The 72,089-nt window shown below is 37.6% G+C and overlaps 1 protein-coding gene and 2 long non-coding RNA genes across 3 annotated transcripts; all 3 read right to left on the bottom strand.

Moving 5' to 3' along the window:
- Positions 1-26,052: 26,052 nt before the first annotated feature.
- On the bottom strand, positions 26,053-29,055 carry LOC149154612 (uncharacterized). Its single transcript, XR_016262561.1, has 3 exons — positions 28,967-29,055; positions 28,778-28,861; positions 26,053-26,232 (listed from the first exon to the last, which is right to left on the bottom strand). It is a non-coding gene; the product is annotated as an uncharacterized LOC149154612 (long non-coding RNA).
- Positions 29,056-29,673: 618 nt separating this feature from the next.
- Positions 29,674-31,003, bottom strand: LOC149154611 (uncharacterized). Its single transcript, XM_089444174.1, has 2 exons — positions 30,874-31,003; positions 29,674-30,329 (listed from the first exon to the last, which is right to left on the bottom strand). Exons 1-2 carry the CDS (start codon positions 31,001-31,003, stop codon positions 29,674-29,676), a joined length of 786 nt encoding a protein of 261 aa, XP_089300300.1.
- A 2,047-nt stretch (positions 31,004-33,050) lies between these two features.
- On the bottom strand, positions 33,051-33,864 carry LOC149154610 (uncharacterized). Its single transcript, XR_016262500.1, has 4 exons — positions 33,824-33,864; positions 33,642-33,731; positions 33,453-33,536; positions 33,051-33,159 (listed from the first exon to the last, which is right to left on the bottom strand). It is a non-coding gene; the product is annotated as an uncharacterized LOC149154610 (long non-coding RNA).
- Between the last annotated feature and the right edge of the window lie 38,225 nt (positions 33,865-72,089).

The following is a 72,089-nucleotide window of genomic DNA, read 5'->3' as shown; positions in this document are numbered from 1 at the left end:
GCTCCCAATGCACTCCAAAGGGCCGTCGGGGAGATAACCTTAATAACTGCCAGTTTGATGTGTTGCAGATTTGTACCCCAACTGTACTGCACTCGCTTGAAGAATTTATTTCGAATCCAGGGATGTGACATATTCTAATGGGGTGGTTGATCCGCAAGGAACCTTGCTCTAAATCCACCACAATGTTGGCTTGTGCAGCTGCCACATGGTTGTTAGCTCACAACACTTGGAACATTTTAACCTTTTCAAACTTTTTTAATAGATAAATTATCCTAATAATGATCGGAGAGGTTTCAACATCGAGGAGGTTCTCATTCTCAGAGAGCTTCAAGCATTTTTGGATTACCATCATAGAATCACCAATGATAATCGAGTTCTTAATACTAGTAGAAACATTGATGTTCAGACCCTGCCAAAGGGAGAGAGCTTCTACTTGATTCTTCGTGGCGTTTCCTAGTCCCCATGCCAACTTTTTTTTCATATTTTCTTTGAGGTTTACTATTACTCCTCCCTCTCTAGCCTCCCGATGTTACATTTCAAAGCTCCATCAAAATACAGTTGGACCTTACCGATAATTTTTTTCCAATCTACAAAATCTTCCCCATTCAGTCTAATATAAAAGGGAGGAGAAATATAAGACTTTGATAATGGGGATTTGAATTTAGAAGAGGATATTCTGAGCCACTTTTTTTTGTTGATAGATAAATCCTTCATATATGAGAATTCAAATCCCCTAGAAGATATAACATTGAAGAGAAAATTCATTCCTTTAATTGATGTGGTTTCTGGATTATGACACTTATCCAGAAAGATTGCCTAATTTTGGCAAAGCCAAATTGACCAACATAGGTATTTGGGAATTTCCATCCAGCATCACCTTAAAATATAGTTCGGGGAATAGGGAAATTTATGTTTCCACTGAATAAACATCTCATTCCAATCTTCAACAATGGGGGGTAGGGGTAGGAACAAGGGGTGCTAAAGCAAATTTCTAGTTATCCACAGTAAAGGGGCATTGACAAAATAAATTCTTGATGGTTTCCTCCAAATTACCACATAACACACATCAAGAGGGGCCGCTAATATTCCTTTTCCTTAAATTTTCTTCCATAAAAATTTTATCGTGAAACATTTTCCAACATAATATATTAATCTTAGGGAGCCCATCACTGTTCCAAATCTTTCCCAAAATTTTAGATGGGGGAGGGGTGGGGGGAAGGAGGATTCTTGATTAAGAGAGCATAACCATATTTAACATAATATTTTTTGGATTTTCCACCCAACCAAGCACAGGTGTCTAATTTTCTTGTAATGATAGGAGCAAACCTTTTTAGACTATTGATCAAAGAATGCTAATGCTTCATCAGGTGATTGGGTAGGTCCAGAGGAAACCACCCACACCACAAACCCTGATCATCCCAACAAGAAATATCTGCTAGACAAGAAAAACCATGCTCTACCATCTAGCCTGAGAATTCTGGATCAAGATCAGATGAGAAACATGTCCAAAGACGGATGCGTTTCTCATTCCCTAGCTACTTACCAAGATGATTTAGAATGAGAAAAGATGAAGCTTTGCATAGTCTCCAAATTTTTGAACCTTTACCTTCCCATAATTCTCCTTTTGGTCTGATAAGTCAATTTTTGTGGAAGTATTTTCTTGTAAAGGCCTTTTTCCACCACTCATTGGAGTCCGAGAGAAGCCTCCAAACCAGTTTTTCCCCCAGAGCTAGATTCATAAGTTCTGGATCCTTGATTTCTAATCCTCCCATGCTCTTTGGTTGTTTTACCAATTTCAAGTTGACAAGATGAAATTTTTTATCGTTGCTCTTGGCCCTTGGCATAAAAATTTCCGAATTAGCATGCTTATTTGTTGGTTTATATATGTTGGTGCTAAAAGACCAGTACCTAGATACACCAAAAGAGAGGAGAGAACAAATTTTAAGAGGATAAATCTCCTGATCAAGTTGAGCCATATTACTCCCTAGGATTGCACTTTTTTCCTTATTTTCTAGAGAAAAATCTCCCAATCTTCCCCAACTGTCTGTTTAAAGGAGATTGGAATCCCAAGATATTTGAAGGAGCTCCTATGAGCATCCATAGGAAAGCCCATCAAGCAAGAAATTTCCTTCACCATTGCCACTGGATAGTTCCAACCAATCAATTGACATTTTAGTTTGTTTATCAATCCCCCAAATAAGAGGAGATACCAATCCAAAATCTTTTTGAATCTTGAAGCAATCGCTAGGGAGGCTCCTCCAATCTGGAGGGTATCATCAACAAACTGAGAGTGGCTTATTTCCTTAACATTCCCTTCAATACTTAGAATAGGAAGAGAACTGACAAACTACTCATATTCTAGCATATGACTCAAGGCTTCAACCATGATAATATAAAGAAGAGGCGACAGAGGAAAACCTTGTTGAAGGCCTCTAGAGGCAACAAAGAAGGGGGTTGGTCAACCATTTATTAAGGGATAAATCCAAGGGGAGCCAATACAAGCATTAATCCATAAAGTGAATTCATTGCTAAAGCCTAACTTTTCCATAACAAGAAAAATAAAGGAGTTATTTACTCGATCGAATGTGTTTTCCATATCCAATTTGAAAGCCATTCCAACTTCTCCCACTTCTTTTATACAATGAATTGCCTCCTGTACTAGAATGATGTTATCAAGAATGTTCTGATGCTTCATGAAGCCACCTTGATTCTTAGAGATAATGGAAGGAAGCACATGCTTAATCCTATTGGCTATAATTTTTGTCAAGATTTTATAAGAAGAATTGCACAACAAAATAGGTCGAGATCTTGAGAAGGAGGTGGGGATTGACCTCTTTTGGAATTAGGGCCAGAAAATATGAATTGGTGCTTCCCCCGAGATTATTTTTGACTCTACTATAGTACAACATTCTAATAAGATCCCTTTTTATGGTGTTCTAGAATATTCGATAAAAACAGATAGAGAATCCTTCTTGGCCTAGTGCCTTCTACAGTTCTAAGGTCCATATCCCACTTCGTACTTCTTCTTCCATAATTTCACCTGTAAGAGCATGATTGGATGGAGGGGAGATGACTTGAGGCATTTCCTAAAGAAACTCGAAGGCACTGCCTAAAGGAATATTGTCTTTATTGAGAAGAGATTTGAAAAAATTATAAGCCTCCATTTTAATTTCTACAAAGGAGCTAACTTTATGCCTTCCCTCAAGCTTTATCTCCCTTATTATGTTCCTATTCTCTCAGGCCATCGCCTGTTTGTGGAAGAAGGAAGTGTTGGAGTCCCTGACTTTCAACCAAAGACTGCGAGATTTAAGCCTCCACAAATTTTCTTCTTGCCTGCTAAGGTTAAAGATCTGAGAGGAAAGGTCCTTTTCCTTTTGGATGTGTTTTTCTTCAATCTGAACTTCCTCCATCATCTTATAATGCTCTTCTAGTTCTTGGACTTTGTCTCTCCTTTTTTTCCCTGGGGGCAGGAATTCCTCAACTCTTTTTTGACATCCTTTAGATTAGTTTCCCAAACATAACTTAGGGAGCTCTGGACTTGGCAGAACTAGGTGCCCCAAACTAGATTCCAAACCTCTTTAGATTGGCACTAGTCTGCATTGAATTTAAAGGGTAGTGGTACTATATTTTTAGTCTTCTCCATTGTGATCATGATGGGATGATGATCTGAGTCTCCCTGATCTTCAATAGTTGAGGATCAGTCCAACCCTTTTAGGAACCAACTGTTGTGTAGTAGAAGAGATCCAGGTGAGAATAAATAAAGTGGTCCCCATACCATCTATTAGACCATGTATATTTCCCAGTTGTAGGCTTGATATCAAGCAAATCCCATCGCTCTATTATTTCCTACATTCTATCTCTAAATAGATCCTTATTCGAAGTCCCTCCTGTTATAGACATTTTTGTGCCTTACAGCATGAAGCATGAAATGTCGATAATCTGAGGGATCCAAAGTCCCTAAACATGTTGTTCCTACCCCTAGAGGAACAAGGTCAGCAAACCACAACACTGAAAATCAGTTCTCCACCTGAAAACACTCAAAAACAAGCTATTTCTGGATCATGTCAGCTGCTCCACTGAGCATCTGCGCTGAATGTCAACTGCTCCACTCTGTACCTGCGCTGAATGTCAAAAGCAATGAAGGCTACCTACGCTGGGCGAGATTGGCCAAGTGGCACAGTCATTCTGCAAGGTGTCAAATGCCCAGGAAGCTTCCAAAATGACACTTGGATCAGGGAATTCGCCTTGTGATGAGTAAGAGGATCTAGATCTCCAAGTGGAAGCAAGAAACTCCAAGTGGACTCAAGAACTGAAGTATAACTGAAGTGGGAGAGGACACTAGTCAGCTTCATGCCAGCCTCAAGCTGACTCATCCTTTCTCCAAAACTCCTATATATAGAGCTCTCTCATGAGGTCTAAGGAGGCTGGAATCTTGTGAATGTAAGGAAGTGCTGTTGGTTTGTGCATAGAACTATTGGGTGATTGCTTTGAAGGAGGTGAAGAGGAGATTTCTTTCTGCTGGGAGGTGTTGCTGGATTGGGCCTATTATGGTTGTAACACTCTCAGAACTTTACTTCTTCCATTAATAAAGTATTTGAGGTTCTTCTATGTGCATGTGTCTCTATGGTGAATTGATGCTTGTATATTTGATTTATTCTAATCCTTGAATCAGTTATGGATGTATGCTTCTTGTAGTTTCCTTTCTTTGTGCTTTTACATGATCTTTGTGTAGCTGGGCCGGTGAAAGAGCAAGGAGCTAGGAGCAAGCAGCAAGAGGGAAGATTGGATCAACCATTAGCGGAAGATAACGGTTAGTGGATCCCTTTTCTCTTCTCTCTCTCATCTCATAAAGAAGTAATCTTGAATAGCTTTGCATTCAGTTGTTGCTGAGGTACTATCACCCTTAGAGTGGGATAGGGTCATTCCGTATTGGATACTTTTCCCAACAACAAATTGGCGACTCCGCTGGGGATCGTATCTTGTTGGTTGTTTGTGTTTTTGCTATTCATTTCATAAACAAAGGGAGTACCGAATCGAACTGTGTTTGAATATTTCAAATGCAAAGTAGAGGGCAGCTACTCTAGCTCAGTTTCTGGGCAAGTTTATGATTTGAAGAGCTGATCCACAAGGACTCTAATAAGCTCTTAGTGATAGCTTTTCATCCTCCTTGTCATCCCTTAGTGTGTCCTTGACTGATAGCTTCTGATTTGAGCAAAAACTGTGAATTTTTGAGCAATCTGTGACCCGGAAACCACCAGAAACGAAAGTTTCGTTCTTCAGTGCAGGCTGTACAAAGGCTGTTTGCATTTCAGCGCAGTTCCCGAAGGGGCTACCTGCGCTGAAGGTCAAACAGGCAGTGTCCCACCTGCGCTGGACCAGTCTTGCCTTGTGCTACTGGGGTTTCCTGCTGTTTCTTGCCCTGTTTTCACTCTTGTTTTTGCTGTTTGTTACCAGTCAGTGGGCCTATCTGAAACCAACTTTCCTTGTCACTATTCCGCCTCAGTTGTATAAAGAAACTGTGTTTGTTCTTTGTGTATTTCTTGTACATTTACAGTTTCCCATAACGAAAGTGAACTAGTCTTGCTGTGGCCTCTTAGATCTAGACCTGTGATAAAGTGTCGTTTTGATCTTAAGAGTTAGTTTGTTTGCTGTTCATAGCTGATTGAGCTTTTGCTTTCGTCATTTGGTTTGAATTTATATATTTCTAGTGTTGAAACAAGTAAATCTTAAGGTGTCTTTTGATTTTGGACAAGCTTGTTTGCTTTCACTTGAAATTGAATTCAAAATTATACAACAGCTTTCTTTTTGTATTGCACCAAAATTAAGAAAGAGAAAAGAAATACTTGCATTGTGCATATGCATTATGACAGCTTGCATGTTGATTTAGGAAAAATGCATTAGTGTGTGCTCTATGATCTGTGTGAAAAGGTGTTATCTTTCTTTTCCCTCAGTAGTTAAGGTTTTCAAAGTTGAAAGATTGAAAATCTTGCTTATCATCTTAGACTGCATTTAGGAGTGTTATCATACATCTCGTGGTGATCCATAAAGGCAAACTGCTAAACAAGATCAACCTTAAAATAAATTGAATTTACATAACAACGCATTGAAACATAACGCAAACACATAGAGGTCTAAGCTAGAGACGTGTTCCGGCGTCGTTAAACGTGATATCTTAGCGTTGAGTGGTTGGGTGATTCCTCCACGGTGAAGCGATAAGTATCAATACGGACTTGTGCTCCCACGTACCGTCGCGTATATATTGGGAGACCCCTATAGGAATAAAGCCTTTATCCAATAGGAAATCGTGTCGGCCGCCCTACTGATCGCAATGCAGTGAACACAACATTCACGAAGATCGACCACTCGTACCGTAAAACGTATTCTGTGGTTTTGCGAAAAGTTTGGCACACCCTCTGCCTAGAACTCCAGAGCAGTTTCTTTTGGCCTTTTTCAAACTCTATAACTGAAAAAGTCCATCCGAGCATTTGTCACTTCGGGCTCGTTAAAACATCGAAGGAGACTAGAGTCATCTTTAGCTTTTTCTCGACTCTTAAAAAGTGAAAAAGCAAGTTGTGTCTAAGCGTCGTTATAAAATTTATTTTAAACGGAACATAATCACCTCCTATTCCCGCGTTGATCTTAAGTTGAGAACATGGAACGCCCCAACCAAGGAATTCCACATGATGGAAATCCTAGTCCATTCTCCTCTTGGGGAGAAGTTGGTGCGCCCCACATGGCCACATTGTTGCTTCCAGGACTGACAATTGGCCTGCCTGTTTGGCTATTCTCAACTAATGTAGTTCAGACCACCATGGTTCCTGAGCAGTCGAGTCAACAGTTAGACCAGTCTAGAGCTGCCCACCAACCTTCAACTTCCTATAACTCTTCCTCCAATCCTTCATCTTCGCAAGGTAGAGCCGGCAAAAGCTAAGCTCCCATGGAGAAGAAGGAGAAGAAGAAGAGAGAGAAGAAGAAGAAGGAGCCTAAGGCGACTGGGGGCAAGCAAAAGACATCTGACAAAAATCCACACACAGCACAGACCGGGCCTAAATCGCCATGTGTCATATGTAGAGGAGACCACTTCCATAGAGATTGTCCCTGTATTCCCCGGATACTAAGGGACTGGTCCCCTCGTTTGCACAATTCGGGAGCATCAACCTCTGATAGCCATGTTGAATGCTTACCCTCAACCAGCAAAAGTGAAGGTTCAAGACAAAGAGGGGGATCAAGATCCCCCTGTAGACTGTGTGAAGGCGATCACGCCATCCATCGTTGTCCCTTCTTAGACGAAGCGAAGAGAGTTTTGGAAGATTGTCCGGTTTCACCGGTAATACTTCCTCCTGGATACAAAAAACTCGTGTCGAGTCCTTCGTTGGTTGAAAATACAGCTGGCCTGCTCAAGTGGTCAGCTGAAGCGTCAGTCATTGAAAATGAACCTACTGAATTCAGACCAGACGAAAGTCTAAAGGTCGATACGGCAGTTGACCCGGTTCTTCCTTCAGAGGTTTCATCCTCAAATGACACCGTCACTGAAGATTCATCTTCAAATGACACCCTCACTGAAGAGAATAAGGATGACACCATCCAGATTCTTTTCATCAACACAGATTCTGATGAGCATCAGGGCAATGCGCCCATTCCTTTATCGCAGGAAGGAACATCGTCAGGATCGTATCCGGCCATGTATTCGGTCCCACCACCAAGCAACCTGGTTGTGTCCTTTGATTGGAACCAACTAGGCAGACCCCGGTTACCAGCCAATATACCATTCAGAATCATAGTCCAAATCTACAGAATGGTAATGGCTGGAACTATCATTGATGAAGGGGCATCTGTGAGTATCCTTTTCTCTATTGCTTGGAAAGCACTGGGTTCCCCAGAGCTTCTGCCTGAGATAAGAAATCTCTCGGGTTTTGATAAAGGAACCAGTCGACCATTAGGGATCCTCCCCAATGTGCCTGTTACATTGAAAGGGAAGACCGTTCAAATGAACGTGATGGTCGTTCAAGGACCCTTGGATTATAACCTACTCTTGGACGAGACTATATATATTGCATGGGAGCTGTAGTCTCCTCACTCTTTAGAGTAATGTGTTTTCCACACGAAGGAAGAATGGTCAAGCTCGTAGACCAACTTTCATTTCTGGGATCACGCATCGCAAATAGTCAAATACCAACCCTGAATGGTCTATTCACCCAAGAAATGTCTCCACCCCCAGTCCTCCTTCCCGATGAATGCGAGTGATTCGGAAAGATGGGACTGGAACCTAGGGGGCATGCATCCTGGTCTGCTTCGGGCAGAGGAAACCTTGGGTATAAGGTAAAATTTCCGCAAAAGAATGTGACTAGTCCGTACCCCGTCCGTGGATGGAAGAGGGGTTGTTCTAGAATAAGATTCTTTTGTCAAAGTTATGTGTTTGATGATTTCTAGTCATTCACCTTTGTCTAAATAGGTAGGCAATACCAAAGAAAGAGATTCCTTTGCGGCAGCAAATTGTAACCATCTTTGGGTAAAAGGCAAGCCTCACCCATTAAAACAAATGTTTTGAAGGATAAGTAGGGGCAGCCTCCAAAGAAAGAGATTCCTTTGCTGCAACAAATTGTAACCATCTTTGAGTAACCTAATGATAGACATCGCCGAAGAAAGAGTTTCATTTGCGGCAGCAAATAAAACCATTTTTTGGATAACCTGAAAGAGGCAAGCCTCACCCATCAAAACAAATGTTTTGAAGGATAAGTAGGGTCAGCCTTGAAATTGTACTTTATACCTGGGGGCATGCGAACCTTTTGGAGTGCAAGCAAAGAGCGGTTATTTATCTGTTTTTTGGATTAGTCGTTTCCGAACTTGCATAAAGAAAGGATGTGGGGCAAAGGTCAAAATTTGCCAAATGAGGAGCATAGCTTCGTGAGATAAAGCTCCATAAAAAATAGCTATCTCACAGGAGACATTTCTTATCTTATGACTGGTATTTCGAGCAGTTTTACCGCGGAATTTATGCTCGTTAAAAAATAGAAAAGCGAGATCCGAGCAGTTTTAGCGTCATAGTTCATGCTCGTTAAAAAATAAACATAAGCTTTTGAGCAAGAGTTTCCTCCAGAGTTCAAGCTCATTAAAAAATGAACCTATTCTGGTAAATAACCATTGTGACCGTAAAATTATTAGCCATAAAAAGCCTTGGTCGTGTTTGCACCCGCCACCTCCATTCCATTTGGCCAATCGTTCACCTCCATATGATTGTTTACCCATTTTGAGGAACAGCTGCGAAGAGTGATTTCACTTAGCCATCCTTGTGACACTGCCGTGATTGGAAAATTCCAACATGTACCTGGAATCTGCTGCTATCCCTGTTTATCACTCGTTCCTCAAAAGACGAGTCTTCTTTGAGCTCTTTTCTCCTGACTCGTAAAATATGAAAAGTTTGCCGAGTTTTGGCCTTCCAGCTCGTTAAAGTGAGCGGAAGAGCTATCCCTCCTCTAGATTTTAATCTTTTTGGACCTGAAGGATTATTACACAAAAAGGTCGAGCGCTTGTTTTATTCAGCTCGTTAAAGTAATCGAAAACTCATCCCTTCTGTATTGTTTTATACTTTTTCGGACTTAAGGGATTAGATGACGAAAAAGGAAATTTTGGAGTTAACTTTCTGTACCTTTTCAGACTCTCTAAAAATGAAAAGGACCGAGTTTTCCTTGTCGTTAGACTCGTTAAAATGATTAAATAGCGACAAACTTGTCTTTAGACGAGAACGAGTTTCCCTATCGCTAAGCTCGTTAAAACATAGCGATGGGCTTGCCCGAAGGGCAGGTTATAGAACAAGCATATGTTATCCTCCTCAAGCTTGACAAAAATAAAGAGGTACTGGTCAGAAATGACTGGGGAAAAATTGGGAGAACCTCGAAGCTTTAATGGTAGCAAGTCGCTCTTGAACATGACACTTTGTCCTCCGTATCACATCGGGTTGGGTTGTTTCATTCACTGGTCTCATCACCATGGTCCTCGCCAAACCATCCACATTTGGGGTAATGCTACCGATCCATCACATCAGTGTCGTTATATGTTCAAGAGATGTGTTCAGAAAGAGTCAACCGTGTCCCATCCACTGCCATACATTATCCTTCATCCACCCATGATTGCCACCCTGAATCATATTTCACAGATTGTTTTCACCTCCACTAAAATCATTAGCTCCGTTCCGTGTCACTGATGTGGGATTCATTAAGGCCCTCCTTTGACGGATCGCTTCTTGTCGACTTCAGCTCATTATCCAAGAAGTTGATCTAGGAACACCCCCCCAGTACTTTGAAGCTTGCACGCCTCAAAGGCAAGTTTCTCACTTCCGGCGACAGGTATACATCAATGACCTTCGACCAGAAGATTTTGCGTGGTGTTCGACGCCAAGTCCTTTATTCACACCACGTGAATTGTACTGCAGTACCTTGAGGGTCATTATCATTATCGGTGATTCCTCTCGCGCTTGTTAACGGTTTACATTATTGACCGGTAATCAAGCGATGTCTTTCCATGTTCGACTTCAGCGCAATTCTCACATGGATCGACTTGTACTTAGAGTGAAGATCGAACGAGTTTGAAGACCCCGGATCTAGTTTCATCCATCCGGGCTGCGATATATATATTCAGGATATAAAGACATTTGTTATGTACATCATTGCAGCAGATGATCATCCTACTCAAAGGATGATAATTTCAGCAGAGAATTATCAGTCTACCATCAGACGATCGTCTGTTCTATGTATCAAAATGAATTTATAAAGCTGAGCATGGGAATGCCCGCCTCAGCTAGATCATGAAAGCAAAATAAAAAAATAATGTATTGTATTGTATTTTATTACAGGGCACCTCTCAGCGATTGAATGAACTTCGGATCCTCCTGATAAAGCATTTCACCCGATAAACGACCTCATACTTTAGGGGGCAACTGTTATAGACATTTTTGTGCCTTACAGCATGAAGCATGAAATGTCGATAATATGAGGGATCCAAAGTCCCTAAACATGTTGTTCCTACCCCTAGAGGAACAAGGTCAGCAAACCACAGCACTGAAAATCAGTTCTCCACCTGAAAACACTCAAAAACAAGCTATTTCTGGATCATGTCAGCTGCTCCACTGAGCATCTGCGCTGAATGTCAACTGCTCCACTCTGTACCTGCGCTGAATGTCAAAAGCAATGAAGGCTACCTGCGCTGGGCGAGATTGGCCAAGTGGCACAGTCATTCTGCAAGGTGTCAAATGCCCAGGAAGCTTCCAAAATGACACTTGGATCAGGGAATTCGCCTTGTGATGAGTAAGAGGATCTAGATCTCCAAGTGGAAGCAAGAAACTCCAAGTGGACTCAAGAACTGAAGTATAACTGAAGTGGGAGAGGACACTAGTTAGCTTCATGCCAGCCTCAAGTTGACTCATCCTTTCTCCAAAACTCCTATATATAGATCTCTCTCATGAGGTCTAAGGAGGCTGGAATCTTGTGAATGTAAGGAAGTGCTGTTGGTTTGTGCATAGAACTATTGGGTGATTGCTTTGAAGGAGGTGAAGAGGAGATTTCTTTCTGCTGGGAGGTGTTGCTGGATTGGGCCTATTATGGTTGTAACACTCTCAGAACTTTACTTCTTCCATTAATAAAGTATTTGAGGTTCTTCTATGTGCATGTGTCTCTATGGTGAATTGATGCTTGTATATTTGATTTATTCTAATCCTTGAATCAGTTATGGATGTATGCTTCTTGTAGTTTCCTTTCTTTGTGCTTTTACAGGATCTTTGTGTAGCTGGGCTGGTGAAAGAGCAAGGAGCTAGGAGCAAGCAGCAAGAGGGAAGATTGGATCAACCATTAGCGGAAGATAACGGTTAGTGGATCCCTTTTCTCTTCTCTCTCTCATCTCATAAAGAAGTAATCTTGAATAGCTTTGCATTCAGTTGTTGCTGAGGTACTATCACCCTTAGAGTGGGATAGGGTCATTCCGTATTGGATACTTTTCCCAACAACACCTCCTCTTTTCTCTGTCATATTTAAGATTGTGTTGAAGTCCCCTCCCATTATACTATTAATGTGGTAGTTCCTCTCATTTAGAGCTTCTAATGAATCCCATAATTCAACCTTTTCGCTATATAGAATTGGACCATAAATATTTATGAAGGGAATTATTTCCCCTGAATCTCTTTCCTCCAGGAGAGCCATAACCTAAGACTTCATCTTTATTTCTTCAACCAAGGTGAAGTTCTTGTTTGACCAAAATATGTCGAGCCCTCCTGAGGCTCCCCTTGAAGACTGAACTGACCCAAAACTATCTCTCCAAAAATTTCCAGCTTCTCTTAGAACCTCCGCTTCTTCTAGCTTTGTTTCTTGAAGAAACACCACCAATGGAGATTCTTGTTTGATTATGTCTCTTACTGCTAGGATTTTAGCAGGGTTTCCTAGCCCCCTTATGTTCCAGGATATTACTTTCATTACTTATGAATGGAGGGGGAGAGACCACCATCCTTTCCTTCTTTGTTTATCCGTTTCCCTTTAAAAATTTTTGAGATTATTGGTTGATTCCCAAGAATTTTTTTAGTTATTCTTATCTTTCTCTTTGTTCCCTCTTGTTTGGCCTCCCTTTTTTCTTCGATGGGTTAGTTTCCTGATTGCTACATTCATCAGCCTAGGATAAGTTTTGAGACATATTTCGGGTGACAACTCTTTCTGAATCCTTGAGCAGACTACCATGTATGGAGCTCGGGATGTTAGGGATTGGTGCAGTTTTTAGAAGGGTGACTTCACCCCTACCTTCCTTCGGGTTACTTTCCATTACTATTTCACCTTCTTCAATTACCAGAACCTCCTCCATGCTTGTCCATTCAAGAGGTTGAAGGGGAGTTTCCATTTCCATTTCATCGTCACTTAAGACTTTGAAGGGGTTCGAGTAGGAATAAGCAGTGTTGATGGCCACAAGACCTCGAGACTTTAACTGTAACAACCCGGGTGAAAATTCCAAGTAATAAAAATTAATAAAGACAAAAATAATAACCACAGTTGATCAGACACTTATTCCAAGCTGAATGTTTAGTAAGACATCCTAGTATGGGTGTTCATTAATGGCTAAGGAAATTAGAAAAGGCAATGGCTAAAGCTTTGGAAAGGCAAGATGGAATTTTTGGCACATTTATTTATGAAAATAATGAAAATTAGGAGAAAATGGAGGTGAAAGGTCACATGTTGCATGTGAGGAGGAAAATAATGGAAAATGAAGAAGATAGAGGCTTCATTAATAAAAAGGATTATGAGGATCAGATGGTAACCATTTGTCAGTTTAATTTTGGAGATCTCTCATTATTCTTTCTCTCTCTCTCACTCTTGGACATTAGGGTTTTCTTGGAGCATTTTGGCATTGGATCAAGAAAGGAAAAGAAGGAAAGAGGAAGCAAAGATCAAGCAGGGAAAGGCAGGATCAAGCATCTACAAAAATATTCTTTGTAGGTATCAATTTTCTTGTGTATTTTTCTTGCTAGATTTGGCATGCATGGTATTGCATGTGGCTCTTTTCCTATTATGGCATGGGCTTTTCTAGGTGTGACAGTGTTTTTATCCTAGCCTTTCCATTTCCGGATAACCATGGTGTGATGGGGTGATCATGTTTTGGTTGAGCTGGATTTTCGGATGGATTCGAAGATGAGTGAGGTGGATCCCTGAATGATAGAGAACATGGCCTAGGTCCCTGAAATAGACTCTGGATCACAGTAAAGCCACTGGCCTAGTGAACCTTGAGCTAGACTGTGGGTTGAGGTAAAGCCAAGATTGTGTTGCCTCGGTGGGCCTAGGAATCCTTATTGGTGAATGGCATGATATATGGTAAATCCAAGAAGTGGTTTTCTCTCTGTTGGGCCTAATAATTTGGGTTTGGGATATGTGATAAAGATTGAAGAGTGGGTCTCGATTTATGGCCTAGTGATCCCGGTTTGGATTGCGGTAAAGCCTCAGAGACTAGGAGACAGAATATTCCTCATAATGTAGGTGGAGGAATTTGGTGGCATCCATGCTTGTTTGGCCTAGTGATCGGGTGGAGATCATGGTAAAGCCTATTATGACATGTTTATTGTGTTAGCCTAGTGATCCGAGATGGATTATGATAAATCTTAGTTTCTATTGATGAGGGTGAGTTGGTTTAGCCTTAGGATGCCCTAGTTGGTCCTTTTGGTTTGAGTCCCACGTTCATGCTTGGAATATGGCATGGTGGTGAATGGATGAAGAGATATTTGGCTCAACCATTCTATGGTCGGGTGGAACGTGGTAGTCCCATCCTGGGTTTGGATTTTGCGTCATTAATGAGATGTTATTTCTCCTTGTATTTCTATGAGTATTATATTGATTTATATGTGGATCATATGGCTTTGATTTCATTGGTATTTATGTTGCTATTATGCTAGTTATATATGTGTTTTATGACATTTCCTATGTATGGATCTCATCATGTTTTTACTTGTGAATGAATGGACAATGTATGAGATCCTTACTCTTAATTATGTTATTTACACTTGTATATTACATATTCGTGATGTGTTTGACGAAATTCCTGTCATTGCTAGTAGGGGTCTAGTTAAGGGCTTGTTCAACTATTTATTTTCACATCATTGTTTCCCTGTTATTTTACTATTCTGAAGATGTCATTCAATTCTGGGCAATGACCTAGGCTCTGGGCCTAAAAAAGTGGCTTAAATCTGGGGGACGCTAGTAGATAACTGGACAAAATAGTCCCTGGACGCTGGCATGCCTATAACATGAGTGTCTAGAGCCTCCTGAACACTGGCAGACCTATATCATGAGAGCGTCTAGAGGTCAAGTGATCAAAACTTCAGTGGGACCCAAGGGCAAGCTACATGAAGTGTTGGGATGGTTCTTAGGTGTCTTGTATTTGATGTGTAAGATCTGTGTGTTGTGTTTCCATCAATTCCATTTCCTTAACATCAAATAGGAGGTTTAATATAATCATAGTAGCCTCTCATTGCATGTTTAATCTGATTGGTCGATTATTTATGCAGATGTGGGAGGAGGGTGTTACATTGGCATCGTTCCTTTTCCTTTCAAATTCCTTTTGGTTTTTTTCGTTTCTCCTCTTGAGCTGCTGGAGCATCCACACTTTTATCTTTCCTATCTTTGTCATAGTTTCTAGCGAAATAACTGTAATCATGATAATGTTTGCATTTGAATGGAAGTTTTTCATAGTCCAGAACTTGTCTGTGCTTCCATTCTCCTAGATTTAGGTTGATTTTAGTTGGTAGACCCTTCTCCAAATCTACTTCTACATAATTTTTGGCACAGGTAAATTGGGAGCCTTTGGGTTAAGGCTTGTCCAAGTATTTCCCAACTCCATTACTAATAGCTTGGAGATAGTCGTCACTCTGGCATGAGACTTAAAGGCGTAGATCTTTACCCATACTGGAATAGCAGTAGGAATGTCCTCATCTGGATTGAAGTCAAGGGTCCATTTGTTCAAATACATCCCTTTGGAACCAAAGAAGTATGACCCATTTCAGAATACTACATATTTGTCCTCTTTTATTTCAAATAAAAAGATGAAGAACCCATTGCCTACCGCAGAGAGAGCTATCTCGCCCTTCATCATAGGATTCCAAGTTTTCCTTATCCAAACTTCCATTGACCTGGGGGAAGGCCACATACCCGTGAATTTACCAATCAATGCTCTCTTGGCATAAGCAAGGGAGGTTCGTCCTGCCCCATCCGACAAGGAAACATTCTTAACCTCATCATTACGCTTGATGAACTTGGAAGCAACAAATAATGGACTTGCGTGCTTAGGAAGGGAGGCCACCATATATTGGAAGGTGACATCAATAGAGGAGTCTGGCAAGGGAAGGGGGGCAGCCCCCTCCCTGGAGGCCATGGGAATAGTCTAATGATTTCAATTCGAACCAGGACACACACACCTTCAACTCCCACTCTCCATACTGATTAATCATAAGATATTTTAATCTATGTTTTTACCTCTATTATTATATCTTAAAAAACTTATTCTCCCCATTAAATTGTAGAAACCTTACTATATATATATATATATATATATATATATATATATATATATATATATGTATATATATATATATATATATATATATATATATATATATATATATATATATATATATATATATATATGTATATATATATATATATATATATATATATATATATATATATATAGATATATATATATATATATATATATATATCTATATATATATATATATATATGATCGACTTTGAAATGAGATTGATATATATGTAAAATCATAGTCATCAATTGACTTATATACACATATATGGAAGCCATGCATATACAAAATCTAGCCTTTATATATGTGCCACTCACATATATATGTGCGTATACAAGAGTATGATATATCTTCATGTACATGGAGTGGTGCATATACAAAATTTGAAGCATATGCATAACCAATGCATATATGGAAGTGCAAGTGCATATATAGAAATAGTTACACAGAAGCACAAACGCATATACAGAAGCACAAGCACATATATAGAAGAAATGCATATAAAGGAAGTTCCATATACATGAAAATATAACATACTCTTGTATATATGCACATATATGTGAGTAGCACATATATGTATACTAGCTTTCATATATGCATGGGCTTTAATATATGCATGGCTTCCATATATGTGTACATATATAGAAGACACATAAACACAAGTGCATTATTTTGACTAATAAGTTTGTAGTTTTCTTAGATTGGTGGGTTAAAATAGTTGACTTCCATCTTTCATGTCTACAATCTAGTATGACCCCGATGTGTAAATATGTCAAGTCCTCAAAAAATAATAAATTAACGTAAACAAGTAAACATTTAACATGTAATGTTTAACATGTAACATTTAACATTTTTAATCTAGGTCCTATTTAAAAATCAATCTAATTATTGTTATGTATAAACACAATATAAATTTGAAATATGAAGATGTTTACGAACACTCTAAAAAGGGGTATGTTAAATAAACAAAAATATAAATAAACCAGAGGTATGGTAAGGTAAATAAATAAAACCTTTTTTCATATTTACTTGAGAGGTATGTTAAATAAATAAAAATATAAATAAACTAGAGGTATGGTAAATAAATATAACCTCTTTTTATATTTATCCCATACACCTCTTTATATTTACAAAAACTCAATTTTTTTTTAGGTGAAACCTATGGGCCAAATACCATATTTATAAAAGAGGCATGGTAAATAAATAAATATAAAGAGGTATAAATAGGTATGGTAAATAAATAAAAATATATAAAATAGGATTAGAAATTAACATCTAATTATATACCAAGCCTATGGGCCAAATACCATGGACCAAATTATTACTAATACCATACAAAAAAACATTATTAACCTTAATATTAATATTTAAAGATTAATATTAATTAATATCAATATTAAATTTGTTATATTATAATATATATTAATATATCATGATATATATATATATATATATATAGATATATATATATATATATATATATATATATAAACTCTAGATATATATGGGACGGAAGAACAAAGACATAGAGTGATAGAGGTGGAGAGATAGGGGGAGTGGCAAGGGAGAGACGGAGATAAATTGAAAGAAAGGGGAGAGGATGAATGAATAGAGAGAGAGGGAGGGAGATAGTGAGAGGATTGGAGGGTAGAGAGAGAGAGAGAGAGATGGGGGAAAAGAGTGGGAGGTAGGAGAGAAATGGAGAGAGAGGACATGAGAGAGAGGATAGAGAGATGTAGTTAGAGGGGGAGAGAGGGAGGGAAGAAGAAATACATAGAGAGTGAGAAGTGGAGAGAGAGGTAGTGACAAGGGAGAGATGAAGAGAAAGAGTTTATGTTTAGAGGTGAGATAAAGAAACAAAGAAGGAGAGATGAAGACAAGGGGGGAGAGAAGGAGAGAGAAGGAAAAAGGAAGGGCTATAGTAGCACAGTTGGAGAGAGAGAGTGAGTGATGGGGGAAGTTAAAGGGAGGTAGGAGAGAAAGGGAGAGAGAGGACTTGAGAGAGGAGAGAGGGAGGTATAAAGAGATGGAGTTGGAGGGGGGAGAGGAAGGGAAGAAGAAAGACACAAAGAGTGAGAAGTGGAGAGAGAGAGGGAGTGACAAGGGAGAGATGGAGAGAGAGTGTGTATGTTTGGGGTTGAGATAATGAGACAAATAAGGAGAGATAGAGAGAAGGGGGGAGAGAAGGAGGGAGAGAAAGGCATATAGTAATAGAGTTGGAGGGTGGAGAGAGAGAGAGAGGTGGGAGAGAGAGGAAGAGAAAGGAAGGAAGAGAGAGAGGATGTGAGAGAGTGGAGAGAGGTAGGGAAAGAGAGATGGAGATAGAGTGGGAGAGAGAGGGATATAAGAAGAAATATATAGAGAGAGAAAGGTGGAGAGAGAGAGGGAGTGATGAGGAAGATGGAGAGAGAGGGAGAGACGACAACATGAGGGAAGAGAGATAGAAGCGGGGGAGAGGGAGTGAAGGGGAAGAGAGAGAGAGAGAGGATGAGTGAGTGATAGATAGATAAATTGGAGAAAGAGAGTGTATGTTTTGGGGGTGATATAGAGAGATATAGGGAGATAGAGATATAGATAGAAGGTGAAGAAAGGGAAGAAGGGAGAGATGGAGACAGGGAGGGAGGGATAGAGTGATAGATATGGAGTGAGCGAGCATGTGAGTTTTGGGGGGTGAGATAGAGAGACAAAGGAGAGATGGAGGGAGATATAGATATAGATGGAGGGGGGGGGTGAAAGGGAAGAATATTTCTTGCACTAGATGCATTGATTTCAATGTAGATGGTGATTTCTAATCCTATTTGATTACTTTGCACTACATGCATTTATTTTAGTGTAGATGTTGATTTCTAATGATATTTGATTACTTACACTAGATGCACTGATTTCAATGTAGATTATTTCTAATCCTATTTGATTGTTTGCACTAAATGCATTGATTTCAGTGTAGATGGTGATTTCTAATCCCATTTGATTGCTTACACTAAACGCATTGATTTCAGTGTAGATGGTGATTTCTAATCCTATTTGATTGCTTGCACTAAATGCATTGATTTCAATGTAAAGGGTGATTTCTAATCTTATTTGATTTCTTGCAATAGATGCATTGATTTTATTGTAGATGGTGATTTGTAATCCCATTTGATTGCTTACACTAAACGCATTGATTTCAGTGTAGATGGTGATTTCTAATCCTATTTGATTGCTTGCACTAAATGCATTGATTTCAGTGTAAATGTTGTTTTCTAATCTTATTTGATTTCTTGCATTAGATGCATTGATTTTAGTGTAGACATTTTTGATGTAATTGGATGCATGATGCTACATTTATTTTAAAGTTATTGGATTAACAATGTCCATTGATTTCAGTGTAAGCACAAAAATCATTGACAATGTACATTGATTTTTGTGTTATAGTAATTCAACCTATTAATATTGGAGAGCAAGAGAGACAAGGTATGCTGTCTACTACAAAAACTCAAGCTAAATATTAATTGGTTTACGATTTGAACTCATTTTCATATAATCGATATAAAAAAATGACAAAACTAATAAGGGTGACAATAAGAATAGTACAGGAAAATAGTTTCAGATTGATTACAATGAAGGCTATTTGTAATTCCCTATATTCTTATTATTCACATTTTCTATCATTAAACACTATTACATTGTCACTTTGCATTCAAAAAATTTAATTCATCTTTTTTTGTCATTAAAGTTATTAACAATATTTATCATCTCAACAAACTAAGATAATTAAGAAAACTTAAAATTAAAATGACCAGATAAATCTCAAACATATTTAGCATAAATCTTAATATTAGATTTATTTACATATTATTGATAAAATTAATCATATCTTCGATAGATTCCCCTTGGTCACATACTATTGAAACCAACCTAGATCCATCTTTGAACCTATCAAGCGCCAAGAGGAATAAAATATCTCAAGATGCAAACCTTTCCTCAAGTTTTGCACTCGAAAAAGAGATTTGCACCTTGAGATATTTGATCCCTCTCGGCACTTGATAGATCGAGCGTTAAGATGGATCTAGTCTGGTGGTTTATCTATGGAGGTCCATAAGCAAGGGTGAGATATTATATTCAATATGAACTCAAACGTCACTTGCACAAATTCATTGCAATAAAATACTCAATGAGTTCCACATGTTAATTCTCCCATCCAATTAACACGTTGAACTCATATTAATTATATCACTGTAATTAGGTTGATCCAACCCAAATATGTGTTGAGAGTTAATTCACATATACTCAAATATGTATTGAGATTATCCTTAATATAGACTTTTAAGACCAAAAAAAACATATGACATAATAAAACATTTCATAGACTAAGATTTTGAATAATAAAAATACAATCTACAAACAAATATTCTTATTCCTCACTGTGAGCTCATTCAAAAGGAAAAACATCCCACGAAGGAAAACCAAAAGTTGGAAATCATTGATAGATGAAGATTATCAAATAACGATAAAATAAGACCATCTATCAATGCTTTGGGAATCATGTGAGAAATCATTTATAAATGAAGATTATCAAATAACAATAATATTTACAAACAACAATATCAGAATAACATAAGACTATCGATGCTTTTTCAACAGTGTCGATTGAAAATTAAAATATCCCCTCAATGGTAGAGGGGAAGAAAAAATTATGGGAAGAAAAAATTATCGAAATATTCCCCTAGAAGGTTGTATATGTGTTGTAAATAAAGCTCCATCCCGAAGAATGAATGAAGAGACCACATGAATTTAACCAATTTACATTTTTATTCCACACAAAGTTTACAAATAAATATTTTTAGTAAGAAAAAAATAAATTGAGAAATGAAAAAAAAAGTAAAGAAAAGTTCAAACAAATTTCAATCTTTCCCGTTTGAAATTTGCTAACTGAACTTTTGCTACAGGTGATTGTACATAAGTCAAACGTTTGAGGGTTAGTATGTAGAAATTATGGTGGTTGCATATGCTCCAACATCAGTTCAGTTGGCCTAAATCAATAATCATGCAACCCATTCTGTCCAGAATCCAATATCTTTGGATTCAAGAATCCTCCTTGATTTTGTCTTCTCACGCTTACGATTTCCATGTACATCATCTATGGTTGTTTTTTCATGCACACCGTTTGGTTCCCCGTATTCTTCAGGGACAGGTGACTGACAACGTTGATATTCCGACTTCAGCTGCTCATGTTCTGACGTTAACTGTTGAAGCAGAATATCTTTCGATTCAAGAACCGTACTGAGAGAGTAGGAAGAAATGTCGAGTTCCCTGATTTTTTGGCGAAGATATACATTTTCTTCTAAAGCCATCGTACATTTGTTTAATTCAGTCACTAAAGTATTGTTAAACTCCGCCAGGCAAATATTTTCCTTGACAACGTCTGAAAATTGATACTGTAAATCAGTTAACATAGCCTCTTTCTTCTCTGCAATTTGCCTATTATATTCAAGGTCCATGGTGACAGAGTCCAAAGCTATTTCTAACTCCCCTATTCTGCCGCTAAGCTGTACCTCTTCTTCTTCTAATACCGAATTTCTTCTCTCCAGCTCAACATTGTTCTTCTCAAGGAATATTTTTTCCTCTGAAATTTCTTGCATCGACTCAATCATGTTTCGCTGTTCTTCGTTCTCTTTCAACAACGCAATGACTTTTTCCTCCAATTCTCTATTTTTCTTGGCCAACTCTGCATGGAGTGATTCAAACTCCTTTCCCTGCTCTTCCTTTTCTGGGGCTAGTTTAACATTTGTCTCCTCTAACTCTCCAAGTCTTTTATTCAGTTCCTGAATTTGCCTGTTAGGTTTACCATTTTCAACAATGGGTTCTTCAAAATTTGTTTCTTGCAACTCTCCGAGCTTTTTATTCAGTTCCCGAACTTGCGTCTTAGGTTTGCCATTTTCAACAATGGATTCTTCGACTCTCCGAATTTGGATTTCGAGCAAGCAACTCGCACTATCAACCTCTTCCTGTATCAGTTCATTTTGTTGTTTGAGACAGTCTCCTGTTACTTTGTTATGCTGAATTGAATCTGGGTGTTGTTGGACAGCTTTATTCACTAGTTGCTGCAACTTGGATGATTCAAATTCTTTTCCGGACTGTGATATCATTTCATCGTTATCTTTGGCCCATGAAGAGTAACAAGTTGCAACTTCCCCATTTTCTAAGAGCGAAAATCTTTTCCGCCCGATGTTGTTGCATCTGCCTCCGTCCATCCTGTTAAACAAACAAAAAAGACTGCACGTTCGGCAAATCCGCGTAGTAAAATTTGCTGCAGAAGCACTGAATTAAAGATTATTTCTCCACCAAACGGCCCCTAGAAACAACAATTTCCCTAGATTCGGAGACAATGTTTCTGCACCGACTGCACGTCAGGCGATGTTGGCGAGGTGATGCGCTTGAAAATACACGATACAAAATTCGCACTTCGCATACGAAGGCTTGCAAGGACGTTCTGTTATATCTATTGAGATCTCAAATGTTGGTGTTATATGTTGATGTTATAGCCTTGCCTGGCGTTTAAGATTACAATTTTCAGGTCGGCCACCCTGTTTTGATTAGTTATTGGGTCCATGAGATGGATCTTTACGGTTTACATTTAGATGTTTTTCATTTGATAACGATGATGAATCAATTTTAATTATAATCATATTTTAGTCCAGTTATTTTTACTTCATTCCTAGGGTTTTTTTTTTTTTTCTATTCAAGAAGAGAATTTTAAACTTGCTTTCGTAAATATATCGTTGGTTTATAACCGGAAGCAGAGAAGGTTCTTCTAATTCAACTATGATTATAAAAGGCAGAGAAGGTTCTTCTAATTCAACTATGATTATAAAAGGGGTACGCATTTGGATATGAATATTTAAAAAATAAAAGAGGAAGGAAGAAGTTTCATAGATGTTAATAGATTAAAAGTGGATAAAATAATGGAGGTGGAAATATAAAGATAAAATATATTAATTAGGATCTGCATCAGATGTTGCAAAAGAAATGCCAGAAGGCATAAATTGAAGAATGCAAATACAACAAAAAAAATACTTTCATAAAGAATAAAAATACTTATAATGAATTTATTATTAGATATTCCTATATATTGCACTATATATTAGTCCCACTAATTGTTTCCCTTTCTTAATGTAACCTTTCACCACTATGGTCACTATAATATCAAATACAATGTGTCTTAACCAAAAACCATTATGAAAGTCAAAATACTTATATGTCCCATATCCCATATAAACCATAATATAATTTGATCACTCTTGGAGAATTGCAAACCCTTCCAAAATGCAACTTCTAACCACTATTACCATTAAGTAAAAATGACATTTATTACTTTATAATCCTTAAGGGAATAACTCTATTATTAAGTAAACCATAGTGCAATATGATTTTTAACACAATGAATTCTAAAAATTATGACCTCTAGTACACTGTGATCATAAACACATTGTAACTCCTAAAATGTTGCAAGACATAAACTTTAATACCTAACACGTTAACTATAACATTAAAACTATAACCTATATGTACTTAAATTGTCTTAACATAGTGAAGGTAAAGAAGAATCAAGTGTGGCTCTTCAAATTCAATCCCACGAGAAGCGGATATAAAAAATGTTGACTATTATGTAGATGATATTTTCACTATTGACATTGACCCCAAAACCATTTTATGGGAGAAACCTATGGTAATGATGTTGATGGGTACTCATTATTCTCCCATTAAATGGTATAATGGTGGCCTACATTTTGTAAATAATTTAAGGTCTTAATGTTTGTATCTGGAGCCCTTTTCGACTACTATGCTTTCACAACCTTAATTGTATGCATTTAAAATTTTAGAGATTAGTAAGTTCTTTTCTAATTTAACCCTAGATGCAATAACATTAAGGAATATATGCATTTAAAATTTTAGAGATTAGTAAGTTTTTTTCTAATTTAACCCTAGATGCAATAACATTAAGGAACAAAAATAAGTATGCCTAGTTGGAGAAAAAAGTAACAACATCTACTAGGGTATGCCACATCTTATTTTTATTCCTTACAAACTACCTAGATCGAGAAAAAGGCTAAGACTAGTTTCCTTTAAAGCACCGTAGCTCAGAAAGGCAGGAATTAAAAGCAAAAGCCTACAAAAGAAAGAAATAAATCTTACAAAAGTAGGATGACAAAGCCTACGAAAGAAAGAAATAAATTGTACAAACATTATGATGAAGAAGAGAATTCAATACCTATTGAGTTAAACAGAAGAACATGACCTCCATTTTTACTAAAATCACCACAAATGTTGATAGTTACTCTAAGTACACAATGTCATTAGGATAATAATCCAATAGTAGGGTGTTCAAAAAGTCCCTTTGTCACTAACTTTCTCCCTCTTTTATAGAAATTTTCAATAGTGACACTTGGCACCTCATGCAAAAATTATTATTTTCTTTGTTCCAATAATGCCTACAATAAAAGGTTTATTTTACACAAATCAAAACGAAATTTATTCTCTGCTGAATGTAACTAAAACCAGAATAACAGGGCTGCTGAGCACAGATAATGTTAGACTTGGGAACTTTATAGCTAATTACAATATTGTTTTGGCGAGAGAAACATAGAGTCAATTACAACAATGAGAACTAATTCCATCTCACTACAGAGCATGGTGGATATGTGAAGGAGACCCATTAATCGATGCAGTCCTGCATGATCACTCTCAGTGTTATATCTCCATTTCCTTCGATGCAAACAGTGGATTAATAGTCCCATATAAGAGAGACAGGTTTAGATATGCCACAAGGACAACCCTTAACATAAGGCTACATTGAAAAAATTATAAGAAACCATTGCAACCCTCCTGAGGATACTAATAAACATGAGTTGCATTTGAGCCCTAAACTTCTGCAAAATAAAAAATTCCCAGACTTTTATATCGAGTTAAATCATTTTTTCGCAATAGGTGATTTTTCGAAGATGGGTGTCAGATAAAAAGCTGCAGCAACTCTTAAAAACCCTAAGCTGTTCTTTACCAAAGGCTCCTAATCCGAATTTCTCCCCACAATTGGAAGTATCCCAAACGAAGCAAGTAATAATAGCCATAGAGGAGAAAGAAGAACAACCAATTGCCATGAAACCTCCACTCTGCCCTGAGGGCTAAGCCGGGCAGCAAACCCAAACACACAACCCCCATCAATGGACGTCATAAGAGTTAAAAAGTACAAGTCATCTGTCAAACCAGGCACGTTATTGCATCTCTCTTCCCTAACAATGCATTGCTTGATGGCATCAATTGTATTCAAAAGGGCTGCCTGATAGCCCTCTTCCAATACAAAAAATTGATTCCCACACCTAGACTGCAGCTCACCGAAGAATTAACGAGGAAGCATGGAACCCACTGTTAAGCCTATGCCAAAATTCAAGATGTATGGGGAAGAGATGTCCTCTACTATAATCACAGTCCTGCAATCAGGGCACCATAGGTCCCTGAAGGATTTATCTGAAGGAGATGGGGATGGCCCAGACCTTGTAAGGATTCTCGTTTTCCACTCTGACTTGTCTACCAAAGCCTGCAACTCTTGTGACCTTGGGCTGGAGATAAGACCCTGGCTATGTCAATAACATTGGTGAAGTTGTTGGGTAGCTGAAGGTCTCGGAATTTTATTGCTTCTGGCTCTTTTGAGGCTATGCTGGATTGAAAGTCTGAGTTCAGGATTTGGGTAATTGCTAAAGATGGTGTCAACTGCACTTGCTGAATTAGAAAGGTGAACAAGAGCATGGATGCCATTGACAGAGTTTGCTACCCACGTCCTTGAGAATGTTGTTTTTGTGCTGTGCATATATCAACTGAGAAATACCCAGGTTTTTGAAGGTGATGTGAAAGGGGTTGAAGTTGTGGGTTATTGAATCGGGTGTACATTGAATGATAGAGTATGAGTGTTTTATACGATTGAACGTGGGCTTGTAATTGAAAATGGAGAGGAAAGAGAATGACTTAAAAGAGATAACGTAGCAGGAACTAAGTGGCATTTTAACTGGGGGTGGAGAAAGACTCGGAATGCTCTTGATGGTTGCTTGCTGAGGCTTGAGCTTGAGTTGCCATGAGATACTGGAGATGGGTCTAATCACAAAAGACCGAATGCACCAAAAATCTGAGCCACCTGATTCCACCTGTAAGGCCAGGCACACACCAGAATGAACCAGTAGAGTTTTGTAAGATTACTCAAAGATGGACGAATACTTCCTGATAAATCATTTGAATTCATGTCCATACCAAAATCAACAAGGATTCAAAGTGTTATGTTCATTGAAAATAATCTATGACATCCAACTGAATATTTGATAAACAGGAATATTTTTGGTGGAATTTTACAGAGTGCGATGGTGTTTGAATTTTAATAGAAAAGAGAATTTTTATACACGCTGTTACCCAGGATCAAAACAATTGACATTCTAAAGGGAAAACTATTTTCTTAATGTGATTAGGCTGATAATCAAAATTAAATTCTTCGTCTTTTGTTGGGAGAGACACTTTGTAAATAATGTACCAATTCTCTTTAATGTTAACCACCTCCATAATGTGATTAAGGTAAAATAATCAATTATTTACCAAAGTATTAAATTTATAAACTAATTCTCTTTAATGATAAGCACCTCCATAATGTAATTAAGGTAAAATAATCAATTATTTACCATAGCATTACATGTCAATCTTACTGCGTTCACCATTTAAACATATTTAACCCAAAAACTTGATTAAATAAAATATTTTTTGAAAAAGAATGTGTCAACTTATCACAAAAATGTACTCAGGTACCCCATTTGCAAAAAGCCATTCACTGTTTCATGAAAGTTTAAAATGTAAAATGTTTAATAGTCGCACCATATTGAGCTAAATTTCGCAATCATATAAAAACTATAAAAACAATGTAGTGTAAAAATAATCAGAAAGATCGTCTTACAGTGAGTCGAAAGATTTCAAGATTGATTGGTATTCAAACATGATAATTAATTAAACAATTTGAAATATTTCAAGATTGTTTGGTATCCAAAACATAATAACTTAATTAATTAAACAAAACATGGGTACATAAATCCCAAGCGTTAAGAAATCATTGATTGTTATCCGAACATGATAACTTATTAATTAAACAATTTGAAAGATTTTAATATTGATTGGTATCCAAAACATAATAACTTTATTAATTAAACAAAACGTAGGTACAGAAATCCCAAGCGTTAAGAAATCAGGTCGACAACCCTCTTGAGGATACTAATAAACATGAGTTGCATTTGAGCCCTGAACTTCTGCAAAATAAAAAATTCCCAGACTTTTATATCAGAGTTAGAGAAAGAAGAACAACCTACTGCGATGAACCCTCCACTCTACCCTGAGGGCTAAGCCAGGCAGCAAACCCAAACACACAACCCCCAGCAATGGACATTGCAAAAGTTAAAAAGTATAGGTCATCTGTCAAACCAGGCATGTTATTGTATCCCTCTTCCCTAACAATGCATTTCTTGATGGCATCAATTGTATTCAAAAGGGCTGCCTGATAGCCCTCTTCCGATACAAAAAACTGATTCCCATACCTGGACTGCAGCTCACCGAAGAATTGATGAGGAAGCCTGGAACCCACTGTTAATCCTGTGCCGAAATTCAAGATGTTTGGGGAAGAGATGTCCTCTACTATAATCACAGTTCTTTCATCAAGGTGCCATAGGTCCCTAAAGGATTTATCTGAAGGAGATGGGGATGGCCTAGACCTTGTAAGGATTCTCATTTTCTAGTCTGACTTGTCTTCCAAAGCTTGCAACTCTTGTGAAATCTTCACTACTTGGGCTGGAGATAAGACCCTGGCTATGTCAATAACATTGGTGAAGTTGTTGGGTAGCTGAAGGTCTGGGACTTTTATTGCTTCTGGCTCTTTTGAGGCGATGTTGGATTGAAAGTCTGAGTTCAGGATTTGGGTAATTGTTAAAGATGGTGTCAACTACAATTGTTGAATCAGAAAGGTGAACAAGAGCATGGATGCCATTGATAGAGTTTGCTTACCCACATCCTTGAGAATGTTGTTTTTGTGCTGTGCATAAATCAACTGAGAAATACCCAGGTTTTTGAAGGTGATTTGAAAGGGGTTGAAGTTGTGGGTTATTGAATCGGGTGTACATTGACTAACAGAGTATGAGTGTTTTATGCGATTGAAGGTGGGCTTGTAATTGAAAATGGAGAGGAAAGATAATGACCTAAAAGAGATAACGCAACAGGAACTGAGTGGCATTTTAACTGGGGGTGGAGAAAGACTTAGAATGCTCTTGATGGTTGCTTGTTGAGGCTTGAGCTTGAGTTGCCATGAGATACTAGAGATGGGTCTAATCACGAAAGACCGAATGCACCAAAAATCTGAGCCACCTAATTCCACCTGTAAGGCCAGGCACACACTAGAATGAGGATACGTAGACTAAGAAACTACGACACTCGGTCGTAGCAGGCACCGAGATATGCATAACACTCCTAATTAAATGTACGAGGGAAAGCATTAGCATTGTAGCGACCATCAATGGTGCCCTGAAATACCCACTGATAAACCAAGTGAACTGGTTGAGGTCACAGAGCCACAACCAATCGAGGATTACACCATGGCTACAGGTAGCATAAATGAAAAAAAGTAAATAGGGGAGTTATTTTTCTGAGACAAGGGTTAATAATCCATACCTATAGATACATAGCACACTTGAAGAGAAGTTGCTCTTGGTTCCGTTGGTATAGTTTGGTGAATTCCATTCCACTGTGGATACCCTAAACAACCAGAGAAAAATAGTTTGCATGAGAACCAAACACGTTCCTTTGAGGAACACAAAACGACAATAACAAGGAATTGAGGGAAAAACGATAAATGCAGACCTGAGAGTTTTCACCACGATGGTAATGGAATCCATTGTTCTCTTGTCCCACGAATACTTGAACCAACTCGATGATACCAGCACACATCCTCTGGCACATCCAAACCCATGAAAATTAGACGAGACAGTAATGCCCACACCACGGGAATGTAAAATGAAGTAGTAAACACAAGAATGACATACCTATAAGCTATAGGGGAAGGCCTCATTGCCATACATTCAGAAAATTCATGAGTTTGGAGTAACCACATCCTAAAATAAAAAACAATATAATGCCTGCAATAAAAGGTTTATTTTACACAAATCAAAACGAAATTTATTCTCTGCTGAATGTAACTAAAAGCAGAATAACAGAATAACAGGGCTGCTGAGCACAGAGAATGTCAGACTTGGGAACTTTACAGCTAATTACAGTCACTACAGAGCATGGTGGATATGTGAAGGAGACCCATTAATCGATGCAGTCCTGCATGATCACTCTCAGTGTTATATCTCCATTTCCTTCGATGCAAACAATGGATTAATAGTCCCATATAAGAGAGACAGGTTCAGATATGCCACAAGGACAACCCTTAACATAAGGCTACATTGAAAAAAATTATAAGCAGCCATTGCAACCCTCCTGAGGATACTAATAAACATGAGTTGCATTTGAGCCCTGAACTTCTGCAAAATAAAAAATTCCCAGACTTTTATATTAGAGTTAAATCATTTTTTCTCAATAGGTGATTTTCCAAAGATGGGTGTCAGATAAAAAGCAGCAGCTGCTCCTAAAAACCCTAAGCTGTTCTTTACCAAAGGCTCCCAATCCGAAGTTCTCCCCACAATTGGAAGTATCCCAAATGAAGCAAATAACAATAGCCACAGAGGAGAAAGAAGAACAACCCACTGCCATGAACCCTCCACTCTGCCCTGAGGGCTAAGCTGGGCAGCAAACCCAAACACACAACCCCCAGCAATGGATGTCGCAAGAGTTAAAAAGTACAGGACATCTGTCAAACCAGGCACGTTATTGCATCCCTCTTCCCTAACAATGCATTGCTTGATGGCATCAATTGTATTCAAAAGGGCTGCCTGATAGCCCTCTTCCGATACAAAAAACTGATTCCCATACCTGGACTGCAGCTCACCGAAGGATTGACGAGGAAGCCTGGAACCCACTGTTAATCCTGTGCTGAAATTCAAGATGTTTGGGGAAGAGATGTCCTCTACTATAATCACAGTCCTATCATCAGGGCGCCATAGGTCCCTGAAGGATTTATCTGAAGGAGATGGGGATGGGCCAGACCTTGTAAGGATTCTTGTTTTCCACTCTGACTTGTCTTCCAAAGCCTGCAACTCTTGTGAAATCTTCACTGCTTGGGCTGGAGATAAGACCCTAGCTATGTCAATAAAATTGGTGAAGTTGTTGGGTAGCTAAAGGTCTAGGAATTTTATTGCTTCTGGCTCTTTTGAGGCAATGTTGGATTGAAAGTCTGAGTTTAGGATTTGGGTAATTGCTAAAGATGGTGTCAACTGCACTTGCTGAATTAGAAAGGTGAACAAGAGCATGGATGCCATTGACAAAGTTTTCTTACCCACATCCTTGAGAATGTTGTTTTTGTGCTGTGCATATATCAACTGAGAAATACCCAAGTTTTTGAAGGTGATTTGAAAGGGGTTGAAGTTGTGGGTTATTGAATCGGTTGTACATTGACTGACAGAGTATGAGTGTTTTATGCTATTGAAGGTGGGCTTGTAATTGAAAATGGAGAGGAAAGAGAATGACTTAAAAGAGATAATGCAGTAGGAACTGAGTGCCATTTTAACTAGGGGGGAGAAAGACTCAGAATGCTCTTGATGGTTGCTTGCTGAGGCTTGAGATTGAGTTTCCATGAGATAATGGAGATGGGTCTAATCACGAAAGACCGAATGCACCAAAAATTTGAGCCACCTGATTCCACCTGTAAGGCCAGGCACACACCAGAATGAACCAGTAGAGTTTTGTAAGATTGCTCAAAGTTGGATGAATACTTCCTAATAAATCATTTGAATTCATGTCCATACCAAAATCAACGAGGATTCAAAGTGTTATGTTCATTGAAAATAATCTATGACATCAAACTGAATATTTGATAAACATGAATATTTTTGGTGGAATTTTACAGAGTGCGATGGTGTTTGAATTTTAATAGAAAAGAGAATTTTTATACACGCTATTACCCAAGATCAAAACAATTGAAATTCTGAAGGGAAAACTATTTTCTTAATGTGATTAGGCTGATAATCAAAATTAAATTCTTTGCCTTTTGTTGGGAGGGACGCTTTGTAAATAATGTACTAATTCTCTTTAATGTTAACCACCTCCATAATGTGATTAAGGTAAAATAATCAATTATTTACCAAAGTATTAAATTTCTAAACTAATTCTCTTTAATGATAACCACCTCCATAATGTAATTAAGGTAAAATAATCAATTATTTACCAGAGCATTACATGTCAATCTTACTACATTCATCATTTAAACATATTTAACCCAAAAACTTGATTAAATAAAATATTTTTTGAAAAAGAATGTGTCAACTTATCACAAAAATGTACTCAGGTACCCCATCTGCAAAAAGCCATTCACTATTTCATGAAAGTTTAAAATGTAAAATGTTTAATAGTCGCACCATATTGAGCTAAATTTCGCAATCATATAAAAACTATAAAAACGATGTAGCGTAAAAATAATCAGAAAGATCGTCTTACAGTGATTCGAAAGATTTCAAGATTGATTGGTATTCAAACATGATAATTAATTAAACAATTTGAAAGATTTCAAGATTGATTGGTATCCAAAACATAATAACTTAATTAATTAAACAAAACGTGGGTACATAAATCCCAAGCGTTAAGAAATCATTGATTGGTATCCAAACATGATAACTTATTAATTAAACAATTTGAAAGATTTCAATATTGATTGGTATCCAAAACATAATAACTTAATTAATTAAACAAAACATGGGTACAGAAATCCCAAGTGTTAAGAAATCTGGCCGACAACCCTCCTGAGGATACTAATAAACATGAGTTGCATTTGAGCCCTGAACTTTTGCAAAATAAAAAATTCCCAGACTTTTATATCAGAGTTAGAGAAAGAAGAACAACCCACTGCCATGAACCCTCCACTCTGCCCTGAGGGCTAAGCCGGGCAGCAAACCCAAACACACAACCCCCAGCAATGGACGTCGCAAGAGTTAAAAAGTACAGGTCATCTGTCAAACCAGGCACGTTATTGCATCCCTCTTCCCTAACAATGCATTGCTTGATGGCATCAATTGTATTCAAAAGGGCTGCCTAATAGCCCTCTTTCGATACAAAAAACTGATTCCCATACCTGGAATGCAGCTCACCGAAGAGTTGACGAGGAAGCCTGGAACCCACTGTTAATATTGTGCCGAAATTCAAGATGTATGGGGAAGAGATGTCCTCTACTATAATCACAGTCCTATCATTAGGGCGCCATAGGTCCCTAAAGGATTTATCTGAAGGAGATGGGGATGGCCCAGACCTTGTAAGGATTCTTGTTTTCCACTCTGACTTGTCTTCCAAACCCTACAACTCTTGTGAAATCTTCACTGCTTGGGTTGGAGAGAAGACCCTGACTATGTCAATAACATTGGTGAAGTTGTTGGGTAGCTGAAGGTTTGGGACTTTTATTGCTTCTGGATCTTTTGAGGCCATGTTGGATTGAAATTCTGAGTTCAGGATTTGGGTAATTGCTAAAGATGGTGTCAACTGCACTTGTTGAATCAGAAAGGTGAACAAGAGCATGGATGCCATTGACAGAGTTTGCTTACCCACATCCTTGAGAATGTTGTTTTTGTGTTGTGCATATATCAACTGAGAAATAACCAGGTTTTTGAAGGTGATCTGAAAGGGGTTGAAGTTGTGGCTTATTGAATCAGGCGTACATTGACTAAAAGAGTATGAGTGTTTTATACGATTGAAGGTGGGTTTGTAATTGAAAATGGAGAGGAAAGAGAATGACTTAAAAGAGATAACACAATAGGAACTGAGTGGCATTTTAATTGGGGTGGAGAAAGACTTGGATTTCTCTTGATGGTTTCTTGTTGAGGCTTGAGCTTGAGTTGCCATGAGATACTGTAGATGGGTCTAATCACGAAAGACCGAATGCACCAAAAATCTAAGCCACCTGATTCCACCTGTAAGGCTAGGCACACAACAGAATGAGGATATGTAGACTAAGAAACTACGACACTCGGTCGCAACAGGCACCGAGATATTCATAACACTCCCAATTAAAGGTTCAAGGGAAAGCATTAGTGCGTTAGCGACCATCAATGGTGCCCTGAAATACCCACTGATAAACCAAGTGAACTGGTTGAGGTCACAGAGCCACAACCAGTCGAGGCTTACACCATGGCTACAGGTAGCATAAATGAAAAAAAGTAAATAGGGGAGTTATTTTTCTGAGACAAGGGTTAATAATCCATACCTATAGATACATAGCACACTTGAAGAGAAGTTTCTCTTGGTTCCGTTGGTATAGTTTGGTGAATTCCATTCCACTGTGGATACCCTAAACAGCCAGAGAAAAATAGTTTGCATGAGAACCAAACACGTTCCTTTGAGGAACACAAAACGACAATAACAAGGAATTGAGGGAAAAACAATAAATGCAGACCTGAGAGTTTTCACCACGATGGTAATGGAATCCATTGTTCTCTTGTCCCACGAATACTTGAACCAGCTCGACGATACCAGCACACATCCTCTGGCACATCCAAACCCATGAAAATTAGACGAGACGGTAATGCCCACACCATGGGAATGTAAAATGAAGTAGTAAACACAAGAATGACATACCTATAAGCTATAGGGGAAGGCCTCATTGCCATACATTCAGAAAATTCATGAGTTTGGAGTAACCACATCCTGAAATAAAAAACAATATAATGCTTGCAATAAAAGGTTTATTTTACACAAATCAAAATGAAATTTATTCTCTGTTGAATGTAACTAAAACCAGAATAACAGAATAACATGGCTGTTGAGCATAGAGAATGTCAGACTTGGGAACATTACAGCTAATTACAGTCACTACAGAGCATGGTGGATATGTGAAGGAGACCCATTAATCGATGTAGTCCTTCATGATCACTCTCAGTGTTATATCTCCATTTCCTTCGATGCAAACAGTGGATTAATAGTCCCATATAAGAGAGACATGTTCAAATATGCCATAGGGACAACCCTTAACATAAGGCTACATTGAAAAAAATTATAAGCAGCCATTGCAACCCTCTTGAGGATACTAATAAACATGAGTTTCATTTGAGCCCTAAACTTATGCAAAATAAAAAATTCCCAGACTTTTATATCAGAGTTAAATCATTTTTTCTCAATAGGTGATTTTCCAAAGATGGGTGTTAGATAAAAAGTAGCAGCTGCTCCTAAAAAACCTAAGCTGTTGTTTACCAAAGGCTCCCAATCCGAAGTTCTCCCCACAATTAGAAGTATCCTAAACGAAGCGAATAACAATAGCCACAGAGGAGAAAGAAGAACAACCCACTACCATGAACCCTCCACTCTGCCCTGAGGGCTAAGCCAGGCAGCAAACCCAAACGCACAACCCATAGCAATGGATGTCACAAGAGTTAAAAAGTACAGGACATCTGTCAAACCAGGCACATTATTGCATCCCTCTTCCCTAACAATGCATTGCTTGATGGCATCAATTGTATTCAAAAGGGCTGCCTGATAGCCCTCTTCCGATACAAAAAACTGATTCCCATACCTGGACTGCAGCTCACCAAAGGATTGATGAAGAATTCTGGAGCCCACTGTTAATCCTATGCCGAAATTCAAGATGTTTGGGGAAGAGATGTCCTCTACTATAATCACAGTCCTGTCATCAGGGCGCCATAGGTCCCTGAAGGATTTATCTGAAGCACCTATCCGCTGGGAGAGAGGGATTCCAACAAAACAATGAAATGAGAAAGTAGGGTTTGGGCTCGAGAAGAATGGCGCCACGCTAATATAGGCCTTAGATTTGGAGTGAGGTATCACAACTGTCTGTTCATCCCTAACGCAACCGAGAAGAATGAATGAACATCGAGTTTCTGCAAACCTTTTCTGCAACGAATTGGTAACCACCTTGATCGAACGGCTGAACCTTTTGCAATCGTCTAACATATAATATTGTGGTGCACAAGATGACAGGTGTGCAGAGAGGGGAGTTGATTTCAGAGGGAAACGCCTTATGACGTAACTATTTTTATGGTAAGTAACAATTTAAAGCATGAAAGTATGGTCATTTATGAATGGGCAGCCTAGTATTAGGTTCTACTTTCTCCTACTTGTGTGAATTAGTTAAATTTGAGGGGGTTTACACTTTTTTTTGGGTTGTATTTTTCTTTGCTTTAGTTCACATGTTTTGGGCACACAATTAGGTGAAAGTGAGAGTCCTCTACCTCTTAGACCAAGCTCATGTCTTCCTTACACTCAAGTTTTTTTTGGGATATGTTTCAGCTTTCCCTATAACTATATTGAGGGGTCCCATGGCACTTTTCCATTATAAAACTGAGTTGCATCTTTTACAAGCTAGGAGAGCTTTAGAAAGGTTTGATATGATACACCTAGAATGTGGTTGAAATTCATTCTGGGATTAGTAATGCCATGAATTGAAGGAATGAGTAGTAGTGGAAATTTCAATGAAATGTCCAATAGAACAATGTAGCATGAAACTCTTACACAATGAAGCATGTTCTTGAAATGAGGGAATGATAGAAAGAGGTAGAGGCATTTATGGGTGTCCAACATAATAAAAAATTGAAAGTTTCAATTCAACTCAATTCATGAAAGCTACATATGGGATGAATTGTGGTGTATCTTAGTATTTAAACTACTAAGATTAAAAACTCCACTTGCATATTATTGTGCTATATTAGAACCATCCTCGATTTTCTAGGATCCTTAATAACTCTCCATGCCAAAGCTAGACAAAGGAAGGAATTTTCAAGCTACAAGACATAATGACTAGAATTAGAGGGTACCAAAATATTGTGGAGCAAAGAGGCATCAATTGATAGAAGCCCACAATGGGCCCAAAATCTAACTTCTCTTCTTACCTTGTTATTTCATGTTTTATTGCGTATTTAATACTGTAAAATAAGTTTTAGGATAGTACACTTCTCTGTGTATAATAGGGCACAATAGGGAAATGACATTACAATATGTAAGTTCATCCTTCTAGGTGAATATGTTTCAATTATTTTTTATATGTACATATTTATGTATGGTTTTCATTATAAATACCGCAATGAGTTGTGTTAAAAGCTCCAATAAGTGGTATGGTTGTCATGTTGGTTTTTATTTTCAACGGGTTGTTCATTGTAAATACTGCATCAAACTAAGTTATAAAGTTCCATGGTTAGTATGTTTTGGTTTACAACAATTTTTCTTGTTGTAAATGTCATAGAACATTGAGGACATTGTTCCCCAAGTGGGAGGGTTTTGTAACAAACCCGGGTTAAAATTTCATGTAATAAAGTTAATAAAGGAAAAATAAGACCAAGGTCATCGGACATGTATTCCAAGTTGAATGTTCGGAAAAACATCCTAGTTGGTGTTCATTTGGTTTATTATGGCTAAGGGAAATTGGTAAAGGCAATGACAAAGCCTTTGAAAACGCAAAGAGGAATTAATTGGTATTTTATTTATGGAAATAATGGAAAATAGGAGAAAAGGAAGGTGAAAGGTTACAGGTTTCATGTGAGAAGGAAATTGAGTAAAATAAAGGCCTCAATAATAAAAAGGCTTATGAGGATCAATTCACAAATTTTGTCAGTTTAGTTTTGGGGCTCTCTTTCTATTCTTTCTATTCTCTTATTATCTTGCATACTTAGAGCATTCTCGGAGCACTCTAGCATTGGAGAAATGAAGGTAAAGGAAGAAAAAGAAAGCAAAGGAAAACGAAGATCAAGCTAGGAAGAGTTGGATCTAGTGGATACATCAGGATTCATTGTAGGTATCGAGTTTCATGTATGATTTCCTTGCTAGTTTAGGCATGAATGGTACATGCATGTGTGTATTTGGTTCTCTTGTTGTCACTGGCGTGGATTTTCATAGGTGTGAAAGTGGTTACAACTTTACCTTTCCATTTCCGGATATCCATGGTGTGACAGGGTTCTTTCATTGGTTGAGCTTTGGATTGCCAGATGGTTTTGGAATCAGGTGAGGTGGTCTCAGAAAAAGTCCCAAGGGCCTAGGAATCGCTTGAATGGTAATGTCGGGATTGCGGGTAAATCCTAAGGGTGGAGACAGGAAAATTCCTCAAGATATTGATGAAGAAATCTAGAAGCATCCAAGCTTGTTTAGGGCCTAGTGATCTCTTGATCGGTTTTTGCGGGATTGCAGTAAATCCTGGTAGTTTATGTTTCTTTGTTTGGGCCTATGAATCCCTTGACCAATAATGGCAAGATTACAGTAAAGCCTGGCTATGTAGGTGTTTGTTTTGGGCCTAGGAATCCTTTGACTAGTTTTGGCGAGATTGCGGTAAAACCTGAGGAATCCTGGTTGTTTTGTTGTGAGTCCTACATTCATGCTTGGAATATGGCACAGGGGGTGATTGGCTGAAACAAAGATTTGGTTCAACCCAATCTATGGTCGGGTGGCACGTGGAAGTCCCTAACTTGGTTGGATTTTGCATATGTTAATAAGAGGTATTTTCCTCTTGTATTTCATGAGTATTTATACTTGTTATTATGTGGCTTTTATGGTTGTTCTACCATTGTTATTATTTTGTTTATATGTTGGTTATAAGCAAGGTTTCATGACATATTTCAGTTATGGTTCTTATCATGTTTTGATTGGTGAATGAATGATTATTGAATGCATGAACTAATAGATGTTATTGCAACTATTCTAAGAGGGAATTGGACCTTCTTAATGATTTCCAGATAAGTATGAGACCCCTATGTTCAGATATGTATTTATGACCTATAGATTACATGTTTACAATGTATTTAACGAAATGTTTGTCATGGTTAGGCCTAGTTAGGTTAAGCTATTGACTAATTTTTGTCTTGATTGCTTTGTACTTGTGTCATTCATCATTCTAGAAATTTTTATCAAGTTCTGGGCAAAGGTATGGATACTAGCCTTGAAAAAGTGGCTTAGATATCGAGGTCGCATGCATAGAACTAGAAATTCTAGACTGCAGTCGCTGGGAGGCAGGGTTATCCATGCGATTCAAGGGTCACAATAGCTATCTTTCCTTGTTATGCAAGTGGTTGGGAGTCAAGATCACTAAAACGGAAAGTTAACTTAGGGTTTGGTCCCCTAGAGTGGTTGGTTGGTTCCTAGGGGTCGAGTAGTTCTCGAGGAAGGTCAATACATTTTTGGTTTGTCGATTCCACTTCCTTAACTATACTTAGGAGGTTGAGTCATGTCATAGTATCCCTTAGCTCATGTTTACCCTAGAAGGCCGGTGAAAGGGGGTAGATATGGGAGGGGTGGTTACACATCCCCCCGTCCCCTAAATGACTCAGTGGCGATCTCTACCAGGTGACCTGGAGAAGGATAAACAAATAAACAATCGTAGTCACTTTAAAAATTAATGAGTAGTTAAGAGAGAATCATACCTGACAAGACATACCAAAAGAGTGTTTGATGTCAACACAAACAAAAATCAATGGTGGTCATTCTGATGATGGCAGTGGTAAAAGGAACCATAGGAAGTTGCAACATGTCCTACCAAAAATAAGTTGTAGCAGTTGTGCCTCCAGATGTAGGAACTGGATCTTAAGGATTTTCAAGTTAAAAAATAATTAGTAACTACAACAATTTTATTTTATTTTATTTTTCTATATTATCCTACCCTAATTTACTTGAAGAAAGGAAGACCTCCTTCAAGTGTAGGAGTACTTATAATGCAACCATATCCATAGCAAATGTAGAAATACATTCATACTCAAGTTTGAAATATAAACTTTAACATATACCAAAGCATGTGGAACTAATTGTTTCGATTGATATGATGGGAAGAGTTGTTGAAGAAGAATGTGGTGCTCTAGTCCAATGACTTCTTGAGACCAAAGTTTGATATAGCTATAATTCTCTTAAGTCACTTGTTAATAAGTGTTGTTTCATTTGTCCTTTTTTGTCATGCCATGTGGATCTTTTACTTGTTCTTAAGTGATTTCTTGAGTGAATAAAATATCTAAAGATAAGCATGATATAAATTCCTCATGATCATGTTCCCCTATTTTCTCATAATCACATTCTCCAATAATCAATGGATCTGGTGATGACAAAAATTCATCGATCTCTAGCTCTAATGCTCCTCCTTATCAAATCTGATCCATGATTCTTTCATTTCCTCAATAATTTGACAAAGGTGATCAGAGGAATGTATTGGATCTTCTAGTAGAGATGAAACATGGATATTTGGTTCTTTATTACTTATGGAGAGATAGATATGTTCTTGACCGTTGCTAGGATTTTCTCTTCTTGAGGAGCATAGACACCAGTTATTGCTAGAATTTCAAAAAGTTTATGGAGTAACATCTTCTACCAATCTCTGATCATTCTTGGATCCTTATTTTTGGTTGCTAATCCCTGTCTTGCACATGGGTTAGTGCATTTGGGGGTTCTTACACCACCTAAAACCTTGTAAGGAAATAAACAAAATATGAAAAAGGAAAGAAAATTAAAAACAAGATTTATCATGTACCTAGACACTCTCATGCTACTAAGGCTTTCTATTACCAGTTACCAACTCATAATGAGTCAGCTTATTCCTTAGCTCATACAATAGAAACATCTTCTATATCTAGTGAGGTAAGCAACCCACTAAAGTGGACACCCAAGTTCTTACTGCTCCCGCCACTTTGTGTTTTAGGATGATCAGATACTACAAGCAAGGATATCTAAACAAGAATCAACTAATCAAAACCTAGTTCCTTGACACCTCCCCTACAAAGATGCCAAAAATGACGAGAAATTTAATTTCTTATATTATTTTTCATTGAATTATTGACCATAAGTTTGTAAACTTATGAGGTGCTGGAAATATATATATATATATATATATATATATATATATATATATATATATATATATATATATATATATATATATATATATATACAACAATCTACTAAAAACACAATTCTTAGGAATTATTTTGAAAATGGATTCATGACTTGCATGCCTATAAAGGAAAGAAAGAATAATAAAATTAAGTTTTAATTTCATTTATCAGCATCGTAAAAGTGTCTAGTAGGTTCAATGGTTCATGTAGTAACAAATCCACTCAACACACGATTGGAATAAACATGCAGGAGTTGTAAGTCTGAGCCATGTGTCCTTTCAGCCACTTATTGGGTCCCTGGGTTAACACTCCTCTCACAAAGGGCCCTTAAAACCACACCGCAAAAGCACACACAAATATAGAAATTGCAGGAATTCACTGGCACCAGTTGTGCAAGAAATAAATAAATTAGGAAAAAGTTACATGAATAGAAACTAGAAATATTGGAATATGATCTCAATATGCCTAAGATAAATTAATAAAATTTACTAGAACTATCTAACTTTGTTAGTGCATCACAGGACTGGTGGACCTTCCTGGCTGGGAACACTGCAGGATTATGAAATTAACTCACAATATGATAAAAAAAGGGAAATTTTCATTAATTCTCAGAAAATATTACAAAATACAGGTTTAGACAGTCTTCTAGAATGTTATCGCGATAATAAAATCAATACTAACCTTTGCTCCCACTCTAACTAACTCCTTTGACTATTTCTTCAGCTAAATTATATAGCAATTCTTCTTGGACATAGCTAATATCTTTGATCCTAAAATCGTGGACCTTCCTTCCAACCAGTGTTGCGGGGGAGCGCCCCCCCCCCTCGCTCCCGCTCCCGATCCGCGCTCCGGGCGGGAGCGGGTCGGGAGCGCGCTCCCTAAAAAAAATTTCGCTCCCTGCCTTTTCGGGAGCGTTTTCGCCTTTTTTGCATTTTTTTTTTTGTAGTAATGTTCGAAATGCAATTTTTTTTGAAAGAAACAAATAGTTTTTGAGTGGGGCAACTTAATGATCAAGTCTAGGCCCTAGTATTGATATGCTATTCATGGTAATGTTAAATTCTTAAAGTAAAAGTGACATTTTCTTTAATTTTCATTTTCATCCTTTTACTTAAATTTTTAACATTACCATGAAATGACTCAGGATGTTTGAGAGTGGTTTCGTCCTCATTGGATTTCATATGGAGAAAGTAGAATTTTAGATTTCATTCAAAATCCAGCAGACTTATCAGTTTTTCAGGATTTCAGGATTGGGGGATTGCAATGTTTCCATTGAATTTTGTCATGTATTAGGGTATGGAACTCATATTTAATCAAGAGTACCAATCCCTCTATGTACCTTGATGTTAGTGACATTGGTTGTCGAACTCCTCTATCATGACCCTTCTAAAAATGTACGCATCACTCAAACAAAATCTTGACTTGACATGCTATGCTTTTTCTATCTTATGTTAATGCTTAGAGGGTGATATTAATGACAAAGATCCCTATACAGATACAAAGGTAATGACAAAGATACCTTTGGATATTAATGCTTGGAGGGTGATATTAATGACAAAGATCCTGATTTTGCAACAAGACTAAAAAATTAGACATTTCTCGTGGTGGCAAGAGGCCCAAGCATAAGAAATAGATAATAGATTTACTTCTCTTCTCTAGTTTCTAGTAGCTTTTATAACTATTGACTCTTTCATATTTATTATGATATTTTTTTAAACAATATATGACAATTTAAGTTTGAAGTTGGCAATTATAACTCATTAGTAATGAATTATGAATATGATGCTTCATGAAAGTTGAAAGTTGTTTCATTTCGTTTCATTTTATAACATTTCATTTCATGTTAGATATTATTTGTTGTAATGGTTACACTTAGCTTACAAGTACAACTTTGGTGATCAATGATGATAAATGTTATATATTTAATTTTGAAAGCTTGAAACTTTAAGATTGATGAATCATGAGACTCAATATGTTGTATGTTACTATGTTACTAACTTGCGGACGTGGTTGATGAAGATTATAACTTCTAGATGATTGTTGTTATATGGTTCAATCTATGCTTTTTTATGTTTTTTATATCTAATTCATCATTCTACATGTTTTTGTTGACATATATGTATCAAAAATTAAAAAATATAAAAAATATATATATTTTTAAAAAATCGCTCCGGGATTCGCTCCCAAACCGGGAGCTTCTGAAAATGGTCGCTCCCGCTCCCGCTCCCGCTTCCGCTCCCGCTCCCCGCTTCCGCTCCCGCTCCCAAGTAACATTGCTTCCAACTAATACTATCAAAATAGATTGTAGCGCTACAATAATATTATTTTATATAGAAATTGGAAGATTTAAATCCCTGTTTAAAATTGAATCCATTGAAGCATCATGAAATCATGACTAACAGTTTAGTGCTTTGAAAAGGTAAATTACATGTTGTGTTTGGGCCCAACAACCACATGGATAGGAGATGATCTATATATGGTGAATACATAGAAAACGCGTGCCTTGATTTGTGCTGAATTGGCATGAAAATATCTTAACTAACGGTTGCATAATTGGCGATCATCTACAAGTGTGCAGCTACCAAAATAGTATGTCTGACTTCCAGTAACTACGATAACTACCGGAATAGCGCATCACGACTTCCGATAACTCGACTACTTCTAATATTTTAGCATACCGTGTGCAGTTCCAATACTACTTCTGGTAGCTTAGCTGGGTTAGCATAGCTTATGCACTTCTAGTAACTCAACCACTCTGCACTTTCAGTAGTTGGATTGTTTTGTGCTTTTGTTATTTGGATTGTCACATACTTCTGGTACCTGATAACCTTGGAAGTTACATAAAAATTACAGGAACCAAGCTAGGAAAATAATCATCAGTAATAAATCAAGAATTATCTTTTTAAATCCACTAAAGATAAAGGATAACAACAATTATTAATTACTGCAACATTCTTGGACTTATTACAACATATTGATGGAAAAGTTGGGTAATAAAAGGCAATGGATGAGTGATAGATGGTTAAAGGAGTATGATAAAATGGCTAAAAATTGTGCCTAGAATGGTGAAAAGGGTGACAATTTGGCAACTCATCACCTTTGTGCATTGTTCTTTATGCTTAATAAGATCTTCTTCCTTGCTTTTCTTAGGAAACCTTAGTATTCTAATTATACAATCACATGCTCTATGCCCATAGTTATTGCACTTATATCATTCAACATGATCCAAAAGGAGAGGAAATGAGTTGTATCTTCTAACACTACCTTCATTAGAGTAAATGAGTTGTATCTTCTAACACAACCTTCATTAGTTTTGTTTCTCAAAAAAACATTCTTTGAGGTCTTATATGTTGAAGAAAATGTAACTAGGTTTGGTCTTCATAAATGTACTTTTGATATTTGTATTTATTCAAGAAAAGAAATATACTTTTATTATATATGTCAATGAGTTTCTTCCTCACATGTTAAAGTGCTATAGGTGAGTCAAAGAGTTAAAAGAATCATGTTGAAGACCTTAAGGGCATATTACACTAGGTATACTTATACATTAGATTCAAAGAAGATACCTCCAAGCAAAGTCAAGTCTCCTCCAAGCAAAGGCACCATCAAGAGAACCCATCCAAAGCAAAGAAGACAAGTCAGCCCACAGTCAGCGAGTCAGCCTAAAGGAGGCCCAATACTCTATATATACAGGTTGTCCACTCCTCCAACATGACACACATTTATATCTGAAATCAGAGAGAAAGAGCACAAAGAAGGGATATGAAAAGGTGAAGAAAAGAGGACTCCAAGTGCAGCAAAGAAGAAGGGTACATAACCAAGCCTAAGAGGACTGTTCTAGGGCTAATTATAGCCACAAGTGTGAGAAAAAGGAGGGTTGTCTCTGTGGTTATGACAGTAGCAACTCAAAGTCATACATCTCTCATTTTTTGGGCTTAAAACTAGACCTACAAGGCCTCCTACTCAAGAAAAGAAGAAGTAACCTCAAGTGAAGGAGAAAGAGCCTATAACATCAAGTAAACCTCTCACACATGCAAGAAATTAGGGCTACAGAATAGTCATACCAAGTTTGTACCTACATCTCAAGGAAGAAGCTCATTTGCTCAAGAGTAAGGAAGGGATTATCACAAAGGAGTCTCATCATAGACCAAGAATAAGTGCCTCTTCTAGAGCAAGTGAAACAAGGTCTACCAACAGTTGAAAGAAGAACGAAGTGTTGAAAGGAGGAGGACAAAGTGCCAGGAAAATAAAGTGCAGAAAGGAGGAAGGACCTGACTTGTGCTTGGAGGATATTCTTGTCAAGGTTCTAGGGTTTGGCATTGATCAATAAGAAGCTTCAATAAGAGAAATTTACCAAAGGGTTTTCGTCTCAGGAGAAGAGAGGTTTTAGCCCTGGCAGAGAGCCAACATCTTGTGTTCTTGTTCTTATGTTTTGGTAGTAGTTTGATGAAGTACACACACGTGCATTAATAATAATAAGAAGAAGATTAAGCTAACATTACAAATCGTAAAAGGACTTCACAAATTGTTATCAAGTCAAGAAGAATCATACTACACCTAATTGCCCCTTAATATTTCTTGTAGCCAAGACCCGTTTTGATGAAAGATGACATTTGACAATTGAGAAAATCATCTAACATTTTGGTACTCTTTCCAAACTTAAAGCTTTGATTTAATTTATCGTTTGTGTTCTCTAGTTTGTTTCTCAAGGAAATAACTTCTACTTCTAGCTTTTCACAATCTTCTTCCTTTTCTTTCGGCTGACTTCTCACTACTTATTCTATCTTCTTTGCCTCATCTAGTTTTGTCTTTAGAATGGAAACTGTTATTTTATCAAGATTATGATCCTTTTTCTTCTCATATTTCTATAATAGCTCCTTCTTTTTGAATAAGTTTATCTATTTCTTATAGGGCACTAACAAGTTATGCTTCAAGGTTTACTTCTCCATCAATGTCATTGTCCTATGAATCTATTTTCTCTTCTTATTTGTCATCTTCTTTATTATTAGTCTTTGAATCAATGTACATGAAAATAAGTTCTTCTTTGTTAATCAATTAGGAGTGTTTTGAGGTCTAAAATGAGCCTCCTAAGAAAATCATAAAAAAAAAGGTATGAATATACATTCCCATCGATTTTCCGTTAATATACATTCCCATCCATTTTTCGATAACTCCAAAGTCGGACTGCCTTCATGGCTCTAATGTAATTGATGTAGATATTGATAAGTCTTCCACATGTATACATTCAATGCTTCCCCTTTCAAACTTAGCAGTAAATCTAGAAATTGCACCTTATTCGATCCATAACGTGCGAAGAAAATTTAAATTTTGAAGTGAGGCAGGTTTACCGCTAATGTGGATTGTGGACATTTTAAATTGGATAAATTTTCTGAAAGTGTGATCTTAATCACAGAGAAGAAATGTGGATTATGGACATTTTAAATTGGACAAATTTTCTGGAAGTGTGATTTTAATCACAGAGAAGAATAAAGAAATCATAGCGTTCTACCCCAAGAGCGATTTGTTTATTACTATTGGAAATCTATACAAAACTATGGCCACTTACTAAGGGTGGTGCCTTCCCAACATTGGGAAAACTGTCGACAAATCCCTACGCCCATTTCCTGCTGAAATCTAATCAGATCTTGTATCTAAGATCTTTCTCATACAAAGGCGTTCATATGATGTGATCGATTCCTTAGAATTGTCAGTCCTCCCCTTCCGCAATAGGCTAATCCATATTTGGAGAATATGACATGAGCATGAACGGTTGGATTTTTAACACTGCAGGTTCATTAGTGTTCACATCTACATCCCGTTTTATTATCTGAAAAAATGGTTATTTGAATAGTTTTGAAGCATAATCAACCGAAATAATTTATGAATGTATGTTTCATATCTCGACATTGTGACCCCGTTCTGACAACATTTGATCTGAAATGAAGTCTTGGGAAATTCAGCTTTTCAAGATCAATTAGCGTAAGTTGGAATCATGTTATGCATTTGAAACGAAGCAAATGTTATACTGAGTTACCCTGCTCATGAAGATTGATGAAGAGAACATCAAGGAATAGAAAAGAGTCTAGTGATGATTTTTACCCAAAAATTCGGGGGTTATGCAATTGTTTGAAGAAAAGGCTGCATGAAGATGAACTAAATTCAAAGAAGATTCAAAGGTTTTGAAATGAATGGCATAATCAAATTGTCATCGGGGGTTATGGATTTGTTTGAAGAAAAGGCTGCATGAAGATGAACTAAATTCAAAGGAGATTCAAAGGTTTTGAAATGAATGGCATAATCAAATTGTCATTGAATATGTTTGGGTGGTATAACCTTTTGATAAATGGCTTTTCGTTATTTCCATTTATCATGCCTTTTTTTGTTATATGTTGCTGTTATAGCCTTGCCTGGCGTTTAAGATTACAATTTTCAGGGCGGCCACCATGTTTTGATCAGTTATTGAGTCCACGAGATGGATCTTTACGGTTTACATTTAAATGTTTTTCATTTGATAATGAAGGTGAATCAATTTTATCTATAATCATATTTTAGTCCAGTTATTTTTACTTCATTCGAAGGATTTTAAACTTGCTTTCGTAAATATATCGTTGGTTTATAACCGGAAACAGAGAAGGTTCTTTTAATTGAACTATGATTTTAAAAGTGAGGTATGCGTTTGGATAAAAATATATAAAAAATAAAAGAGGAAGGAAGAAGTTTCAGATATTAATATATTAAAAGTGGACAAAATAATGGAATCATCATGTTGAAGGTGAAAATATAAAGATAAGATATATTAACTATTTTTATGGTAAGTAACATTTTCAAGCATGAAACTACGGTCATTTATGAATTGGCAGCCAGGCTCTACTTCTTCTCGTGTGAATTGATTAAATTTGAGTGACAAACTTATCTAATAATTATTGAGTTACACTTTTTTTGGTTGCATTTTTCTTTGTTTTAGTTCACATGTTTTGGGCACACAACTAGGTGAAAGTGGAAGCCCTCCACTTCCTAGACCAAGCTCATGTCTTCCTTGTACTCAAGTGTTTGGGATATGTTTCAACTTTCCTTCTAACTATATGAAGGGATCCCATGACACTTTTCCATTATAAAAGTGGGCTTCATCTTTCACAAGCTAGAAGAGCTTTAGAAAGGGTTGATATGATACACCTAGAATGTGGTTGAAATTAAATCTGGGATTAGCAATGCCATGAATGGAAGAAATGAGTAGTAGCATAAATTTCAATGAAAATTTCAATAGAACAATGTAGCATACAACTCTTGCATCGTAGACACAATGAAGAATGTTCTTGAAATGAGGAAATGATAGAAAGAGGTAGAGGCATTTATGGGTGTCCAACATAATAAAAAATTGAAGTTTGAATTCAACTCAATTCATTAAAGCTACATATGGGATGAATTGTGGTGTATCTTAGTATTCAAACACTAAGATTAAAAAATCCACTTGCATATTCTTTTGCTATATTAGAACCACCCTCGATTTTCTAGGATCCTCAATAACTCTCCATGCCAAAGCTAGACAAAGGAAGGAATTTTCAAGCTACAAGATATAATGACTAGAATTAGAGGGTACCAAAATATTGTGGAGCAAAGAGACATCAATTGATAGAAGCCCACAATGGGCCCAAAATCGAACTTCTCTTATTACCTTTCGTAAATAAGTTTTAAGATAGTACACTTCTTTGTGTATAATATGGCACAATAGGGAAACAACATTACAATATGGAAGTTCATCCTTCTATGTAAATATATTTCAATTGTGTATTTTGACTTTATGGATTTGGCCTAAGCACTACAATTTATTCTAATTGTCCAAATTTATTTCATGCCCCCTTTTAATAAAAAGACTTATATGATAATACTAAAAAAGAAGAAGAAATAAAAGGGTCATGAAAAAATGTGTACCTTGTTTTTCTAGTCAAGAATTTTGGGATTTCTAATTGGAAAAATGTATTTGAATGTGATTCTAAAGGGATTCAAAAAATATTTTTGAATTGTAGAAAAAAAATAAGTATATTTTTTACTATCTTACACAAACATATTATTCAATAGGTTCATGAAGTGGACCTCCATGAATTGGCATTAAATCCTATTTATGATCAGTCCCTCTATATCTTGGATTTTATGTTTTAATTGACTATTTCCATGACATGAGAAATGTGAATGCATTACGAGTCCAAAGTCCCACAAAATCATAGTACCAATTTTCCCTTACCTTCAAAACACCTCATGACTCCTACAAATTAAGAGGGAATATAATCATAGATCAATGAAAAAGGAAACTAGTTTCCCTTCATTTAATAAGTCAATGACTTTACTGGCAATTGATAATTGAGTAGTTTTTTTTGTTTGTTTTTTTTCTATGTTTTGGAGTTGTGTTGTGCCTTCCCTCTAAGCTCATTGTGACCAAGCTTCTCCCTACGTTTTCTTCCCCGATGGCCCCTCCAGAGTCTGATCTGGAGGGGTTTCACCCTTCTCTTGCAGACCTTTCTGATGTTGATGCCCTTGCTTTCACTAGCCTCATATCCTCGCTCAGGGATCCCCACGATCGACCTTCCATCTCCAAGTTTTTCAAGAAAATAGATGAAATCCCTGAAATCGATTTGCCACCTGCTATGCCTCGTAGAGTCGCTCTTTCTCTGACAGAGCGTGGCTTGGTTGGTCAATTTACAGGTCTCTGGCCTTCTCCAAAAACAGTGCAAAAATGGGTGGAAAGAAACTGGGTTGCTAAAACCCAAGGCCAAATCTCAATACGCTTTTGTGGTAGGGGATACTTTACCTTCTACTTCGAATCCAAGGAATATTGTGACCTGATCTTCATAAATGGACCTTATTTCATGGATACAAGAAGCCTATACTTGAATAGATGGACACTAGATTTTGATCTTGAACCTTGATGTTCCCAATGGTGTCCCGGTTTGGGTTCATCTCCCAGATCTTCCCCTTCATTACTGGGGAGATGACTCGGTCAGAGTAATAGGCAAGGCATTCAAAAAATATATAAACATAAGCGAGTAAAGAGAAAACATGAATGCTCGTGCTCAAATATGTGTGGAAGTCGACCTGGGCAAGAGACTACCATAGGCAATGAATATCAAGGTATATAATTGGGCCCACATCCAACAACTAGACTATGAACAACTCCCTTTCAAGTGTAAGGTATGTCATGAATATGGTCATTTTTCAAATAGATGTTCAAAACAAGTAGCAACGGAGCTAGCTAAAATTCAAGAAACCCAATGGGAAACTGCAAAACATAAAAAAAAATAAGGGAACAAATAATCAAAATCGACAACTCCCTCTCATTCTAGTCCATCTCCTTTAGTTTATCCCCCTTTCTCCTCATATTTCTCTCAATCCTCTGAACCTTCCTTTCCTCCTCACTCTAACCCTTTTCCTTCCTTAGCCCCCCCTGACTCTGACCTGCCTCCTGCTTGTGAAGATGGTGAGTTGGAGCATCCCATCTCTGATCCTACCCCCTCTTCCCCTTCTACCACTCCCCCTACTCCTCCCCTACCCATTCTCTCTCTCCCTCTTATAGCTTCTCCATGCCCTTCATTGAGCCAACAAGCCCCTTCCTTTGAAAGGATCCTAACAAAAAATAAATCCAAAGAATTGCTTGCCCCTCGAGAGAATTCAAAAAAAATTGGAAGAAAATCAAACAGGGAAATTCAAGATGAAGAAACACAAAAATACATGGAAATGGGCACACAAAAACCAATGAACACCTACATAGATAGTGATCAGGTGCTAAAAAAAATAGCTCAAATTTCAAAGTTTTTGGATTGGTGTGGAACATTAACAACCGTGTAGTGCTCGTCATCTTGAATCTGGTGGAACTTGTTTCACGCGAAACTAACTCTGTATGCTCCCAGAAACAAGTTTTGTTCATTTTCTCAAACATGCAAATTTATGTAAAAATGTGGCAGCCCAGTCAATAGTCCATACTGTGACGTGGTGCTGATTGTGCTTCCTAGGTGGTAGGATGACCAGGTTTACCTTCGGTGAATAATGAGTTGACAAGTGGCATGTTCCCATTAGGCACAATTGACAAGTTTTGTATGGTTTTAGGTTGGTTAAGGCCAAATGGGCCTCCCGAGAATCAAACCCATGACCTCTGGGCACACAATGTAACCACTTATCACTCCACCTACGTGATGGTTCTTAACATCATACAATTGCGAGTTGGTATTATAGTTGAGTGGGGTTGTGGGTGGGGCTAACCAACAGGCCTCCGCTCGACAGTCTGGCGCAAAATGGCATGTGACCACGCGTGTGGCATTTAAATTAATCACCGAAGTCCGCCACCATCTCCAAAAAAACATCCTAACCACCTGCAATGTGACCACAATATTAAAATTTAATTTAACCATTGGTGGGTTTACTGGGCCAGTTAGTGGTTTGATAAATCCACCCGAAATTTGGCAGATTTGTTGCTCAGATAGCAGAACTTTGGGCAAAAATGTGGGGTTGTTACTGGATTTTGGGCATTTTGTGGAGCGAATAATGGAGAAACTAGGAGAGGTGATAACTTCTCTAGTTTTCGACAAAATTGGATGAAGAAAAAGGCTAGGTACTTATTTTTGGACATGCTGGACTCATTGGAGCAGGTTTCAAAAACATTTAAGCAATGTAAGCAAATATTTGTACACATTTGAGCATAATAAAGAGGCCCAAGCCATTGGAAGCTAGACCAATAGACGTAGCCCAGGAGGGGTGAACTCCTTCATCATGTTCCTGTTGTGATGTTCTGTACATTTATATGTTGCTGGTCAATTTGTATTTTATGTTAAATTGTTCATAAAATTAACACAAATACTAATTTTCACTTGCAATAAACTCATGAATCCTTAAGCACATGAATAACATTTTGTTTAAAATACGAGGAGGATCTTAGCACAACAAAACTAATATTCTTAATAAGATCAGATAGAGCAGTAGGAATCAAAAATATGCAAACTTAGAAAGGGAGAGGCAATGGATCTTCTACCCCATCCCATAGTAAATAATGAATCTGGTCTCCTAGAATTGTAGAGGCCTTAGGAACTTTTCAAAAGTAAATGCAACAAAATATCTTATTAAATCTGAAAGTCCTAACCTCCTTCTACTTCAGGAGACCAAGTTAACTGAGGAAGAAATGGTCTCAATAATCCAAAAACAAAAGAACTTTGAAGGTGTTGCAATAAGTGCAAGAGGAGCTTTGGGAGGAATCTGTACTATGTGGAACCAAAAAAATGGGATCTAATCAGATCTCACAAGGATCAACATTGGGTCAAAACATAAATTAAAAATAAAAACACAGGAAACCAAATTATTATTTTCAATCTCTACGCCCCATCTCACTTCAGAGACAAGGAAATGTGTTGGCAATCCCTAGCAGACTAGTTAGAAGCAGAAGAAAATAGAAGTATAATAGTTGGAGGGGACTTCAACTTGGTTATGAATGCAAGGGAAAAATGAGGAGGTGTTTTCCTACTAGATTCAAACAGAGACAAGCTCGAAAGAATTATAGAGGAACATAATTTAATGGATGTCATCCCAAAGAACAAAAAATTCACCTGGAGCAACAGAAGAATCAACCCAAGCAACATAAAGGAAAGACTTGACCATTTCCTAATCCACTTCAGTCTTATTTCAGAATCTGAACCAATGTCATCAAGAATCCTCTCATCAGCAACATCAAATCACAAACCTATTTCTCTAACCTCTAGAGAGTCCATAAATCCATGACCTCTCCCCTTTTGTTTTAACCCCTTGTGGTCCAACATCGATGAGGTTAGGAGACTAGTAGATTCCATATGGAAATCTACTATCAATGGATCGCCAAGGTACATATGGGAAACCAAGCTCAATATGACCAAGAACTCTCTCAAAGAATGGGCTATAACTCATTACAAAGAGCCAAAGCAAAAGAAAATTGAACTCCAAAGAGAGTTGGACCAAGTCCAGGCAAAGATGGAAACTGGAGAAGACACCAAAGAACTGCAATCCAAAGAAAATGAACTCTATTGGGAAATCTATCAAACTAATAGGAAAGAAGAGGAAACCTGGAGAATTAAATCTAAGAGTTTATGGATTCAAGCAGGCGATAAGAATACAACCTTCTTTCACAATCTAACTAAAATGCGAAGAATCAAGAATCACATAGAGGTGATAAAGGGAGAAGGGAATGTAGAAATTAAAGGGTAGGAAGAAATCAAAGAGGAGGCATATCAACACTTTAAAATATTACTATCAATAGAGGAAGAGCCTAATAATTATGAATATTTCTTAAGACATACTCCAAATATGGTTTCTGATGAGGCAAATGCAGCTCTAACAAAACTAGTAGAGGAAGAGGAACTGAAAAGCGCAATTTGGAATCTCCATCCAGACAAAATGCTGGGGTAAAATGGTTTCTCCATTGCTTTGTATTTCTCGTTCTAGGAGCTCATAAAAAAATACCTTCTTAAAATGATTCATTGGGTTCATCGAAAGCACAAAATAGGAGGCAATAAAAACTCAACCTTCCTATCTCTAATCCCAAAAGAATCCTGGACAACCTCCTTTAACCACTTTAAACCCATATCCTTGTGCAACTCCTACAAAATCATAACTAATATTCTAGATAATCATCTCAAAATTCTCCCCCCCACTTGATTTCTGAAAATCAAGGTGGATTTGTTGCTAATCGGAAATTGTTGATAATATTGTATTAGTCTAGGAAGCTATCCACTCTAGCCCTTCCAAAAATGAGCAAGGATTCATCTTAAAGTTATACATGGCTACTTCTTTTGATAGATTTAGATACTCTTTCCTTCTTGTTGTTCTCCACAAATTAGGCTTAGAAAAATATTTCATATACCTCATAAAAGCCTGTATTCAAGGGCCTTGGATTTCCCCTTTAATCAATGGAAGACCTAGATTTGTTTTTCAAATTTCAAGGGGCCTTAGGCAAGGCTGCCCTATTTCTCCCTTCCTCTACATAATAATGGCTGAATCTCTCAATAGAAATCTAGAACACAACAAGAAAAGTGGGCTCATCACTGGGATCCAATATAGCAAAGGAATAAAAAGCATGAATCATTCCCAATTCGATGGTGACACTTTGTTCATTGGTGGCACCTCCTGTACTATTTCCAGAATATTTAAATCCACCCTAGATAATTTTTTGGAGGCCTCATGAGGACTCCTCAAAAATTCTAAGAGAAACATATTTGGATGGAACACCCCATCCAAAACTCTTTAGCGCATTTCTCAAATTTTTGGCATCCCTTTCAAATCAAATTGGTCGCATTTCAAGCATTTAGGAATGTTAATTTCAAATTGTCCTATGAAGGTTGAGGTATGGATAGAAGCTATAGAAAAAATGAAGAGGAAAATTCATCTTTGAGGAATGCAATGGATTAATTTCGCTGGAAGGATAACTTTGATCAAGTCTATTCTCTCCACCCTCCCCTTATACTAATACAAAATAGTGCAAGCTCCATATGGGACCCAAAAGAAAATTGAGCTAATCATAAGAAGGTTCCTTTGGTAAGGAGGTAACAAAGAGACAAAAAGATCAATTTAATAAGTTGGAATCAAGTAACAACCCCTTTATGACAAAGGAGGAATATCCACCTGGCATCCAGGTTTGATGAGCACAACTTTGGGAGAAAAACTCATATGGAGAACCCCCTTCCTTTCCATCATTCCGCCTCCATTATGAAAAGAACTGTGAATGTTTTTATGTATTGTGTGCCATTTTCAGTTCTCTTTTACAAAGAAGTAGCATAATCAAACTGTCGTCTTCTGATTTGAAAGTGTCGCAAGTGTCATTTTCAGTCAAAGAAAAGAATTCTATTGTTCTTGATGGTCGATTATATAGTTACTCTTGCATTTGATTTGAATTAGTAGTTTTTCAAGTCGAAAGCAATTTTCAATTCAAAATAGCAAAGTGTCGTCATTATCTTCCTTTTGTTTTTGAAGAGAAATTTGTTAGTACTGTCGATTTGAAAAGATAATTCAGATTTGTACTTAGCACTGTTCTTGTCATTCACACATTAAGAAAGTTGAAAACAAATACATGCATGTGCATTTGCATTTAGACTGCTTGTTGGTTTGATTTAGGACAGTGCATCTAGTGTGTGCTCTCTGCTCTATGTTGAAAGAATATCGTCTCTCTTTCTTTAGTAGCTAGGATTTTCATTGCAAAAGGAAGATTAAATGATTGTTTATCATCTTAGATTGCATTTTAGGAATTGTATATCTACATCACGCGGTGAACCTGAAAGGAAAATTTCTTAAGAAAGATCAACTGTAAAATAAATTCAATGAACATAAAAACGCTTTGGAACCTAACGCACAACTTCTAGAAGTCTAGGCTAGAGACGTATTCTGGTGTCGTAAAGCCTGGTAACTATCGCTTTCACTGTTGGTTGGGTGATTCCTCCTCTTTGAGATGACAAGTGCCAGTATGGACTTGTGCTCCCATGTACCGTCAAGTATATATTGGGAGACCACAATAGGATATATCCTTTATCCATAGGAAGTGTCTGCAGCCCTATTGATCGCAATGCACTGAACACAGCATTCGGGAAGATTGATTGTCGTACCGTAAAAAGTATTCTGCAGTTTTGAGATTGGTTTGGTAATCCCCCTGTCTAGATTTCCAGAGTAGTCTCTTTCATTCCTTTTCAAACTCCTTAAAGGAAAATGTCCATCTGAGCACTTGTCACTTCAAGCTCATTAAAAGTCGAAGGTGACTAGAGTCATCTTTTGTTTTTCCTCGACTCTTAAAAATTGAAAAAACAAGTTGTGTCAAAGTGTCTAAAATTTATTTTAATCAGAATAATATCACCATTACCGCATTGGTTTTAGGTTGAGAAAAATGGAGTCCACCAACCAAGGATTTCCCCTTGGAGGGAATCCTAGTCCTTTCTCCTCTTGGGGAGATGTTGGTGCACTTCATATGGCCACATTGTCACTTCCAGGATTGACTATTGGCTTGCCAATATGGCTCTTCTCGACCTCCGTCGTTTAGAACACCGTAATTCCTGAACAATCGAGTCAGCAAATAGATGATACTAAAGTTACCTCCCAACCTTCTACTTCATCCAATTCTCCCTCTCCTCCTTCCTCTTCGCTTGATGAAGTTGGTAAAGCCAAAAATCAAGTAACTAAGAAGGATAAGAAAGGGAAGGAGAAGAAAGAGAAGAAGAAGAAGGAGCTAAAGGCGAAAAAGGGGTAACCAGGTATCGTCTAGTGAAAATCCACACATTGCACCATCCAAGCCTAAATCTCCATGTGTCATTTGCAAAGGAGACCACTATCATCGAGATTGTCCTTGCATCCCTCGGATCTTAAGGGACTGGTCCCCTCGTTTGCACAACCCGGTGTCATCAATCTCTGAAGATCATGTTGAGAGTACACCATCAACTAGTGAAAGCGAAGCATTTGGACAAAAAAGGAAATGTAAACTTCCTTGTAAAATGTGTGAAGGTGATCATGTCGTCCACCGTTGTCCCTTCCTAGACGAAGCTAAAAGAGTTTTGGATAACCGTCCGGCTTCACCACTATGGCTTCCTCCTAGATACAAGAAACTCTTGCCGAGTCCATCGCTAGTTGAAAATCTGACCGACACGCCATTGTGGTCGGTTGAAGCATCTGTCATTGAAGATAAACCCACTGAATCCATACTAGAAAAAATTCAAAAGGTTGAGGCGGCAGTCGACCCGGTCTTGTCTTCAGAAGGTCCATCTTCAAATGATACAAACACCGAAGAGAATGAGAACAACACCATTCAAATTCTTTTCGTAAGCACAGACTCCGATGAACATGGGGGAAATCTACCCATTCCTTTACTGCAGGAAGGAAGTTCATCAGAGTCATATCCGGCTGTCTATTCGGTCCCACCTCCAAGCAACCTAGTCGTTTCCTTCGGTTGGAATCTACTAGGTAGACCTCATGTACCGGCTAATGTACCATTCTGAATCATTGTACAAGTTTACAAAATGATCATGGTCGGTACCATCATAGATGAAGGGGCTTCTATGAGTATCCTTTCCTCAACTGCTTGGGAAGCGCTTGGTTCGCCATCGCTTCTGCCTGAAATGAGAAATCTGACAGGCTTCGACAAAGGAACCAATCGACTGTTAGGGATCCTTCCTAATGTTCCCATAACGTTGAGAAGGAAAACCGTTTACATGAACGTAATGGTAGTATGAGGACCTCTAGATTATAATCTACTCCTTGGATGTGACTATATTTATAGCATGGGAGCCATTGTCTTCTCACTCTTTAGAGTAATGTGTTTTTCGCATGAAGGCTGAGTGGTCAAGCTCATAGACTAGCTTTCGTTCCCCGGCTCACACATAGCTATTAGTCAAATGCCATCCCTAAATGGTATTTTCCCGCAAGGAATGTCTCATCAATCTCCAGTCCGTCCACCTGAAGAGTGCGAGTGATTCGGGAGGACATGACTGAAACCCAGGGGGCATGCACCCTGGTCTGTCTCGGCAGGAAAACCTTGGGTATGGGGTAGGTTTCTGTGGAGGATATATGACTAGTCTGACACACCCGTCCATTTAGGAAAATGGGATTAGATTGGAATAGGATTCCCTCGTCAAAGTTATGTGAGTGAAGGCAACTACGCCACTCACCTTTGTCGATTTCAGTAGACATCGCCAAGGAAGCATTTTGTCTGCAACGTGGATGGAGAGCTTTCATATGGTAACTTGGAAACTCTAATTCGCTATGCCTGGGGGCATGCAAACCTTTTTGCGTGCAAGCGAAGAGCGACCATTTATTTTCTTATTTTGTAGTTTCTCAACCCTTTAAACTTGTAGGATTGGTCTTTCCTAGCTCTCATAATGAAAGGATCCGGAGCAAAGTTTCGAACGGAGCAAGCTCCCTAAAAATTGAACCTATCGATGGGACATCCTTATTATATGACTGGTACGAGCATTTTTTATGCGAAGTTCAAGATCGTTAAAAATTAAACCTTAGCAATGAGCAAACATTCCCCTAGAGTTTAAGCTCAGTAAAAAATGAACCAATTTCCGTTAAATAACCATTGCGAATGCATTATCATCAGCTTTTGAGCCATGGTCATGTTCTCACCATCACCTCCACTCTGTTTTAGCTGATCATTCACCTCCATTTGATTATTTACTTGTTTTGAGGAACAACTACGAAGAGTGATCCTGTTAGCCATCCTTGTGACACTGCCTTGATTGGAAAATTCCAAACCTTACCTGGAATCAGCTGCTACCTGAAATTATCACTCGTTCCTCAAAAAACGAGTCTCCTTTAAGCTCTTTTCATCTGACTCGTAAAATATGAAAAGATTTTTGAGCAACTGGCCTCTCAAGCTCGTTAAAGCTACCAGAAGTGTTATCCCTCCTCTAGATTTTAATCTTTTTGGACTTGAAGGATTATTACACAAAAAGATCGAGCGCTTGCTTTGTTCGGCTCGTTAAAATTACCGAAAATTAATCCATTTTGTATTATTTTATACTTTTTCAGACTTAAGGGATTATATGATGAAAAAGGATTATTGGAGTTTCCTTTACGTCCCTTTTAGACTCTCTAAAATTGAAAAGGACCAAGTTATCTTTGTCATTAAACTCGTTAAAACCTAATAGCGACAAACTTGTCCATACAGACAAGAACGAGTTTCACTGTCGCTAGGCTTGTTAAAACATAGCGACGGGTTTGCTCGAAGGGCAAATTATAGAACAAGCATATGTTATCCTCCTTAAGCTTGACAAAAATAAAGAGGTACTGGTCAGAAATGACTGGGGAAAAATTGGGAAGAAAACTTGAAGAAACTTTATTGGTAGCAAGTCGCTCTTGAACATGACACTTTCACTCCGCATCTGAGTCAGGTTGGGTTGTTCCGTTCACTAGCCATATCACCATTGGTCCATCAAACCATCCATATTTGGGGTTAACGCTACCAATCCATGTCAGTGTCGCCGGTATGTTCAAGAGAAGTCGCTCAGAGAATTCACCTGCGTCTCATCCACTGCAATACATTCACGCTCCATTCTTTCATGACTGCCACCCTGAACTTTGTATCATCAGATCGTTTTCACCTCCAAAATCATTTACTCCATTCTGTGTCGTAGATGTGGGATTCATTAAGGCCCTCCTATGATGGGTCACTTCTTTTCGACATCAGTTCATTATCCAAGAAGTCGACTTAGGAACAACCCTTTCAGTACTTTGAAGCTTGCATGCCTCAATGGAAAGTTTCTCACTTCCGGTGACAGGTTTACATCAATGGCCTTCGACCGAAAGATTTTGCGTGGTGTTCGATGCCAAGTCCCTTTTCACACCACACAAATTTTACTGTCGTACCTTGAGGGTCATCATCATTATTAGTGATTCCTCTCGCAGCTGTTAACATCTTACGTCATTGGCTAGTAATCAGGCGATGTCTTTCCATGTTCGACTCCAGAACATCTTTCACATGGATCGACTTGTACTCCGAGTAAAGATTGAACGAGTTTGAAGACCCCGGATCTAGTTTCATCCATCCGGGCTGCAATATATTCAGGAAAATAAAAACACCAAATGTACATTGTTACTGCATAGATGATCATCTGAACCAAGGATGATGACTCTACCAGAATCACCAGTTTGCCACACAGACGGTTTTCTATCTTATGTACATGAAAATGAATTTATAAAGCTAAGCATGGGAATGCCCGCCTCAGCTAGATCATGAAAAATATTATGAAGATAATGTATTGTATTGTACCTTATTACAGGTTGCCTTCCAGCTCAAAAAAACTTTAGATCCTCATGATAAAGCATTTCACGTGACATCAAAATATTAACAACCTCATGCTTTAGGGGGCAACTGTTATATACATTTTTGGGCACTACAACCCCATCAAACATGTCCATAAACCAAGGGCTCCTAAGTCCCTAAAAGTGTTGTTCCATACCCTAAAAGAACAAGGTCAACTGATTACATCATCTCCCAGAAGTTCTACACAGGAATCTGCTCAGAACTGGTCAAAACTAGACCATATAGACTGCCCAGTGCAGAGGGTGCGATGCATCTCACCTACCCAGTGAAAGTGGTGCAATGCATACTGAAAATACCTTCTGTAGGGTGCGATGGGCGAGAGTGGACAAATGGTAGAGATAGTTTGCGAGGTGGATGATCATAGAATCTTCCAAAAACTTCTCCTATGACACTTGCCTCTCTGAATTTGGCCAAGGATGAGTAGGAGATCATCAACCTCCAAGTGGAATCAAGAACTATAAGAGAGAGGACACTAATCAAAATCCCAGAAGTTAACTCACCCCTCTGCAATCATCTATATATGGATCCCTCATCCCAGAGATCTAGAGGCTGGAATTTTGTATCTTGTAAGGAAGTGTTGTTGGTTTCTTGGTGGAACATCATAGTGTTGGGTGATCTAAGCTTTTCATGAGGTGAAGAAGGGATTTCATGATAGGAGGATGACGCTGGGTCAGAACAATTGGTTGTAATCCTCTTTGCTATTCTTGATATTAATAAAGCTATTCAAGTTTTCCTCCACATTCTTGTATGTTTGATGATATATGCATTTGTGTGGTCAATATATATTTGGTCCTATATTGTTTGTGATTATAGATCTCTGTTCTTCGATAGTGTTATGCTGCTTTGATTACACAGGTGCTCTTTGAAGCTGGGTAGACGAAGGCAAAGCGACAAGGATCTGTCAGAAGGGAGAGGAACTAAGCAAGGAACTAAGCGCAAGACTGAGGTTGGTGTCCTTTGTTCCCCTCTTATCTACTTATCATAAAGGAAAGTGAAAGTAGCTTTAGTTTGTTTGTTTCTAAGATAGCTACCAGTCTTAGTGGGACTAGTAACTCCGAGTGGACACTAGATCTCCCGATAACAACCTAGTAAGCAGCCTGAAAGCTCTACCATGAATCATGAAGAAGAGGAAGAAATATAACATGATATATCAAAATTATGAGACCAAGTGCAACAATTTTCACTCTCACAAAAGGTAACATAAGATATGATGGATGGTTTAAAGAAAGGTATGGAAACTAAGATGAGCGGCATGGAAGCTAATATGAGTGGTCAATTTGAATAGATGGAAATTTTTTATTAGGGAATGAAATAACGGTTTGAATGATTAATCGTTATTAGCACATAGGATTTACTGTAATGAGACGGTTGTAGGAGAGTAATTAAATAATAGATAACAGTCATCTGTTAGTTTAGTAGGAGGGGTAGTGGTGGTTAAACTTAACAGAAGAATAGCAGGTAGATAAAAAAGCGAGAGTAATGGTGGGAGAGAATGGTAGCAGAGAAGTGGTAATGCGAGAATGGTTTGTGCGGGTGGGGGGGTGAGAGTGGTGTGTGGTATTTCCGAAGGGGGTACCGCAATCCATGCAAAGTTGCCACATATCCAACAGTATGATCGAGAAAACCACATTACAAACACCGCCCTCATTAATTGTCGAAGATGCGTGGGGGTGGAGGGGGAGGGGGTAATAGATCAGGGGTCATTGATTCGGGCGGGGTCGATCTCATTTGTTGCAAACAAATAAATCTCTATTTCTATTCGACAAGACTATCAAATCAACTTATTTACAAATTAAATAATCATTTGAAAACATAAAATATATAATAATAATAATAATAATAATAATAATAAAAATAATAATAAAATAAAACAATATTTTAGCTCGCGCGCTAACTTAGGGATATATTTTATATTATTATTCATATATATATATATATATATATATATATATATATATATATATATATATATATATATATATATATATATATATATATAATTCATTTCACTTTCTTTCTTTTGATTTCTTTTGATTTATTTCTTTTCCTCATTTTTCTTTTCTTTTCTTTCTTTCTTTCTTTCTTTTTTCCTTTTTTAATTTTTATTCTCTTTTCTATTTTTCTTTTTTCTTTTTTTGAACATAAAGGAAAAAGTGGAAAAGTAAATAGGGTAAAAATAAGTCACAACATCGACTCCATCTTGGGACTGCTTCCCCCTATGGGATGCAGAGAACTTGTAGATCCACGTGCCTTCTCCTCGTGCTATGGATTCTTTGCTATGAAAAACCCACTTTGATGCTAAAATTTAAGGACAAATGGAAATTTACAATGAACATTTTTGCAAGCATTTAATATTGAATATAATGTTTGAGGTATTTCCCATTGACTGGAAATGAAGAATATTGTCCTTCCAGGTTGCGTAGAATGAATGTATTATTTCAATTTACTTTTGCAATGTTGAAAGGTCCCAACCACAAATTATCAAAATTTCCATGCTTGCCTTGTTCCTCTCTTCTATCATCCCATCTTAGAACCAAATCTCCTATTCTAAAATATTTTTGTCTAGCCTTCCTATCAAACAAAATTTTCATTTTGTTTAGATATTTTCAAATTTTGTGTTGAGCTTCATCTTTGTCTTGGTTTATCTCAATAATCTAATTGATTCTCCTTGAAACATCATCATCTTCTCCATATGATTCCTGCAAAAATTTCATGACTAGAAATGATATTGTGGAGGGAAAATTGCTTTAGTTCCATATACCAGTTAGAAAGGGGATTTTCTAGTAGATCTTTTAGGTGATATTCTATTTTCCCATACTGCATATTTGAGATGACTATCCCAACTTCTTTTGTGATCTAGCAATACTTTCTTGATAACCTTAGCCAAACTTTTATTTGATGATTCTGCTAACCCATTACCTTGTGGGAAATATGGTGTAGAATGATGTAGTGAAATCTAATATTTTTGACAGAATTCTATCATTTTAAGATTGTTGAAAGCCTTTGCATCATCTGTAACTATTTGCCTTGGACACCCAAATCTAGACAACATATTTTCTTCAATGAATCTCATTACTACTATATTAGTTGCATTTTTAATGTGAAGTAATCAATTGTAGTTAATATCCATTAATGTTGGTTGCTAGAAGATGGAACTATTTCACCTATGAAATCTAATCCCCATTGTAATAAAGGAAATTCAATTAAAACTAGAACAAGGGGAAGTGTTTCTACCTTGTTGGGTTGTGTTATATTCTTTCCATGACTAGCCCTCATAGTTAACCAGGAGTTAGAAGGGGGGTGGAGCCCCCCCTTCGTTGCGTCGATTGCATAGCGGGGGGAGTCACAGGGGGTTTGAGGGGTGTAGGTAACCCCACTCTATGGGGTTGGGCAGACCTACCTATGGTTTTGTGCATGTTTTTCGCACATGGTTTTGGATGTGATGGTTTTCGGTCAATGGTTTTAGATGCAATGGTTTTGGGTCCATGGTATTGGATGCTTCGGCATGTATAAATATGTATTGTAAAATTGAAAGGAACATAATGAAAAATCAAGCTAGTAGTCCTGGTTTTGGGATCCAGGGGAAATCTCTCTGTATATGTGTTTCATGTGTTATTATTTCGCATTGTTTATTTTCTGTGTTTTATAATTCGTATGGACGTAATTTTTGTATTAGGTTAAAACCTACATTTGGTATCAGAGTTGTTTTGGCTTCAAGGGGACGCCTTTGTTGTTGAGGGGTTTCGCTTGGGCTTGTGGTAGACCACATTCAATGGGAGATCTACGGGATCGATTTTGGTGTTGAAAGAAGATGGTGAGCAGTGGAAATATAGAGATCGAGAAATTTAATGGTTAGAGTTTTGAGTTGTGGAACTCAAGATGGAGGATCTATTGGTGGATAAAGATCAGTGTATCGTGGTAGATCCAAGTACTAAACCAATGAGAGTGTCTGATGAAGAATGGAAGAAGTTGGATCGAAAGGCGAAGAGCACAATATGATTGTGTGTCTCAGATTTAGTGTTGCTGAATGTATCAGGAGAAGCTACGACGAAGGCTTGTGGGAGAAGTTAGGGACTTTGTACCAATTTAAGTCTCTGGTGAGTAAACTGTTCCTACAGAAAAAGTTGTATAACCTAAGGATGAAAGGTGGAGACTCAGTGACAGAGCATCTGAATGCGTTTAATACTGTGGTAAGTCAGTTATCGTTTGTTGATATCAAAATTTCAAATGAAGATAAGTGCATTAGTTTTTCTGTTCTTTACCATATTCGTGGGATAGTCTGGTTATTGCAATAGGTAGCAATGCAACTGCCTTGCAATATGATGAAATAGTCTCATCCTTGTTGACAGAGGAGATGAGATGGAAAAATATGGAGAGCCAGAATGGTGATTCCTTGTCTGTATGAGGATGGTCCCAAAATAGAAACAAAAATAAGTCATCGAGTGGGAAATATAAATCTAGAGGGAGATCTAAATCTCCAGGAAAAATTGTAAAGGTGGTGTGCTAGAAATGCGGAAAGGAAGGGCACTACAAAAGGGACTGTAAATCTAAAGCTCTTGACAATGGAAAGGGGTCTAATGATGCTCCTTCTGCAGAGGTGAAAACCACCTCAAATGAAGGTGGGTATGTGTACTTGGCTTCCTCAAGTACACATGTACATCATGAGGCATGGTTGATTGACTCAGGTGCATCCTTTCACTTCACTCCCCATAGAGAGTGGTTCTGCGAGTATGAGAAATATGATGGTGGTGATGTCTTCTTAGGGGATGAAAGGAAGGCTATAATCGTTGTACGTGGAAAATTAAAGTTGAAGTTACAAGGTGGAAGGGTTAGAACACTTCCGGGTGTTCTACATATTCCTACATTGGCTAGAAATCTGATTTCTACAAGTAAGCTGGACGATGCAAGTGTAAAAATAGTGTTTGAGAAGGATACCTGCAAGATGGTTTGGGGAGCACTGGTATTGATCCATGGAGTTCGAATTGGAACTCTGTACAAGTTGCAAGGTAGCACTATTGTTGATGGGTGCAATAGTTCTATGGTTCTTGAAAGTGGAGCAGAAAATCTAGTGGTCTCTGGAGAGAAGACCATGATGTGGCATCAAAGGCTTAGACATATTGGAGAGAAGGGCCTTCGAATACTTCATGGTAAAGGTGTTGTAGAAGGTATGAGTAATAGCTCTCTATATTTTGGTTTCTGTGAAAATTGTGTATATGGGAAGCAGAATCAGGTGAGTTTCCCCTCTGGTGGTCAGAGGGAAAAACATATATTAGAGCTTGTGCACAGTGATGTGTTTGGACCTGTGAAGGTTCCATCATTGGGTAAGTCTATGTACTATGTATCCTTTATAGATGACTTCTCAAGGAATACATGGATATATTTCCTTAAGAAGAAATCTGAAGTCTTTGACAGGTTTTAAAGAATTTAAGGCTTTGGTGGAAAACCAAACAGAAAATAAGATAAAGGTGCTGAGGACAGATAATGGTGGAGAGTTTTGTAGTAAGGAATTTGAAGAATTCTGTAAGAAGTGTGGTATAACACGTCAGAAGACTACTCCATACACACCTGAGAAAAATGGAGTTGCAGAAAGAATGAACAAGATGTTGATGGAAAGGGCAAGAAGCATGCTCAGTGGTGTCTAGGATAGGAATTCTGGGAAGAGGCGGTGGAGACAGCATGTTACCTAGTCAACAGATCACCTTCATTAGAATTGGAGGATAAGACTCCACAAGAGGTATTGAATAGTAAGAAACCCTCTCTTTGACATCTGAGGGTATTTGGATGTGATGCATATGTACATGTTCAAAAGGAGAAATAAACCAAGTTGGATAGTAAATCTGAAAAGTGCATATTTATTGGGTAAAAGGATGGTTTAAAGGGTTATAAGCTTTGGAACCCAGTAACAAGGAAGGTTGTGTACAATCGAGATGTGCTATTTAGGGAGGTAAAATATGTTATTAAACATGAATTCCAACCAAAGGAACTTGAGAAGATATAGTTTGAGCTAAAGGAGAAAGAATTAGACTCTACATCAAAGGAGGAATCAGAAGATGAAGAGCCACAAACTCCGGGTGTGAGAAGATCAGTTTGAGAAAGAAGGCAGCTAGAAAGGTATAGTCCATTTGCTTTCTGTTCAAATTTTGCTTTATCTATTACTGATGATGATCCCATAACTGTGAAGGAATCAGTAGATTCAGAGGATGGAAAACTTTGGAAAGAGGCCATGGTTGATGAAATGGCATCTTTGCACAAAAATGAGGCTTGGGATTTGGTGGAGTTGCCAGATAGAAGGAAACCCATTGGCAGAAAATGGTTGTTCAAGAAGAAGACAAATGTAGAAGGAAAGGTGGAGAAACACAAAGTTTGTTTGGTAGCAAAAGGTTATTCCTAGGTGCCGGGAATTGATTTTGGTGATATTTTTTCTCCTGTTGCCAAGGTAACTTCTATTACATTAATTTTATCTATTTTTGCTGCTTTTGATTTTGAGGTGGAACAGATGGATGTGAAGGCAACATTTCTTCAAGGGGATCTGGAAGAGGAGATCCACATGAAGCATACTGAAGGCTTTGTGGTGAAGGGTAGGAAGGAACTGGTATGCAAGTTAAAGAAGTCTCTGTATGGGTTAAAATAGTCACCAAGGATGTGGTATAAAAAAATTGATACATTTATACAGGGACTTGGCTTCACCAGAAGCAAAGAAGATCACTGTGTTTTTTAAATTAATTGGTGACCATGTTATTTATTTGGTCTTGTATGTGGATGATATGTTGTTGGTTGGAAATGACAAAGAAATTATCCAGGATTTGAAGACCCATTTGTCCTCCAAATTCGACATGAAAGATCTTGGTGCTGCAAATTGTATTTTGGGCATGGAAATTAAAAGAGATCGAACAAAGAGGAAGCTCTGGTTAAACCAGAGGAAGTATGTCAAGACAATATTGTAGAGGTTTAATATGCAGGATAGTAAACATGTGAATGTTCCTATTCCTGTAGGTGTAAACTTATCTATTTAACAGTGTCCCAAGACACAAGAAGATGAAGACGACATGTCTTGTGTTCCATATGTAAGTGCAGTTGGTAGCCTGATGTATGCAATGTTATGTACTAGACCATACATTGCACATGCAGTGGGAGTATTGAGCAGGTTTATGTCAAAACCAGGGAAGGAGCATTGGACAACAGTGAGGCGGGTTTTCAGGTATTTGCGTGGCACTAGTGATTATGGTTTGTGCTACCAAGGAAGACCAAGATTGGACAAAGTGTTTGATATTCATGGCTTTGTTGATGCGGACTAGTCTAGAGATCTAGATCAGAGAAGATCTAGAAGTGGGTATGTGTTTAACCTATTTGGAGGTGCAGTCAATTGGATGAGTAAGAAACAATATGTAGTGGCACTATCAACTATAGAGGCAAAATACATGGAAGCCACTCATGGAAGAAAGGAAGCCATTTGGTTGTAGAGATTGTGTTCAAGTATGGGGTTAGTACAGGGAGCTATAAGGATAAACTGTGACAGCCAAAGTGAAATTTTCTTGGCAAAGAACCCTGCATATCATTACAAGACAAAGCACATTGATGTTCAGTATCACTTTGTGAGGGATATGATAGAAGACAAAAAGCTGTTTCTGGTAAAGGTGGACACTTTGAAGAATACTGCAAATGCATTGACAAAATCTGTGAGCTCTGAGAAGTTCTCTTGGTGTAGAGAAAAAATGGGTGTTGCAGGGTTGGATAAATGACTAAGCTCACTTGTGGCCCTCTGTGGAAAGAAAACAACAAGTGGGAGAATGTTGGGTTGTGTTATATTCTTTCCATGACTAGCCCATGTAGTTAACCGAGAGGTTAGAAGGGGGCAGAGCCCCCCTTGCGTTGCACTGATTGCATGGGGGGGGAGTCACAGGGGATTTGAGGGGTGCAGGTAACCCCAATCTATGGGGTCCAGGGCAGCACCCTGTTAGAGCCTTGATCTACCTCAGGCTAAAGGAAGGCAGGTCTAGGGTAACATCAAACCATGCTTAACCTGGTAGCTAGCCCTACCAGGTCGGGAGAGGGCTCTCTCCTTGTCAATATCAATTAGGTTATTGGAAATTAAGGCTTGATATGGTTGAATTTAATGTAGATTTTGGGCTAGGTATAGTAGCTCAAAGGATTTGATTGGATTTGTTTAAGGTCGAAAACAACAAAAGAAAGGGTATTTGGACTATGGAATCGATGTCAGTTTTTGCTGGCAAAATTAGGGCAAATTAAGTGCCATGTTTAGCCAAGTGAAGATTGTAAATGTGAGAAGTATAAGGGAGAAAGCCCGCTGCCCTGCAAGCATCAAACAAAGGATGAATCTGCAACAACAACTTTAGATGAAAGAGAATCATGAGGTTGCTCAACAGAGCATCTAGCCAAGGATGAATTCTGCTAAGACAACAATTACAACTAACAACGAAATCATCATGAAAGGAGCATCATTACAGATGAAATCCTAACATGTCACTTAGATAATGTTGTAACAAGGCAGAAAAAACATAATGTGTAAATGAATTATAGGAAAAACATACTAAGCATCAGCATCGTGATGAATCTCAGATCCAAAGGGCAAAAGACTGCTTTATTAAAATGATATTCAGGAAAAAAATTTACAAAAATCCAAGACAGACTCTCTGTTGCAAAAAACCAACCTCTACACTATGAAATTCATAAAATATATACATTTTCTCATCCCTGTACTAAGGGAATTGAGTTCAACCATCTTCTTCAAAATAGAATCAGTTACATTAAACTTGGACCGAATTTCTGAAAATAGGTGTTGAAGATGAACTCGTATCTCCTAAACCATAGCACTTGTTACAAAACTAAAAGAGGTTTTTGTAGATAAGGTAATTTTGGAGAAAAACCTCTCTCAAATTTTAGAAATTCATTTCCATTTGCTCGTAATATGTGCCACGAAATCATATCTAAAACATAAAATCATTAAAAATTTAAATTTGTGAAAATGAGCTGTAAAGATCTAGTCACATATCCCAATTCATCACACCCGTGAATAAACTGAAAGAGTGTTTTGTTATATCACTCGTGCTTAACAATAACCTCCTTGGGTTTTTCAAAATTAATTTCCATATGTTTTAAAATGGCACTGCACTAAAATTACTAAAAGAGTAAAAAATATGAAAATTTTGTTTTGTTTTAATGTAGGCTCCAAATATCACTGTATATCTCCCACATAGTAGCACCTGTGCATAAAATGAAGGAGGTTTTTGTTATTTGGTATGTGATTGACAAAAACCTCTTTCACTTTTGAAAAATTCCTTACCATTATTTCAGAAACTGATCTTGTACTAAACATGTCATTGTGTGCAACAACTGACCTCAAAGCATGCATAACCAAGAATCACTCATTCATTTCAATCATATCTTCTGATCCAGAAACCAGTTATGGGAGTGTGATATACCGTTCGAAATATTTTTCTGAGCTTCTTCTGATGGACACATTTGTGACATGTTTTGTGCTGAATATCATGTGCAAAACATCTAACCAAACCAAACCTCGTAAGAGTTCATGTTGATCCCTGGTGATAGGCTGCAAAGCCTGGCACTAACATCGGCCTTATTGGGGATGGAAGCTCCTTGGAGGTGTCAAGAACACCATAGACCGAGTGCCTCATCCATTGGGCAATATGGTCAAACAACTGCAAACCCAAAACAACTTATACCAATCCATAAAACATACATAGACTGCAACCTGTACATAAACAAATACTGAAAAATGAAATGCTACCTCAGGCAACTTATTTATGTACAAATCTAACCTACTTTGCTGCAAAATTGATAGATCAAGTAACGTTGTAATGCCAAATCAACCAATCAAGTAACTATGCCAAGGATTCTACTTGAAAGTGCTTCAGCTAGGACATAAATGTAAATGCTGACAACCATCCATGCACAAACTGAATTTGGCTGTGTGAAAGACAATCTGATTTATCATTCAAACTGAAAAAATACTGCATATATGTGACAATAGGATCAAACAAACCAGACTCTGTTTTCTGCCCTAACTCCTCAACACAGATCTCCAATTGCAAACTATCAATGCAAACATCCATGGGCAGCTCTATTGTTTCTTGTTTTGAAGGACGAAGAGTTTCCAAGAACTTTTTGGGATCTTGAAATTCATATGATTAGATATGATCATTTAAATATTGAATCTCCTCCTCAAATTTTTCGACAACTAGCTCAAAGAAACCAGTTTTATCTTTAGGAGGAAACCTCAAAGATCTCAAACATTGAAGCACGGTAATGAAAAATACTTCATCAATTTCAATATCCACTATCTCTAAATTCTTTTAAAACTTCACAAAACACAGGGTATTTTAGTGCTCACTAAATGGATCAATGAGCATTGGAATCTTTGGATTGAGTTGGAGTCGTCAGGTAAATGTTTTAGCCTTCATATGTGTCTGATTGTTGTCCACCATCAGCAATCAGATCTGCAACTTGAATAATCTTTCCCAGAGAAGATCTGTCACCTCTTCCCCAGTGGAGTCGCCACTATGTTAGAGCCTTGATCTACCTCAGGCTGAAGGAAGGCAGGTCTAGGGTAACATCAAACCACACTTAACCTGGTAGCTAGCCCTACCAAGTCGAAAGAGGGCTCTCTCCTTGTCAATCTCAATTAGGCTATTGGTAATTAGGGCTTGAGATGACTGAATTTAATGTATATTTTGGGCTAGGTATAGTAGCTCAGAGGATTTGATTGGATTTGTTTCAGGTCGAAAACAGCAAGAGAAAGGGTATTTGGACTATGGAATCGATGTCAGTTTCTGCTGGCAAACCTGGGGCAAATTAAGTGCCATGTTCAGCCAAGTGAAGATTGTAAATGTGAGAAGTATAAGGGAGAAAGCCTGCTACCCTACAAGCATCAAACAAAGTATGAATATGCAACAACAACTTTAGATGAATGAGAATCACGAGGTTGCTCAACAGAGCATCTAGCCAAGGATGAATTCTGCTAAGACAACCATTACAACTAACAGCGAAATCATCATGAAAGGAGCATCATTATGGATGAAATCCTAACATATCACTTAGATAATGCTATAACAAGGCAGAAAAAACATAATGTGTAAATGAATTACAGGAAAAACATACTAAACATCAACACCGTGATGAATCCCAGATCCAAAGGGCAAAAGACTGCTTTATTAAAATGTTATTCAGGAAATTTTTTTACAAAAATCCAAGACAACCTCTCTAAAACAAAAATCCAACCTATACACTATGAAATTCATAAAATATATACATTTTCTCATCCATGTACTGAGGGAATTGAGTTCAACCATCTTCTTCAAAATAGAATCAATTACTTTAAACTTGGACCGAATTTCTGAAAGTAGGTATTGAAGATGAACTTGTATCTCCTAAACCATAACACCTGTTACAAAAATAAAAGATGTTTTTGTAGATAAGGTCATGTTGGAGAAAAAACTCTCTCAAAGTTTTGAAATTTGTTTCCAGTTTGTCGTAATCTGTGCCACAAAATCATCTCTAAAATAGAAAATCATTATTTAAAATTTAAATATGTGAAAATGAGCTGTAAAGATCTAGTCACATATCCCAATTCATCACACCTGTGAATAACCTGAAAGAGGTTTTTGTTATATGGCTCATGGTTAACAAAAACCTCCTTGGGTTTTTCAAAATTACGTTCCATCTATTGTAAAATGGCACCACACTAAAATTACTAAAATAGTAAAAAATATGAAAAATTTGCTTTGTTTTAATGTAGGCTCCAAATATCACTGCATATCTCCCACATAGTAGCACTTGTGCATAAAATGAAGGAGGCTTTTGTTATTTGGTAAGTTATGGACAAAAACCTCTTTCACTTTTGAAAAATTCCTTACCATTATTTCAGAAACTGATCTTTTACTAAACTTGTCATTGTGTGCAGCGACTGACCTCAAAACATGCATAACCAAGAATCACTCATTCATTTCGATGATATCTTCTAATCCAGAAACCGGTTACGGGAGTGAGATATACTGTTGGAAATATTTTTCTGAGCTTCTTCTTATGGACACATTTGTGACATGTTTTGTGCTTAATATCATGTGTAAAACATCTAACCAAACCAAACCTAGTAAGAGTTCATGTTGAGCCCTGGTGATAGGATGCGAATACTGGCACTAACACGCCCCATAAAATTTCGGTTTTGGACCCTATATTAGGTTGGGCGGACCTACCTATGGTTTTTTGCATGTTTTTTGCACATGGTTTTGGATGTGATGGTTTTCAGTCCATGGTTTTGGATGTGATGGTTTTCGCATCCATGGTATTGGATGCTTCAACATGTATAAATATGTATTGTAACATTGAAAGGAACGTAATGAAAAATCAAACTGGTAGTCCTGATTTTGGGATCCAGGGGAAAATCTCTGTGTATATGTGTTTTATGTGTTATGCTTTCGCATTATTTATTTTCTATGTTTTAGAATTCATACGTAGGTAATTACTATATGGGGTTAAAACCTACATAGCCTTTGTTTTCCAGCAAATATTTGAGATGGGATATAACTCCTCACATTTTTTCCGACTTAGGAAAACAATTTGGGCCAATAGAAACCTTCTCTTAAAATTTTATATGCATTTTCCATCCAAGCATAATGTCATCCACAAATGCCTTCATGAAACTGTTCAATTACTCCTTGAGTTTCACTTTCAGTCAAACATAATAAAATGATTTCAAAGGATCCTTCCAATACAAATTTTCATTTATGATACAATACTTCATGGCCTTAAGTCTAAGATTTTTGGATTGATTCTTTGTAAATTCAAGAGAATACTCAAAATCTTGAAGAAAATGCAACATGTCTTTATAGCAAATTGAAAGTAAAAATTTGTCATCAATATGTAAAGGAAGAGGAATAAGATCTATACTGGAAGAAGGTTCTCATGGATTCTTCTCATCTAAAATATGAGAAGGTTCTTATGGATTCTTCTCACCTAAAATATGATAAGGTTCTTGTGGATTCTTCTCACCTGAAATCTAAGAAGGTTCTTGTGGATTCCTCTGACCTGAAATATGCATGATGGTGTTGATTCCAAGTATCTTACAATTTGATTCAGCCAAAATTTTAGCTAAACCCTATCCTTTGACCAAATTGGTATGTCTGATATCTAGGTCAAAGTCAAGTATCTTAGCAATCCACCTTCCCCTTTGTCCATCTCTATCAGGTTGAGTTAGAAC

The sequence above is a fragment of the Pinus tabuliformis genome, chromosome 9, assembly GCF_031772625.1.
Source record: "Pinus tabuliformis cultivar Carrire ecotype Pingquan chromosome 9, CPIR1, whole genome shotgun sequence".
NCBI classification, from domain to species: domain Eukaryota; kingdom Viridiplantae; phylum Streptophyta; class Pinopsida; order Pinales; family Pinaceae; genus Pinus; species Pinus tabuliformis.
This window is presented reverse-complemented; position numbering and strand designations above follow the sequence as displayed.

Coding starts and splice junctions, on each gene's coding strand:
- LOC149154611 (XM_089444174.1), bottom strand. CDS start 31,003: ATGAATTCAAATGATTTATTAGGAAGTATTCATCCAACTTTGAGCAAT. Junction 30,330..30,873: donor TCAAATTTTTGGTGCATTCG/GTCTTTCGTGAT, acceptor TCTTATCTCCAG/CCCAAGCAGTGAAGATTTCA.